Below are 72,089 nucleotides of genomic sequence, written 5' to 3' on the forward strand. Positions count from 1 at the left end.
ATTACCTCAATTACCTTGACTAACCTACATTGACTCTGTACTGATACCCCCTGTATGTAGCCTAGCTAATGTTACTTTATTGTTGCTCTTTAATTGTTGTTTTTCTATTTTCTTCTTTTTTTTCATTCTTATTTGTATTTATTTGTTTACTTCAGTTTGTTTAGTAAATACTTTCTCAACACTTATTTTTCTTAAAACTGCATTTGTTGGTTAAAGGTCTAAACTTTTCACATATTCTAATGAGTATCAAACTATCAAATTGTTTGTATTTTCCATTCCTGTTCAGATTAACGTTGATGGAACGTGGGAGGATACCACATCCCAAAAATAATTACACGACTGTGTTCACCTAACCTAAACAGATGTAACAATTAACCTCTCCCGGAATCTCTTAAGGAGGATTGTGCAGTAGTCGTGCCAAGTTGAGTCACCTAGGAATGTCCCTATACAGTGGATTCTGCCATAAGTGTTCTGCTAAGGGGAAACACTATAGCCTACCAATGCAAGTGAGGGCCATTTGGCCCTGGAAAAAAGCAGCAGGGTTTAAATTAGGCTTAATATATGAGAACCAGCTGTTATCCATGAGAAGTGCCGTAATGGAAGGCTGAGAGATTATCAACAACCTGATACCACCTCTGTTGAAGCCCACCTTACCCTCTAGAACATCCCTGGGATGGCAGAGATGTTCCACACCATCTGACATAAAGGTTCCCCTGCCTGCAACAGACCAATGAGACCACTCCAGTGCTTCAAGACTTACATAACTACTTTGAGTTGGCGTTTAAACACCTGTGGTCAGAACTGATGTCAAATACCACAATAAAAGCCCCTGGATAAATCTGCTAAACCTAAATATCCTATAAACATGTATTGTGAATTTGATAATCCCAGTGCTTTTGTAAATTATTAGATGTGCCTTTGGCTCTTCTTCTTTGGCAGATGGTGCCATGGACAGTGACTATCCTCAGTAAAAATCAAAGAGGCTTATCAGCTGGGTAAGTTTGAAAAGGAAACCGCTTTCAAAGATGGTCATCATCGGTGACATTGATATCAGTGAAAAACATTTCTAATTCCTCAAAATAGACATAAAAAGTAGATCTGTGTTCTCTTTGTAATGAACACAAGGGAAGACAGAGTGCTGGTTTCAAGCACAGTGCACAGCAAATGTTTTTTGCAAAGGACCACAGGATGCAGGTAGCTGGGTCCAGGAAGAGGTAGAATGTCATACACAGGGGGTCCAAAAGGGCAACAGTACAGGCAGGGAAAAGGCTAGTAAAGTAGTCCGGGAGATCAGGCAATGGGTAGAGAACAGGATATCCAGCTAAAGTACAGGCAGGGAATAGGCAAAAAAGCATCGTTAATCAGGCAGGCAAAAACTATAATACACGGGAGGTGTGCATCATGGGCAACCCAGATCGCTGAATGACATGTGTCACAAAACAAACAATACCTCACAGTGACGGGGTGCAAAGAACTGAACTAAATAGTGTGTGATACTATTTAGGTGTGTGAACAGGTGATTGAACAGGTGTGTGAACAGGTGATTAGAATTCAGGTGATTGGGATCTGGAGAGTGAGCTGCGTTCAGGGGATCTAGGTGTTTGAGGGTGTGATTTGGAAGCAGGTGTTACACTCCTGACCAAAAGGGAACTCTTCTTGTCGTACTTTGGATATGTACACATCTTTAGAAAGACATTATTTGAGGATATGGCATACTAAAACGTATCAACGCATGTGATAAAAAAGATTTCTGTGACATGAGTGTTGGTATCATTGCATATACATAAAACCATGGAATATCAACATGCAGCCTTGAATGCTTGAAGTTAACTTCACACTTGATTAAACACTGATATACAAATGCAGTGACTTCATTCAGCGCACAAAGACATGTTTAGAAAGCTGACAATCACTGTATCACATTGCAATGGCAGGACAAAAGTCTTAACTGATATCACCCCTGTGATAACGTAGTATAATCCTCTATGATCTCCTTTATTATGCGAACCCAATTCATCAACCTGAGGTAGCTGCTTTACCACGGTACATGCCTTCCCATCCCCACCATCAACATAACCATCCTCAAGTTTGAGATACTCCAGCCTGAGCCTTCATCATTAAAGTATTAGTTAAATCAAAATAGTTTGTGTTGACACCAAGATAAACACTGGGGGTATTATCCATCAATTAAAGGTGTCACGTTTCAACACTTTGTCGGACCGCATATCAAGGCAGGTGACTGTATGAACGTAGCCCACCTATATCTCCGCAATATTGGTTGGATTACCTCTTGTTTACCTCTTTACCTCAGAAATGGACATGGTGTTGATATTAGCAATGTCAAACGGCCCCCATAAACAGCATCTAAGTCGAGAACAGCTGAGACACACCTTACTGTAATGTAGAAAGTGCTGGATATCTCTTTCACAAATGTTTGCAAGGTACTTCAATAAAAACATGCAGTAATCATAAACATTTGGGCAATAAATCTGCTTGAAACAACAACTACGACAGAATTCAAGAAAGCAACACCACAAAAACGTCCAGGTCCAAACAGATGCATTAAGTCCAAAACCCCCAATATAAAGCTAACATAAACCAGCACCAACGGCTTTAAGACTAGGAAACAGAAAACGACTAAATGAATAGATCCAACCAATTCACCAGCAGAGCAGGCTGAAAGAATAGCAGTTCTTACCTAAGAGCTAAGTAGGAAGAGGAGAGCGACAGATTTTGGCAGAGTGATAGGTGAGACTGGCTAGTGGCTACAGCAGCAGATGGAATTATAAGATGGTATATATTGCATTCCCCAATGGCCAAGGAAATCCAATCTTTCTGTTTATGGAAGCAAATTCATCCACGGGCCAATAGGCTGGCAAGCAAGAACCCCCTCCTTCACACTTTCCTTTAGACAACAGCCTTATTTAGTACTTCCTTTTTGATTGGTTGTGGGTATCTTGGTTTACTACTGCCAGTTAGATAGGCACCTTCGCTTAGAAAGTGTGAAGAATTGAGAGATCGGTTTAGAGTTGCTAGTGTGTTTGATAGGGAGATTTAGAAGAACATGTCAACAAAGAAGTGGCGGTGTGATATGGAAGTGTACCACCACCACCAGTTTAAGCAGGGAGAAGAAAAGAGGGAAAGGAGGGAACACTCAGTGATGAAAGTTAAGGAGACGGCAGGTGTAAGTGTGACGTGATAAAAGGTCCCAGTGAATTTGTTTTGTCTGCAAAGTGAAGGAGACTGTTCAGGAAGATGTTAATCAAGTGACCATAGACTTATAATTATCAAGAACTGACAACAGTGTGGCCTACAGTGCAAGCTACTGTAGAGAAACAGTGAGCAGTTAATGGTGATGCAATATATACTGAAGAAAAATATGAACCCAACATGTAAAGGGTTGGTCCCATGTTTCATGAGCTGAAATAAAAGATCCCAGAAATGTTCCATACATGCAAAAAGCTTATTTTCTCTCAAATGTTATGCACAAATTTGTTTACATCCCTGTTAGTGAGCATTTCTCCTTCGCCAAGATAATCCAGCCACCTGACAGGTGTGACATAGCAAGAAGCTGATTAAAAGCATGATCACTGCACAGGTGCACCTTGTGCTGAAGACAATAAAAGGCAACTCTAAAATGTGCAGTTTTGTCACACAACACAATGCTACAGATGTCTCATATTTTGGGAGCGTGCAATTGGCATGTTGAATGCAGGAATGTCCACCAGAGCTATCGGCAGAAAATGTTATGTTAATTTCTCAACTATAAGCCGCCGCCGTCGTTTTATAGAATTTGTCAGTACGTCCGACCGGCCTCACAACTGCAGACCAACTGTAACCATGTCAGTCCAGGCTTCTTCACCTGTGGGATTGTCTGAGGGAGGTGGGGGGGAGGGGTGTTGAGGAGTATTTCTGTCTGTAATAAAGCCCTTTTGTGGAGGAAAAAAATCATTCTGATAAGCTGGGCCTGGCTCCCCAGTGGGTGGGCCTGTCCCCCAACTGGGTGGGCCTACAGTATGCCCTCCCAGGTCCACCCATGGCTGTGCCCCTTTCCAGTCATTAGGGCCTAATGAATTCATTTTAATTGACTGATTTTCTTCTATGAGCTGTAAACTCAGTAAAATCTTATGAAAGTGTTGCATGTTGCATTTATATTTTTGTTCAGTATATAACAGCATCGTACTTGGGCTTTTCTTCCAGAACTTACCGGGTTGACGTGGCGCTGAGCAGTGTTCATCCTAAACAGAGAACAGCACTGAGAAAAAGGGTACATCTGAACAGAAGAAAGTAGTGTTGTAGTGCGTCATACAGTATTGTATGATTTGATAAAGTGTATGATGTTAGCTAAGGAGCTGTTTCTTTTAGACAGCCAGACTACGTTGAATCCAACACTGTGTTGCAATGGGAATATAGCAGTCAATACAAACTGAGTACAATGTGCATACAAAATAATAATGGGTAAAAAAGATATATTAAAAAATAAGAATAAATGTAAATCAATCATGTCCTGCAGTCTTAAAGTGATTCATTAATCAATGAGTAGGAATATGGGATTGGTGACCTCATGTACTGTTCAGTTCTAGACTTCGGAATACAAATCCCGATTGTATGTAAAAAAGGGCTTTTTGCAGACGTCACGTCGCTAATGGGTTGGACAGACGAGTTAGTGAAGACAGCAGCCTCAGCATGCAATGGGGTATGGGGGAGATAGAAGGGAAGGAGGAGAAGAAAGGAAAACCGTAAGGGAAATGTAGCACCACTGAGCGCCAGAAAGGGAGGACCCCGGGGTGGTGGAATGATGAAAGGGAGAGCTGAAGTCATGCCGGTTATAGAAGTCATGGAGGCTGGTGACAGACAGGCCACAGCAGAGGTTGTGTTATCCCTGAGTGTGTGGGATAAGGCTAATAATACTGTGATAGGGTCAAAGTTAGGAAGCCCCCCCCCCTCTACAGAAATGTGTGATGTCATCAAGATGCAATTTCAAATCAAATCAAATGTATTTGTCACACGCGCTGAAGGTTTAGACCTTACCGTGAAATGCTTCCTTACAATCCCTTAACCAAAAAGGAAGTTTTAATAAAATATAGTTAAGAAAAAATATTTACTATATGAACTAAAGAAGAAGAAAAAAAAGTAACATCATAAAATAACAGCGAGTCCAATTTGTAAGTCGCTCTGGATAAGAGCGTCTGCTAAATGACTTAAATGTAAATGTAAATGAGTAACTGCAGTGTAAAAACAAAGGGGTGGGAATGTCAATGCAAATAGTCCGGGTGGCCATTTGATTAATTGTTCAGCAGTCAAATGGCTTGGGGCTAGAAGCTGTTAAGGTGTCTTTTGGACCTAAACTTGGCACTCTGGTACCTCTTGCAGTGCGGTAGCAGAGAAAAAAGTCTATGACTTGGGTGACTGGAGTCTTTGGCCATTTTTTGGGCCTTCCTCTGACACTGACTAGTATATAGGTCCTGGATAGCAGGAAGCTTGGTTCCAGTGATGTACTGGGCTGTACGCACTACCCTCTGTAGTGGCTTAGTCGGATGCCGAGCATTTGCAATACCAGTAGATAATGCAACTGGTCAGATTGCTCTAGATGGTGCAGCTACAGAACTTTTGGAGGATCTGGGGACCCCTGCCAAATATTTTAAGTCTCCTGAGGGTTAAAGGGCATTGTCGTGCCCTTTTCATTACTTTCTTGGTGTGTTTGGACTATGATAGTTTGTTGGTGATGTGGACATCAAGGAACTTGAAACTTTCGACCCGCTCCACTACAGCCCCGTCGATGTGAATGGGGTGCGTGTTCAGTCCTTCTTTTCCTGTAGTCCATGATCATCTCCTTTGTCTTACCTACGTTAAGGGAGAGGTTTTTCTCCTGCCACAACAATGCCAGATCTCTGACCTCCTCCCTATAGGCTGTCTCTTCATTGTCGGTAATCAGGCCTACCAGTGTTGTGTCATCTGCAAGCTTAATGATGGTGTTGGAGTCGTGCTTGGCGACTCCAACAGGGGACTAAGCACACATCCCTGAGTGGCCCCCGTGTTGAGGATCAGCGTGCCAGATGTGTTGTTACCTACCCTTACCATCTGGCGGCGGCCCATCAGGAATTCTAGGATCCAGTTGCAGAGGGAGGTGTTTAATCCCACTGTCCTTAGCTTAGTGATGAGCTTTCAGGGCACTATGGTGTTGAACGATGAGCTTTATTCATAACCTCTTAAGACTACCCCTGATTACTGCCCCTTCTGGAGGAATTGGGTACCCATATAAAACATGATACATTTTTGTCAAAAGTTGCTAATATATGCATATAAAAAATATCATCGAATAGAAAACACTCTAAAGCTTCTAAAACCGTTAAAATTTTGTCTCTATGTAAAGCAGAAGTCCCAGGACATGCATTCTCCCAAAGTCTCTCTTGTAATGGAAAAAGTTGGCACCACTTTGACGTCATCGTATACGCACTTCCCAAGCAGTTACAGCTCTGGGAACAGTTTCTACGTCTTCAGCGCGAAGCCTGCTTTCAATGAGGCGTGTCATTGTGAGAATCGCGCGCTCACGAGACTTTGAGCGTGCCGAAAGGTCTCGGTCACGCCAAAAAAATTGTGCGCCTATGCGCGCTCTGCTGTTTTTCTCTCTTTTCCTCAGGATCGATTAAAAGACGTGTGTGTGTCTGTTCGCCCTCACGATTCCGGTGTACCTTTATAACATGTTAAAGCTTAATAATGAACATAGTTTGACAAGTTTACTCGACATATAATGTATACTTTCGACGTTTTTTGGTGCGCATCCACTTGAAATTTGCCTACATTTCGACCGAAAGGTGGCTAGTTTGAGAACCGAAAGACACAGACTTGAAAACTGAACGCTAATTTGGTGAGTATAATCCCTTCCAGGTCTTCTGATGGAAGAACAGCAAAGGTAAGGGAATATTTATGTGTTAATTTTGGGTTTCTGTCGACTCCAAGATAGAGGAGTCATTATGCTAATGTGGGAGCGCCGACTCCCTATTATAGCCTAGTGAACGCAAAATGTAACGTTAAAAATAAATGTAACACAGCGATTGCATTTAGAAGAAGTGTATCTTGCTATACATATGTAAAACATGCATATTTAGTCAAAGTTTATGATGTGTATTCCTTGTTAGCTGACATCTGCCGGAGCTATTTCATTTCTCCTGACATTGCAGTAGCATTTTTTGAACGATGCGTAATTGTAAACAGAGATTTATGGATATATATAGCATATTATTGAAAAAAAATGAATGTACTGTGTAACATGTTATATTACTGTCATCTGATGAAGATTTCAAAAGGTTAGTGAAATTATTTTTCTTTTAATCCTGCGTTTGTTGATTGCATATTTTTCCTACTTGGCTATGCTAATGAGGTATGTCTGCAGTGGTGGTTGGACATAAATATGTGCTATGTTTTCGCCGTAAAACATTTTAGAAATCTGACTTGCTGGGTAGATAAACAACTTGTTTATCTTTCATTTGAGCTATTTTTCTTGTTAATGTGTGGAGGTTAAATATTTTTAGGAATATTTTTCCGCATTGTGCGTTATGCTAATGAGCTTGAGCCCTAGTCACAAACCCGCATACGGTATTGGTGGACTATGAGGATAAACAGCATTCTCATGTAGGTGTACCTTTTGTTTAGATGGGAACGGGTAGTGTGGAGTGTGATTGAGATTGCGTCACCTAAGGATCTGTTGGGGCGGTATGTAAATTGGAGTGGGACTAGGGTTTCGTGGATGACATTTTTGATTTGAGCCATGACCAGCCTTTCAAAGCACTATATGACGTGTGTGTGCTACGGGGCGGTAGTCATTTAGGCAGGTTACCTTTGCTTACCTTTGCACATGAACTATGGTGGTCTGCTTGAAACATGTTTGTATTACAGACTCGGTCAAGGAGAGGTTGAAAATGTCAGTGAAGACACTGGTCCTAGCATGCTCTGAATACGCGTCCTGGTAATCCGTCTGGCCCTGCGGCCTTGTGAATGTTGACCTGTTTAAAGGTCTTACTCACATTGTCTACGGACAGCGTGATCACACAGTCGTCCGGAACAGCTGGTGCTCTCATGCATGCTTCAGTGTTGCTCGCCTCGAAGTGAGCAAAAAAGCATTTAGCCCACCTGCTAGGCTCGCATGACTAGGCAGCTCGTGGACGGGTTTCCCTTTGTATTCCTTATCCGTTTTCAAGCCCTGCCACATCCAACGAGCATCAGAGCTGGTGTAGTAGGATTCAATCTTAGTCCTTTATTGACGCTTTGCCTGTTTGATGGTTCGTCTGAGGGCATAGCTGGATTTCTTATAAACATCCGGATTAGTGCTCAGCCTTCAGCTCAGTGCTGATGTTGCCGGTAATCCATGGCTCTGGTTGGGATATGTATGTATGGTCACTGTGGGGACGACGTCGTCGATGCACTTATTAATGAAGCCGGAGACTGAGGTGGTATACTCCTCAATGCCATTGGATGAATCCCGGAACATATTCCAGTCTGTGCCAGCAAAATAGTCCTGTAGCGTGGAGTCTGCGTCATCTGACCACCTCCGTATTGAGCGAGTCACTTGTACTTCCTGCTTTAGTTTTTGCTTGTAAGTAGGAATCAAGAGGATAGAATTATGGTCACATTTACCAAATGGAGGAAGAGGGAAAGCCTTGTAAGCGTCTTTGTGTGTGGAGTAAAGGTGGTCTAGAGTTGTTTTTCCTCTGGTTGCACGCGACATGCTTGTAGAAATGAGGTAAAATAGATTTAAGTTTGCCTGCACTAAAGTCCTCGGCCACTAGGAGCGCCGCTTCTGGATGAGCATTTTTTTGTTCACTTATGGCCTTATACGGCTCGTTGAGTGCAGTCTTAGTGCCAGGGTCGGTTTGTAGTGGTAAATAGACAAAAAATATAGATTGTCTTGATAGATAGTGCGGTCTACAATGTATCATGAGGTACTTTACCTCAGGCGAGCAATAACTCGAGACTACCTTAATATTAGACATCGCGCACGAGCTGTTATTGACAATAGACACAACCCCACCCCTCTTCTTACCAGACGTAGCTGTCCTGCCGAAAACCCAGTCAACTGTATGTTGTCTGTGTCGTTGTTTAGTCACAACTCGGTGAAACATAAGATATTACAGTTTTTAATGTCCCTTTGATAGAATAGTCTTGAACGGAGCTCAGTTTATTCTCCAGTGAATGCAAGTTGGCCAATAGAACGGATGGTAAAGGCGGGTTACCCACTCGCCGACTAATTCTCACAAGGCACCCTGATATGCGCCCCTGTATTTCTTATTTTCTTCATGCGAATGACAGGGATTTGGGCCTTGTCTGGGAGCAGCATTATGTCCTTTGCGTCAGACTCATTAAAGAAAAAAATCTTTGTCCAGTAATTGCTGTTCTGATATACAGAAGCTCTTTTTGGTCATAAGAGACAATAGCATCACATTATGTACAAAATAAGTTACAAACAAATGCAAAAAAACACACAAAATAGCACAATTGGTTTGGAACCTGTAAAACAGCATTCTTCCCCTCTGGCGCCATTCTTTAAATTTCTAAATGAATGTGGAATTTATAGTTGATTATCGCCCCATGATAACTGCTGCCTGGCTCCTTTTGAAGCATTGGGTGTTGTGTGTGATTTTCTCCTCTTCAGAGAGCAGAATAAGAGTTTCCTTATACTGAACCCCAGAACTTGAAGCCCCTATTCTCCTCGTTTCCTAGGATTCCTTTTCCCTGAGTGTGCATTTGCTTGCATCACGACTGATATTGATGGGGGAATCCTAGATGAAATGAGCCTTATGTAAATACTGGGATGTATTCACTAGACACCAAACAGAAGAAAATGGACCGAAATGGGTAGGGACTACCTTAACCGATAAGAAACTCTCCTTTTTGTAGCATAAACGTTTTGCTATGGAATGCACGAATGAAAACATTCCTGGGAACACTATCAAGCAAAAACTCATTCAGGTTTTTGTTTAAGCCTATACAGAATAATCCAGTCAAACAATACACATAATGGCAACAATGTATCAGGTATTTATTTTATATTTAGACCTACCAATACATTTGACTCTTAAAAACATGACACAGGAAATACATTTCTTCACATATTCTGGTATTATATTCAGTTCAGTCAGAACATTCTGGGCCATGATTATACAGTTCACCTAAGAACAAGTTGTAAAACCAATAATGTTTCCCTGAACAAAGAGGGGGTCAAAATCAAAAGTAACAGTTAGTCTCTGGGGTGGCAGTGCATCTCCTCCTCATGGACTGCACCAGATTTGCCAGTTCTTGCTGTGAGATGTTACCCCATTCTTCCACCAAAGCACCTGCAAGTACCCAGCCAATTCTGGGGGGAATGCCCCTAGCCCTCACCCTCCGATCCAACAGGTCCTAGACGTGCTCAACGGGATAGAGATCCGGGCTCTTCGCTGGCCATGGCAGAACACTGATATTTCTGCCTTGAAGGAAATCATGCACAGAACGAGCAGTATGGCTAGTGGCATTGTCATGCTGGAGGGTCATGTCAGGATGAGCCTGCAGGAAGGGTACCACATGAGGGAGGAGGATGTCTTCCCTGTAACGCACAGTGTTGAGATTGCTTGCAATGACAACAAGCTCAGTCCAATGATGCTGTGACACACCACCCCAGACCATGACGGACCCTCCACCTCCAAATCGATCCTGCTCCAGAGTACAGGCCTCGCTCATTCCTTTGGCGATAAACGCGAATCCAACCATCACCCCTGGTGAGACAAAACAGCGACTCGTCAGTGAATAGCACTTTTTGCCAGTCCTGTCTGGTCCAGCGACGGTGGGTTTGTGCCCATAGGCGACGCTGTTGCCGGTGATGTCTGGTAAGAACCTGCCTTACAACCGGCCTACAAGCCCTCAGTCCAGCCTCTCGCAGCCTATTGCGGACAGTCTGAGCACTAATGGAGGGATTGTGTGTTCCTGGTGTAACTCGGGTTGTTGTTGTTGCCATCCTATACCTGTCCCGCAGGTGTGATGTTCAGATGTACCGTTCCTGTGCCGGTGTTGCTACACGTGGTCTGCCACTGCGAGGACAATCAGCTGTCCGTCCTGTCTCCCTGTAGCGCTGTCTTATGCGTCTCACAGTACGGACATTGCAATTTATTGCCCTGGCCACATCTGCAATCCTCATGCCTCCTTGCAGCATGCCTAAGGCACGTTCACGCAGATGAGCAGGGACCCTGGGCATCTTTCTTTTGGTGTTTTCCAGAGTCAGTAAAAAGGCCTCTTTAGTGACCTAAATTTTCAGAACTGTGACCTTAATTGCCTACCGTCTGTAAGCTGTTAGTGTCTTAACGACTGTTCCACAGGTGCATGTTCATGAATTGTTTATGGTTCATTGAACAAGCTTGGGAAAGAGTGTTTAAACCCTTTACAATGAAGATCTGTGAAGTTATTTGGATTTTTACAAATCATCTTTGAAAGACAGGGTCCTGAAAAAGAGATGTTTCTTTTACATCAACTTGCATGTTCCGCAAGTAGGTGCAACATCAATATATCCAGTTGACAATGACAGAAAGAAATGCTGCCTTTAAAAAAATGTCCATAACAAATGATCCGTTGAATGCCACGATTAGATTTGAAAAATAAAGATGGCCGAACTGCAGGGAGAGGAGGGAGTGAAGAGGAGGGGGAGGGAGTCCAGTCAAGTCCAAGCCACTTTCCTTGAGATGGCCTGCTTGAAGCACTCTGGGTCCACGTCTCCTCCAGGCCGCAGAGCTCTCTCCAGGGTCACCAGCACATTCTGGTGACACTCCCTGATGTTGACAGGATACTTGGCCCTCAGCAGCTCATAGGCAGCGATCAGATGCATATTCTGTTTCCTCATGAGGTACTGGATGATACAGGTCGGTGCCAGGGAGTGCCCGTCACGACAGTGGACCAGCACACGTTTCCTTTTTTCCTTGGACGCCTCGATGCATTCGTTGATGTCCTCGAAATAGTGCTGCTTTAGGGTGGGGCTGCCCTCGTCCAGCTCGTCCGGCACATCGCAGATGTCCACCTTGAGGCGGGACCAGCTGTGGCGGGCGCCCTGGGAGCAGGTGCAGGGGATAAGGCAGAGGCTGGGGCCAGGGTCCCCCGGCAGACTGCTCATGTCGATGATACTGTCGATGTTGTTGCGGCACAGCACGCGCCCATTGTACGCAGTGTTCAGGTTGCCCACGAAGATGTAGTCCGTCACTTTCGATATGACGGGCACAGAGTACTGGAATTGTTCCTGGCCATTCTGTTTGTGCATGTCTGGGGTGTCTGGAGGACCCACCCTGCCCACTGACCCCACGCCTACCCCGGCCGGACCTGTGGCCGCCCTAATGCTGTAGTTACGCAGCTTCTTGGAGCCAGAGGAGGAGGGGGGGTTGGAGTCGGACTCTGAGCTGCTGTTCCAGGGAGGAAAGAATAGGGAGAAGCGACTGGTGATCTTGGTGAGGTTCTCCACGGGGCTGGACAGGCCAGAGCTGGAGGCCGTGGTGGAACCAGAGGCACAAAAAAACGAGTCCCTCTCCAGAGAGCCTGTGCTGCCGGCTGCTCCTGCACTGTGGGCCTGCTCCATTTGTAGGAAGACGCAAACAATATCAAACACACACACAACACACTGATATAGAGTCCTGCATGGGTTTTTTGGAGCTGTACCCACCCGCGCTGTCCATATCAATTCCGAGCCCCACCTGAGTCCCATCACTTCTGAGTCCCATCAGGACATATTTTTCCCTGCAACCCGACCCACCCACATAGAATTGTTCCGAGAGCCGAGCTATTACCCACCAAATAATTCACAACACAATGCAACACAACAAGCTCTTGGGTTTCTAAAATCAATTATTATCTTGATTTAAAACGTTGTTCGACCCACAATATAATTGTTCTTAACTGCGAGCCGACTCACTGGTTGAGAGAATGTTTTTTCCACCCAGGTCACTGGAGGGAAACCGTGGGAATCCGACCCAATGCAGGACTCTACATTTAAGTGCGATACGATACCATATGACATGACAATCTCATGGATATTAAGGATATTAATTTTGGGAGGTCAGCAATACATTAAAATACTAGATTAACAAAAACAATAGAATGCAGTTAGCATACGTACAGTTACAGCCCTGCTACTCTATAGCCAATCGGGCGTCCGGCATCGCCATCAGGCACTGAGGAAATGCTTCCTTTGAAATCAGTGAAAGCTGCTATACTGCCCGTGTTGTGCTCGGTTGTGTCACGTCCAATGGTGGCGTCCAAGCTCAAAAATTGCAGAGGTTACATTCTGCACTCAACATTCCGGTCGCATTTCGCTTCGCTCCACAGGTAGTATCACATTTTTCATTTCATTACAGTACAACGGCTTGATTTGTTTGATCGTAGCTAGCTACATAGCTAGCTACATAGCCGTCTTTGTATCAAAGATAATTGTGTAGTCTAGAGCGATTTCCTAGGTTAGCTAGCCAGCTATTGTCGTTCTCTTAACGCAACGTAACGTAATCAACACTGCTAGCTAGCCAGCTAGCCCCGAATAGCAGCACAGTAGAAACTATTACACTCAACGGAACGACTTGATTAGTGTAGTGTCAACAACGCAGCCAATGCCAGCTAGCCTACATAGTCAACAACGCAGCCTCTGCCAGCTAGCCTACTTCAGCAGTACTGTATCATTTTAATCATTTTAGTCAATAAGATTCTTGCTACGTAAGCTTAACTTTCTGAACACTCGTGACGTGTAGTCCACTTGTCATTCCAATTTCCTTTGCATTAGCGTAGCCTCTTGTGTAGCCTGTCAACTATGTGTCTGTCTATCCCTGTTCTCTCCTCTCTGCACAGACCATACAAACGCTCCACACCGCGTGGCCGCTGCCACCCTAATCTGGTGGTCCCAGCGCACGACTCCACGTGGAGTTCCAGGTCTCCGGTAGCCTCTGGAACTGCCGATCTGCGGCCAACAAGGCAGAGTTCATCTCCGCCTATGTCTCCCTCCAGTCCCTCGACTTCTTGGCACTGACGGAAACATGGATCACCACAGACAACACTGCTACTCCTACTGCTCTCTCTTCGTCTGCCCACGTGTTCTCGCACACCCCGAGAGCTTCTGGTCAGCGGGGTGGTGGCACCGGATCCTCATCTCTCCCAAGTGGTCATTTCTCTTTCTCCCTTACCCATCTGTCTATCGCTCCTTTGAATTCCATGCTGTCACAGTTACCAGCCCTTTCAAGTTTAACATCCTTATCATTTATCGCCTCCAGGTTCCCTCGGAGAGTTCATCAATGAGCTTGATGCCTTGATAAGCTCCTTTCCTGAGGACGGCTCACCTCTCACAGTTCTGGGCGACTTTAACCTCCCCACGCCCTACCTTTGACTCATTCCTCTCTGCCTCCTTCTTTCCACTCCTCTCCTCTTTGACCTCACCCTCTCACCTTCCCCCTACTCACAAGGCAGGAAATACGCTGACCTCATCTTTACTAGATGCTGTTCTTCCACTAACCTCGTTGCAACTCCTCCAAGTCTCCGACCACTACCTTGTATCCTTTTCCCTCTCGCTCTCATCCAACACTTCCCACACTGCCCCTACTCGGATGGTATCGCGCCGTCCCAACCTTCGCTCTCTCTCCCCCGCTACTCTCTCCTCTTCCATCCTATCATCTCTTCCTCTGCTCAAACCTTCTCCAACCTATCTCCTGATTCTGCCTCCTCAACCCTCCTCTCCTCCCTTTCTGCATCCTTTGACTCTCTATGTCCCCTATCCTCCAGGCCGGCTCGGTCCTCCCCCTCCCGCTCCGTGGCTCGACGACTCATTGCGAGCTCACAGAACAGGCTCCGGGCAGCCGAGCGGAAATGGAGGAAAACTCGCCTCCCTGCGGACCTGACATCCTTTCACTCCCTCCTCTCTACATTTTCCTCTTCTCTCTCTGCTGCTAAAGCCACTTTCTACCACTCTAAATTCCAAGCATCTGCCTCTAACCCTAGGAAGCTCTTTTGCAACCTTCTCCTCCCTCTTGAATCCTCCTCCTCCCCCTCCTCCTCTCTGCAGATGATCAACCATTTTGAAAAGAAGGTCGACGACATCCGATCCTCGTTTGCTAAGTCAAACGACACCGCTGGTTCTGCTCACACTGCCCTACCCTGTGCTCTGACCTCTTTCTCCCCTCTCTCCAGATGAAATCTCGGTCTTGTGACGGCCGGCCGCCCAACAACCTGCCCGCTTGACCCTATCCCCTCCTCTCTTCTCCAGACCATTTCCGGAGACCTTCTCCTTACCTCACCTCGCTCATCAACTCATCCCTGACCACTGGCTACGTCCCTTCCGTCTTCAAGAGAGCGAGAGTTGCACCCTTCTGAAAAAACCTACACTCGATCCTCCGATGTCAACAACTACAGACCAGTATCCCTTCTTTCTTTTCTCTCCAAAACTCTTGAACGTGCCGTCCTTGGCCAGCTCTCCCGCTATCTCTCTCAGAATGACCTTCTTGATCCTAATCAGTCAGGTTTCAAGACTAGTCATTCATCTGAGACTGCTCTTCTCTGTATCACGGAGGCGCTCCGCACTGCTAAAGCTAACTCTCTCTCCTCTGCTCTCATCCTTCTAGACCTATCGGCTGCCTTCGATACTGTGAACCATCAGATCCTCCTCTCCACCCTCTCCGAGTTGGGCATCTCCGGCGCGGCCCACGCTTGGATTGCGTCCTACCTGACAGGTCGCTCCTACCAGGTGGCGTGGCGAGAATCCGTCTCCACACCACGTGCTCACCACTGGTGTCCCCCAGGGCTCTGTTCTAGGCCCTCTCCTATTCTCGCTATACACCAAGTCACTTGGCTCTGTCATAACCTCACATGGTCTCTCCTATCATTGCTATGCAGACGACACACAATTAATCTTCTCCTTTCCCCTTCTGATGACCAGGTGGCGAATCGCATCTCTGCATGTCTGGCAGACATATCCGTGTGGATGACGGATCACCACCTCAAGCTGAACCTCGGCAAGACGGAGCTGCTCTTCCTCCCGGGGAAGGACTGCCCGTTCCATGATCTCGCCATCACGGTTGACAACTCCATTGTGTCCTCCTCCCAGAGCGCTAAGAACCTTGGCGTGATCCTGACCAACACCCTGTCGTTCTCAACTAACATCAAGGCGGTGGCCCGTTCCTGTAGGTTCATGCTCTACAACATCCGCAGAGTACGACCCTGCCTCACACAGGAAGCGGCGCAGGTCCTAATCCAGGCACTTGTCATCTCCCGTCTGGATTACTGCAACTCGCTGTTGGCTGGGCTCCCTGCCTGTGCCATTAAACCCCTACAACTCATCCAGAACGCCGCAGCCCGTCTGGTGTTCAACCTTCCCAAGTTCTCTCACGTCACCCCGCTCCTCCGCTCCCTCCACTGGCTTCCAGTTGAAGATTCGCATCCGCTACAAGACCATGGTGCTTGCTCACGGAGCTGTGAGGGGAACGGCACCTCAGTACCTCCAGGCTCTGATCAGGCCCTACACCCAAACAAGGCACTGCTCATCCATCACGACGCCAGGACAGCGGAGTCAATCACCACCTTCCGGAGACACCTGAAACCCCACCTCTTTAAGGAATACCTAGGATAGGATAAAGTAATCCCTCTCACCCCCTCCCCTGAAAAGATTTAGATGCACTACTGTTCCACTGGAGGTCATAAGGTGAATGCACCAATTTGTAAGTCGCTCTGGATAAGAGCGTCTGCTAAATGACTTAAATGTAATGTAATGTAAATTTTGGATGACTGACACACACACTCATTATATCTTGTGAATTTAAATAATGAGAAATAAAGTTGATTTTTGGTTGTATATGGACTCGCCTATACCACTGGTTATTGTACTAAGATACAGTATATGAAGTCAATAAGCTAGTAGCTAGAATAAACTCTTGCTAGCTAAATTGACTATGTTCACACTGTAAACAAAAGCAACTTCTGTAATTAGAGGATCATTTAGTACAACCGCTAGCAACAATTACATGCTAAAGTACATACTAAACTGTACCAAAGCAATAATCAATGAATACGGTACATTACAGTAGGGAAAAATAGAATAAAGACGCTCTTCGCCTCTGCTCCTCTCAGCTCTCAAAACAGTGCGCTCTGTGTAGAACGTAGAACGTCACATTGACACAACTCTGATGGCAAAGCAACACCACACGCATAGTGGACCTAAAGTGTTACAATGTAAGTACTACAGCCACCCACATAGCTAACGGCAGTCACTGAGGAGAAAATCCACCAGTATGTTGTAGGCCTAACAGACAGACCTGGGCTTTGAGGTTGTTCTTCCACTCCTGGGTCTCCAGAGCTTTGAAGCGGCCATTGCTGTCTGAGGAGATGGAAAGGCAGAGGGGGCGGTGGGCCCTTGGGGACAACTTGGGGGCAAGGGCCATGGGGACAGGCCAAGGCTCACGGTGCTCAGTCCTACTCATCATCAAATTTGGACAGGAGCCTGCATTACACACACAGGGAAGACATCCAGGTTTTCTGTAACTTTGCACAGTTTCTTAAAAACTATGAGAAAGGCCTCAACAGCATAGTGGATCTCACATGCAAAAAGACTACTCTGATGATTTCATCTATAACTTAACCACTGCGTGAACATTGACATTTCTGTTAACACAGACATCCCTGATTTACAAAGGACAAGGGATGTGTCAAATGTTATTAGTTATGAACCCCATGAACCCTAGGGATGTGCTGTTGCCTAATAAATCAGACTGATACTGTACTAATTATTTTTATACAGTCTGAAACAACCCTTCCAAAAAAGAGACCCACGGTTTGAAGTCAGTTTAATAAAACTTTTGGTGGATATTTTGTCTCAAATTTCGATGAGCTGAAGGACCCAACCCACTGACAATCGGCAGAGTCCTTTCTATGTAAATGTGCATGGCTATGCTGTACACAATGGAAAGCGTCACCACATTAGGGACTATATATGCTGTAGCTAATACATAGTTCTAAAACAGATTGTTATCAAACTAAAGGCTAAAACCCAACATTTATGATGCAGTGCTCAAGCAGGATTCAATATTGAAATATTACCAGGATAAGAAACGGTAAAAAAGTCTAATGTTTTCTTACCAGTGGCATATTCTGAGCAAGTGATGGACTGTGTATGCAAACTATGTTGAAGTCTGAATGTGCTGTGAAGATGCTTAGCAACCATTCCTGTGAATGAAGGAACATTGATCTTTGCAGTTCCATCTGTGTTATTTACAATTCATTCATACACATTGACTAGCTAAACAACATTATGTGTGTACATTACTACAAGTGCAACCCTTGATCATGATGACACTCAGTTCCATTACATTGCACATAAGAGTCATTGGACAAAGACGTCTTCTGTACGGGGGAGTATTGTTAAAAGAGCCCCGACGCTAGGTCTGAACATTGACACGCATTGCTTGCGGTACAGTTTTGGAAGCATAAGGACCTTTTCTTTCATATCAGCGAGAAATCATTTTCAAAAAGCAAAAGGTTACATTGATACACACCTTTATAAGGTTAGTGTTCCCACACGGCCACATCTCCATGCTACAGCGCTTGTTTACGGAAGTCAAGACGGACGAAAGAGATAGGCCGCTACCTGTGCTAATCAGCTTTCTAGCATGTTCTGAACAAGTAACTGGGAAGGAAGTGCTGTTCATCAAATGGGTCTGTGCAAAACTGCTACAGTAACGGTATCTTTTTCATTTTAAAGATGTTTCTCGCTGACACGAAAGATAAGGGGCATATCAGCATATGCGATGATTATTGACGTTTCTAAGTGTTAAAACCGCATAGGAATTGTAGTTGACACGTAGCCAATTGTGGGCGAATGTAATGGCTGAAAATCCTACAAATGGAGGAGGGTTTTTGAGACCTAGTGCAATCCATGAAGAATACCTACCTGTCTTTCCATTCTGTTTGGGAAATACTTTTCCATCAAACAACTTAGGTGACATTTCCATTTTCTGCCTCCTGGTGAGAGAGACAGACAGATTAACTAAAGAGGATGCTGAGGATCAACATTGGTCTCAACATTTTCCAAAGCTATCCAATAGCAGTGTTGATAATGGCAGCTGAAACCCTGTGTCTATCAATCAACATTGTCTAGGTAGCTGGCTAAATATATTCATTGTCATTGTAGAGAATTTACCTCCCCACATAAAGATAAAATGAAAGACGAGCAGCAGCAGCATCAGTTGCCTGGATACCCGATGTTGAATTCTACATCTGGCAGAAATTAGCATTTGAATCAGGAACGTTTCCTCTCACGACCTCTACAAGCCAAAGTGTTGAATAAAATTATATTTTAATGTTCTTTACTGGTTGTCCATGCAGTTGGTCCTTTTTGCCGGTAGAAATGTGAGACATTATATCCACAGGAATTAGTGCGTTCAGATTTCAATTACCTGAAGCTTGCATAAAACATGTAAACATGTTCACGAGTTCGGCAAGTATGCATGAGTTTTTATTTTTATCTTGTGAATGCTGAAAATCTGAACACGTAGCACTACCAGTGCTTTGAAAAGTTGATGTAATTCTACATTCCTGTGGATATAATGTCTCACATTCCTACCGCCAAAAGGACCAACCACATGGACAACCAGTCAAGTACATTAAAATATAATTTTATTCAACATTCTGGTTTGAAGAGCTCGTGAGAGGAAACTTAATTTTTTTTTTTAAAAGCTCAATATTGGCTGAATTAGACGTATCCAAATGTAATAAATGATTATTTGATAAAATAATCAAACATAAAACTTTAAACAGCCTAAAGTAATCCAGCTTAACCAATTGGTTTGGTATAAATCTGCTGGGCTGGGGAAATTAGGCAAACTCAATTTCATAGACGGGGCTATGGATGCAAGGGACTGGCAGCCCATGAGAATGACATGATATTTGTTTTAAACATATTTTGAAGCTATGTGTGTGTTTTTAAAGACCTCAGATAACAAAAACATGGTATAAAACAACCTTATATTTTGTATTAGGATAGAGTAGGCTAATAGCATGTTTATATTATTCAAGAATCAGATGAGCATATCATTACATTAAATGGCCATTGAACAGCATATTATCACAGATCTGTTCCTTAAATCAGTTGCATGCCTAATTCGCATTCAAAAAGTTTAAACACTCACCGTGTCTAGTGGTAGCCTATGAATTAGTTGGATTCGCTCTCGTCGTCTCTGAAATGACAACAGATCCTTCTTATCATGCACTGGTTGAAATCTGCAAGAAGCAAACCCTCACTAAGAGCAATCACTCACTTAGGAGGCAATGATTTCAAGGCACACTTTAATTGGACAGCTTAGCCGCACTCCAGGTATCCTGGAAACGCTAGTCCTACAATGTCACCCTGCTGTATACCGAGGAGCTGAGCACATAGCCCGTAGAGACATAATAGATATGATAGCCTATGGAGGACAGAGGGAACTCAAGCGATAGGGTGTGGGATAGGGAGAGAGTACAGGCCAGATGTTGTAATTACGTCCTTGAAACCAGTGGAGGCTGCTAAGGGGAGGACGGCTCATAATAATGGCTGGAACGGAGTCAATGGAATGGAAACCATGTGTTCGATGTATTTGATACCAATAGGTCAACTCAAAAGGTATTTATTGTATTGACGACAGAAGAGTCCATCAGCATTGTGTCATACTGCACATTTACTGACAAATATCATGACTGAGGTGCCGTTGTGAAATGTCCAGGGCATTTGCGGTGTCAGTGTGAACGAAGTGTTGGTGCAGTGTTGGACGCTTATGATTGCATGGAGACAGACACACAGCATCCACAGGATGGGTGGGCATATTTTACATTTCAAAGAGCCCCCTTAATCTCCTCGGCTCTTCATTTTCAGGTGCATGATGTGCGTCGATAAGAACATCGCCAGACGAACAGGGAAGGCCCCACCTGCCTGTTGTCAAGACACCTGCCACCCAAAAGGCCTTTCTCTCTCCACCCTGCCTATTATTCAACGCCAGTTACGAAAACATTAACGACAAACAGACTTCAAAGACTTTGAGCGTGCAGCGTGGCTTGGGCAGCTAACACCAACATTATGAATTAGATGGAGCCCCATTGACAGATAATCTGCTTGTTATCTGTCCATTGGCCTCATGTCAAATGGCTCTTGGTGTCATGTGATGTATCTGATACTTTACCAGGGAGTATGCCATCCATGGTTTATTGATTAGGCCCGTAGTCACGATCAGAAAACAGAAGTTTCATGGTTCTTTGATGTAACTGTGCCCAGCCTGGGAGGCTTACCACAGGCCAGGTCACCCAGAAGGAGGCCATGTGTCAATGGACCGTGAGCATGGATGGGCCAGAGCGGATCAGAAAAAGGATCAGAGCTGACTGAATAGACAGCAAAACCTTTGGTTTTGGCTCCGATGCTGGATCACTTAGATACTCAGGTTCTGGGAACTCATCTGCAGTTCTGCACTCACACACACTTGTCATCCATTCATCTCTTTCCAGAAAGTAGCAACAATTCACCAGAATCATTCAGAGGATTCAGAAAAAAAATCTATTTGATTTCCAACGAAACATTTGAAATGGAAACGGGAGAAACTCCATTTGATTTCCAATAAAAAAAACGTTTGGAAATTGAGGACATTTTCTTTAAATCCTTATTGAGTTATATTTCCTCTTAAAGTCATAGCTTCTTCTTCGACTTCGACTGTCCGACCGACTCTGTGAAACCTAGCATGACTACAATCAGGGTCAAATAAAGTACCGTCAAGTCAAAAACCTTTCTGAGTTACACCCAAGTTTTCATATTTGTTGCAATATTGCAAAATGTGTTGGAATATTATTTGTATTGAGGATATGTCTGACAACATGCCCTCAAATGATAAAATACATGTATTTACTTCTGTCATACCATTTAATGTGTTACACCAGACCACCGGTGAGAGCTGTAAGCAATATCCCAGTGATGACACTGAGACAAAGCCAGTAGAAACATTATAAACCATCTCTGGCTGAGACTCCAAGCCCTTGATCTGTTGTTTTCATCCCTGTTAATGAGGTATCATAAGGTCCTATAGGCTGACACTGCTGTGGCTCCCTGATTTCCCACTGCCCCAACCCTGTGTCATTTGGGAGAGAGGAGGCTGCTGAACTCAGGCTAATTGAGCCACGGTAAGGCACATGATATTATCACCTGAAATTCAATCAGACACAGTCAGTTAGACGGTTGTGGAAATGAGAAGCCATACATGGATTTATTGCATATTTCCATTAATTAAGAGTATAAATACAACATGTAAAGTATTTGTCCGTTGTTTCATGAGCTGAAATAAAAGATCCCAGAAATGTTTCATATGCACAAAAAGCTTATTTCTCTCAAATGTTGTGCACACGTGTTTGCATCTCTGTTGGTGATAATTTCTCCTTTGCCAAGATAATCCATCTACCTGACAAGTGTGGCATATCGAGAAGCTGATTAAACAGCTGCACCTTGTGCTGGGGAGAATAAAAGGCCATTCTAGAATGTGGAGTTTTGTCACACAACACAATGCTACAAAATTTGAGGGAGCGTGCAATTGGCATGTTGACTGCAGGAATGTCCACCAGAGTTGTTGCCAGAGAATTTAATGTACATTTCTCTACCATAAGTCGCCTCCAACATGGGTTTTCAAATAAATTGGTGGTACATTCAACTGGCCTCACAACCGCAGACCACGTGTAACGCACCAGCCCAGGACCTCCATACATTCGGCTTCTTTACCTGCGGGATCATCGGAGACCAGCCACCAGGACAGCTGATGAATAATAAAGCCCTTTTGTTGGGAAAAACGCAATCTGATTGGCTGGGCCTGACTTCCCAGTGTGTGTGCCTCGCTCCCAAGTGGGTGAGCCTACAGTATGCTCTCCCAGGCCATGGAGTCTTTTTGTATGCTAGTCATTCTGTCTGTGTAACATTTAGGTTTGACTGTAATGCTATATTCAACTTGAGTATAAAACCAATAAACAATGGGCTACATAGAAAATAGATTATTTTCCTATTCTTAACTGGACCTATCACGTATGTATTCCATAACATGTCTATAAAAATTGCAACTATTTAAATCCGGATGTCCAGCATGCATATTGGAATATTTTATCAGCATTTAAAAGTGCTCGAGCCTCCAAGCTGCTATTAGCTAAGTGAAGTAGAGGGAGGAAGTTGGTTATTTCTAGCCTCTTCCCACAGTCGCTGGAGTGCCATGAGTCTGGCAAGCAAGTCTAAGTTTTCTCAAAAGTTCTTATTAATGAAGGGGATCCTGACTGAGTGTTTGAGTTCGAGAATGGAGTCCACCTGTTCACTGGAAAACAGGTTGTGCCACTGGGCCACAGGCTTACGGGGGTTGGACAGCATGTCTGCCCAGTGCCTCTGCTGGTTCCCTGTCGCATCACAACCCAGGAAGATCTTCCCAATAGCATCGTTCCTGGTAAACTTGTCATGGTCCCACACGGAAATCACCAGCTGAAGCCTCTGGAGGGAGCAATAGCAGACAACAGTCACTGTAAACTGTACTACAGAGGAGGTCCCATCACCTTTTTGTTTAAAGGGGCAATCTGCAGTACAAACAATATTGGTTTTGGTTAACAGCTGAGGAATGGGGTTGAATATATATATAACCACTCTCAAATTTATAGACAGAGCTATGGATGCAAGGACTGACCATCCATTATACCAAAATTATAGTTTAACCATGCTTTGATGCTATACAGTGTTTGTTTACAATTAAATCGTTTACAATTTGTGGAGTAAAACAAGCTTATACACTGTGTACAAAACATTAGCAACACCTGGTCTTTCCGTGACATATACTGACCAGGTGAATCCAGGTTTAAGCGTGTAAAGAAGTGCAATGCTGCTAGGTTTTTTAAAACAGTTTCACGTTTGTATCAAGAATGGTCCACTACCCAAAGGACATCCAGCCAACTTGACACAAGTGTGGGAAGCATTGGAGTAAACATGGGCCAGCATCCCTATGGAACGCTTTCGACACCTTATAGAGTCCATGCCCCGATGAATTGAGGCTGTTCTGAGGGAAAAAGGGGGTGAAACTCAATACTCATATTTTGTTTACTCAGTGTATTTTGGGTTCTGATTGGGGTACAACAGTTGAACTCAGCTCGAGGCATTTTTAAGTTATATTCTTTAAAAGTGTATTTGTTTATATCGCACTGTAAACGGGTTGCTGCTAATTTGACAGTAATTTACAGGCAGCTCAGTGGCAAGTAACATTCTATATTTCATATTACAGTACACCTACTCTACTATAAATAAATAATCAAACCAAGTACTGTGATAGACATACGTTACAATACTGTAAAGTTGACTGTACTTTACTGTAGAAAAAAGTACATGTTACCGTAATCTGAAGGAATGAATGGATGAAGGAAATTCATTGAAGGGAGGGGTTTGTATTTCACAGTATTTTACTGTAATTGTAAGGGATTGGTACAAGCAGGTTGGCTGCTAGGTAAAGTGTTAAACATTACAGCATATTAATGCATTTTTGTGTTTTATATCACTTGTACTTCTAGAGGCCTTAAAGGTCCAGTGCAGTCAAACACTTTTTCTGTGTTTTGTATATATTTCCTAACTAGGTTGGAATAATACTGTGAAATCGTGAAAATTATGATGATGCCCTTTTAGTGTAAAAGCTGTTTGAAAAGACCACCTGAAAATCTCCGCTTGTTTTGGTGGGAGGGAGTTTTGTCTTGCATAGTGACATCACCAGGTGGTAAATTAGTTAATAGACCAATAAGAAACAAAGTTCCAAACCCCTCCCCACTCATACCCCAATAACAGCTGGTTTTCAGTTTTCCCCTCCCCACTCAGACCACTTCCAGACAGTTCTCGCAAAATTCTTGCTTGAGAAATTGCTATTTGCTAAGAAGCTATTGTTGTGTCTTTTTTTTACCATTTTAATTGTTAACAATCACAGTAAGGTACACAATTGTTACCCAGAAATGATTTAATATTGACATAAAAACAGATGGATTGGACCTTTATAGGCTTCCAAAATGGCAGTTACTGCAAAACGGACCAAAATGAAATGGCAAAATGCTCAAACACTTAAAGAGCAACTGAAGGCAATAACGGCCTATGTGGCATCGATATTAGTCCGAAACATTTATTCTACTGTCACAATAGACCACAAAGTGTAAATAGGATCATTTTGGTCATAAAGTCAGCATCGTCTAAAATACAGATTTTTGAGATAATTAGAAAAAAAGTGTATGTCACGGAATGAGGGGTACCTGTCAAACCACGATGTGTTACGACAGGAAAAACTAAATGTCACCTTACGTTATTCAGTGGTGTTTTCCTTGGGTTTCATTTATTTCAATCGTGCCCACATGCCCACAGCTGGCAGCACCTAAGTAATCGTCAATTCGGAGCGCAGCTGCACCAGTCCCGATCATGAATGCCCATGGTCAATTTGGTTTGACATTCATTATCCCTATGGGTAAGTTAGGGACCACAGGAGGCTGTTGATGGGAGGACTGCTCATAATAATGGCTTGAATGTAGTGAAGGGAATGGTGTCAAACACATGGAAACCATGTGTTTGATGAATTCGATACCATTCCATTGACTCCATTCCAGCCATTACTATGAGCCCATCCTCCCCATTTAAGGTACCACCAACCTCCTGTGTTAGGGACGATCAGTCAACTATCCCCACAGATAGGCAATCCAAAGTCAAACCAATTTTTCCACAGGTCGCACACCAGCCGGCTAAAGACGTTGGCTAGTTTGCTAGCTAGTCTAGGCTACTTCCAAACACAAGACCTGGTTAAACTGTTTCAAGTTATCTGGAAATGTCAGTGACTGTAACTGTGCACTGTTTTGTAGAGTGAAAGAACAGACGCTTCTCACGAGATACCCACATCAGAGATACACAAATCTCATTCTCAGTCGAATTACATAATGAGGAGAATTGAAACCGAGGCTCAAACAGGAAGTTCAGCCCCCTTTTAAGGTTTAAGACTTGCTGCAGCTCCAATCTGACCCCTAGACATTTTAAATTGATGGGGCACCATAACCACATATGAGTTGAATTGGTACAGCATTCTCACTCATGGGTGCAAGAGGTTAGCCTCTTAAAAGGCACAACTCAAAATAGAATAATGAGCCAGAAACAGCAATACCATGCACCCACTAGTGGTCAAAAGGTTTTTGACCCTCCAAAGGTCCAGTACAGTACTGTATTCTATGGGGTGGAATGGAATTCCATTCTAAATACAGCAATTATGTCCCAGCCTATAACATTTTCCCACAATGCACCATCATTTACAGTATGCTTCGGTAAACGTTTCTGAGTATATAACTGTTGATAATACCATAAATTACCATATAAATGAGAGCCAAAAATGCATCATCTTAGCCATATCCTGAGATACGATCATACTTACTTGAATTTGTTCAAATGACACCACAAATGTAAAAGATTCGTTGAAGTAGGGATTTTGTGTGCACTTTTTAACAGATGTCTTCTTTCTCTTCCACTTCTTCTTGTCCAGGGCTAGCTGTACTTTTACATAGGGATCTACAGTGTACATGAATGACAGTAGAATGTAGTTTGAGCATCCAGTATTATTTGTAATAATCGAAACTGGCCACAATAATCCTGTAGTATTATTTGTAATATTCATAATTTAGCCTGGAATCCAGACCTGTTTTGTAACAGTCCACTCCTTGTTACTCCATGTTATATGTTTGGCATGTGACGATTAGTACAAGGAGTGGAATTTCAGCACAAAACCGGTCTGGATTCCAGGCTAATCATAACTCTTCACAAAAACAACCATTCAGTCTTCCTCTCAGAGAGCCAGGGCTTGGACCTACCTGATGAGCCCCCTAAATCCATACTCTTTAGGTTCTTGGCTTCCAGGATGACAACAGTCAGTTTGCTGGTGGTCGGGACGTAACGCAATGAGAAGCAGATCTCCCCCAGAATGATATCCTGTAATCACAGAAGGTAACCAGAAACGACATGAACAACCAGGTGGAAATACAGTATGTAAGCCAATATTATCTCAAGGAAAATTAGGTAGAGGTAGACTAAAGAGGTAGACTACAATTACACATCTTGCTTCCTGTTCTTGTATCAGCATTATGACCGGTCCAAAAATCAAGTCACATCCTGACCTCAGACTTGGGTCACATTCTAACCTCAGACTTGGAGGGTTCACTAAGGTTTTTCCACTCCTCGATCACATGATTCCAGTCGATGGTTCCGAGCTGCAGCCTCAGCTCCCCGATGATGTCATGTTTGGAGAACCTATCGAAGTCGAACACCTTCATGACTAGGGTGGACTCATTGAGCTCAGCTTTGTCAATCTGGACACAAGACAGTCAGATGAGATTGAAGAATGGGGCAGAGACACAGACTCACTAACATTGTGTATGAAACAATAGCCTGGCTAAAAAGCTCTTAAACATATAAAACATACAATAGGAATATCAATCTAATACCTCAAATGTGAAGTGTTCATTGAAAATGGGGTTAAGGGTTTTCCTGTAGACCTTAGTCTCGAATGTATTTGACTTGTTGGGGGTGATGTAGACTTTAACATAGGGGTCAGAGGTGCCTCCCAGGTCCATAGCTGGCAGTGCTGTAGCCTGTTTAATCCCCACTGTCAGCTGCAGGGGATGAGTGATGGCAGGAGAGTCAAAGACAGTAGGGGAAGACACACATGGGCCACACACACATGCAAGATCACTGTAATTCCAATTACTGTATGGTATAAACATAAAGACACACTGAAGTATACTTAAGTGACATTTTGAAAAATCAGACATTTCTCTCTTGTAATGTGTAATAATTCATACAAAATACTGTATATAAAAAAGTATGTGGAAACCCCTTCAAATTAGTGGACTCGGCTATTTCAGCCACACTCGTTGCTGACAGGTGTATAAAATCTAACACACAGCCATGCAATCTCCATAGACAAACATTGGCAGTAAAATGGCCTTATTGTAGAGCTCAGTGACTTTCAATGTGGCACTGTCATAGGATGCTACCTTTCCAACAAGCCAGTTCATCAAAAGTCTGCCCTGTTAAGGCTGCCCCGGTCCATTGTAAATACTGTTATTGTAAAGTGGAAACCTCTAGGAGCAACAACGGGGTCAGCCGTTGAAGTGGTAGGCCACACAAGCTCATAGAACGGGAATGCTGAGTGCTGAAGCGCGTAAAAATCGTCTGTCCTCGTTTGCAACACTCACTACCGACTTCCAAACTGCTTCTGGAAGCAATGTCAGCACATTAACTGTTAATCGGGAGCTTCATGAATTGGGTTTCCATGGCAAAGAATCCGCACACAAGCCTAAGATCACGATGAGCAATGCCAAGCGTTGATTCTCTGCGAGAACGCGTTCTCTGCAAGCCAGACCTAATCTCCCAACATCAGTGACTGACCTCACTAATGCGCTTGTGGCTGAATGGAAGCAGTGGAAAGCAGTGGAAAGCCTTCCCAGAAGAGCAAAGGCTGTTATAGCAGAAAAGTGGGGACTAAGTCCAAATTATTGCCCATGATTTTGAAATGAGATGTTGGCTTGTGGTGGCTAGGGTGTTTTGATAAAGTTACAAGTTCAAAAGACTAACTAACCTCTTGTGCCTTGTATTCCAGAGAGTAGAGTAGTCTTCCACGGTTTTTAGCTGAGCCGTAGTTTGCATCATCCGAGGCAGGTTGAACCTGCCCATCAAGAACACTGTCATAGCTCGAACCAGCCATTCACATTCATCGGCTACACAATCCCTCAAGCAGTGGCCCATCCTAACATACAGTGCCAGTCAAAAGTTTGGATACACCTACGCATTCAAGGGTTTTTCTTTATTTGTCCTGTTTCCTACATTGTAGAATAAAAGTGAAGACATCAAAACTATGAAATAACACATAGGGAATAAGGTAGTAAGCAAAATCATGTAGTAAGACTTGAACAAATCAAAATATATTTTATATTTGAACTTCAAAGTAGCCACCCTTTGCCTTGATGACAGCTTAGCACACTATTGGCATTCTCTCAACCAGCTTCATGAGGAAGTTACCTGGAATGCATTTCAATTAACAGGTGCACCTTTTTAATGGGAATTTGTGGAATTTCTTTCCTTCTTAATGCATTTGAGCCAATCAGTTGTGTTGTGACAAGGTAGGGGTGGTGTACAGAAGATTGCCCTATTTGGTAAAAGACCAAGTCCATATTATGGCAAGAGCAGCTCAACTAAGCAAAGAGAAACGACAGTCTATCATTACTTTAAGACATGAAAGTCAGTCGCAAAGATCGTCAAGCACTATGATGAAACTAGCTCTCATGAGGACCGCCACAGGAAAGAAAGACTCAGAGTTACCTCTGCTGCAGAGGATAAGTTCATTAGAGTTAACTCCACCTCAGATTGCAGCCCTTACTTCACAGAGTTCAAGTAACATTCACATATCAACATCAACTGTTCAAAGGAGACTGAGTGAATCAGGCCTTCATGATCGAATTGCTGCAAAGGAACCACTACTAAAGGACACCAATAAGAAGAAGAGACTTGCTTAGGCCAATAAGCATGAACAATGGACATTAGACCGGTGGAAATCTGTCCTTTGGTCTGATAAATCTAAATTTGAGATTTTTGGATAATATCCGCAAGTGTGGTTCCCACCGTGAAGCATGGAGGAGGAGGTGTGATGGTGTAGGGGGTGCTTTGTTGGTGACACTGTCTGTGATTTATTTAGAATTCAATGCACACTTAACCAGCATGGCTACCACAGCATTCTGCAGCGATACACCATCCTATCTGGTTTGCGCTTCGTGGGACTATTGTTTGTTTTCAACAGGACAATGACCTAAAACACACATCCAGGCTGTGTAAGGGCTATTTGACCAAGAAGGAGAGTGATGGTGTAGCATCAGATGCCCTGGTCTCCACAATCACCCAACCTCAACCCAATTGCTTTAGGATGAGTTGGACCGCAGAATGAAGGAAAAGCAGCCAAGAAGTACGCAGCATATGTGGGAACTCCTTCAAGACGGTTGAAAAAGCATTCCTCATGAAGCTGTCTGAGAGAATGCCAAGAGTGTGCAAAGCTGTCATCAAGGCAAAGGGTGGATACTTTGAAGAATCTAAAATACAGTATTTTGATTTGTTTAATACTTTTTTGGATACTACTTGATTCCATATGTGTTATTTCATAGTTTTGATGCATTCACTATTATTCTACAATGTAGAAAATAGTGAAAAGAATAAAGAGAAACTCTTGAATGAGTAGAACTTTTGACTGGTACTGTACATAAGGAGCTAATGCTACACCTCTACTTCACTCCACAACGGCGACCAATCCAAGCAAGAAGAAATGGATAGAATGGAGCAGACGCTCTGAGTTATCCCACGAACACCAAGCTAGTACTACTACTACTACCTTTACTTACTAGCGATGTAGTCGTGGAACCAGTCACCCCTTGTAGATTGATCTGATGGTCTGGGTTGTTCTTTCTCTTTTTCTTGCTCTTGCAGCAGTATTTCACAAAGAGCCAAATAATACACACCAAAAACAGCAAGACGATGACGGCAAAGATGGTGTAAATGGCCCATCTTGGCACTGCGTGAGAGAAAAGACAGCAGTTTGTCTCATTATGACACACTTCTGAAGCATGAGGCAAGAGCACAGCCAGAAAGATTAAGGAGAGATCAACTTGTAACAAGTTGAAATGGAGAGCTTTTTGAAAACATTTGCCTGCATTTATTTGACAGCAGCAGCCCCTAGCTGCCAAGTCCTGGGAGTCAGTGTAGTCAAGTAGTCTCACACATCTGAATCATGCAGCAAAGAGTACAGCCAGCAGGAGATATGAACGTATATAACAAGTGAAAATTGAGAGCTAAAAAATGTGCGCTTGAAGTGGAATTTGGAATTAGATATGTCACATAGAAACAGGTGCCCAGGCAGGCAGGCTGCTCTACTCGGCTATGTCTGTTGAAAGTGGGACAGATGGGGGGCAGCGTAGGGGTGCCCACTCATGACTGAGTGTGTGTGGAGGGGGAGTGTCAGAAGAAGAGAGGGGGTGGAAAGATAGATGGAGGGAGAGATGTGGTGGGGGTGGGGAGTGGTGGAAGAGGTGTGGGCAGTTAGGTGGTTACTTACAGTGAATCTTGTGCAGCAGCGGCGTTAGTGGGGCTGGCAGTAGCTTTGTTATTAAGTCGCGGTAGGGGTTATTTTGCCGTTTGCTAATGGGGTTTAAGGAAACATGGTATATGTATAGGGTGAATAGCTGAGACCTAGAATCAAGAGGAAACAGCAAAAACAGGCTATGAGGAAAAGCAATTTGGGTAATTCATGGCTCAGGTTGTTACTGTGTCTGCTGACAGCAACTGCTACTTTAACACAGCTACTGTACTGTTGCTCCACAGCAACCTCTTCTGGTGACATAAAGCACTAATAATTTTCATAGCTTTGATGTTGAAACTATTTTCAAACTCATGTTAAGCCCCCACCCATTCTTTCTTAACATCCATTCTTTAAAAACATTATGCCTCTGCTTGCAAAAACTTGGTTGCCGTGACAGGGAGCGGATACTTAGCCATAACCATTGTTAAACAACTGCAGAGTTGAGTGCTGACAGCTCCACACAGGCAGTAGCCCATCAAAAGAGGGTGTGCTGCACACCCTGATAACATTATGTGAGACAAAATGGCCATAGCACAGGGAATTACTTTTCTTTACATGTACATGGCAAATTGGCCAGTATTACCTAGTGTTGATTTTTCAGTGTAACATTTCTAGATTTGATGCAGGAGTTAAATTAACTATGTAAGTTTTAAATTAACACTCATTGGTGTTAACCCCCGTGTTGGTGTTAACAACCAGTGTTGAACCAAAACCACACCCATCAGTATCATATATCCCAGAATGCTCTTTTGTGGGTTGATTTTTCGAATTGTTTGTTTCAATATCTATGTTTTTGCAGGGACATTGATAAACCAATGTGCTACTTAATTTATTGCACCATTACTAAAATGGTTGTTCCAGTTTAGATGCTTTAGGTAGTCTCATATCTTAGTCTTCCTGACCCTGGCAATCATTCTGAATGCAGGTTGCGGGTGAATAAAAATTCTAAATGTTGGATACCCCACAATGGCCAGCATAATGTGACTTGCAGACCCGATGTGGCCTGTAAACCATGAGTTTGAGGTTAAAACTAGGTTAAAATTAGGACCTCAAAATAAGGCCTTATGAAATACATATTATATTGTTTTAAGGAATGACATTTTAATGATAACATATTTACTTAGGATCTCACTTGGTGAAGTCCACACAACTGAAACTGAATGAATGCAGCAAACATGTCTCCTTCAGTAAGCAATACAGTCACGGGTGGTAACTCTACAATTCATTGAAAAGCACTTTGGGAAATATGCAAATAAGGCTTTAAACTAAGCAGTGTGTTAATTTAACACTGAAAAGTGTGGACCCGTATAGACACTGGAACAGTGTTAAATGTAATACTCTCAGTGTTTATTTAACCCTGGAGAATTTGCCGTGCAGTAAATACAGTTCACATTAATTGAGCGTTAGAACAAAAGTGGAAAGACAAAGTACCACAAGAGCTTGTCTCACAAGAGCTTGAGTCTTTGTTCCCATGAACACAACCAACAACCATACAATATCCCCAAAAAACACATTATCAATAGATACCTATATTCTGACAGCATCAAGTTTTACAATATAGGAAAAGGAATATGTAAGCACAGAGTTAACACTCACTTTCAGGACCAGTGCAGTTTGTACCTTTATTACCGTAGCCTACTTGAAGACTGTATTCCTCTATCCTTCATCCATGCAGTTCTCCAGCAAAAGGGAGTTACAGGATAACAACAAATGAGGGGAAGGAAGTCACTTTGCCCTGAAAGTCTGAAAGTGGCTGGACCAGCCCATAAACGTTCTGTATGAAGTGTTGATCAGTGAGAAGAAGACGTGATCACATGGGGAAGATAAATATTATACCATTATGCATTTTGCATAGTTCATTGCTAAGTAGATAAAGGCCAACTTAGTTAGGCTGTAGCCTTCAATATTGTTCCAACTACAGTATCACAGTTTCATTTAGAATAAAAATGTTGAGTAACCTATGTTTCAGGTGTGTATATTACTAGTATTAAACAACACAATAAGCTGTGTATTCTGGTTTAAACACATCTTTCTGTAGTGTTTCAGTACTCAATCTTCAGCCATACAGTGTTTGCACATTACAAACACACATTTAGGTCATCTATTGACAGAGTTGATGCATGTGTCAGTATACCTAATGAGTAACACAACAAAGACGTTTCCAGAATGAACCACCCGTGGTTTTGACTATATTACTCAAAAAATCATGTCTGTTAGACAGTCACGTGATAAGCACATTTTGGAGAGGCTTGAGTGGGTTTCTTTTAAATGTGTAAATATTACAATGGTATATTGCTTGACTTAACTTTTTGTGCAATAATAACAGATACATTTGTTTCCAGAACTTGTTATTCCAGTGATGTGTGCTGATCCCAATCATCCCTTTCCTCTATTTTGTTACAACTTGTAGACAGGTACGGTAGGAAACCAGTGGAGGCTGATGGGATGAGCTATGGGAGGATGGGCTCATTGCAATGACTGGAATGGAATCGACGGAACGGTATCAAACACGTCAAACGTATCAAAATCTGTGTTCGATTCCGTTCGATTGATTCTATTCCAGCCATTACAATGAGCCGGGTCCTCCTGTAGCTCCTCCCACCAGCCTCCACTGTAGGACACTTTGATGTATACCCTAACACATGTGACAGAGGCAGTGACTACAACAACTCATGTACACACAGTGACACCACACAGTGTGCTTGTGTGTGTGTGCGTACGGGCACGCAGTGTTTGTGTGTCACACAACATTGGAATGCTTGGCTCCATCTCAGGATTAGAAGAGGAGAGACATTCGATTGACTAAGATATAGTACAATAGTCTGGAAATTATTTATACACATGGGGTAATAGCATAGTATCAAATAACATCTTGGAGGAAAAGCAAGAGTAAACAGAAGCATTTTCATTTACATATGAATTAGCATAAACAACGGTTCTGTTACACCACTGTGCAAAGTGACAACCGTCCGTCCCTCCATGAGTGAATAGTCACCGCTCCTATCATCTCATTAACTATTTATATTTATCCCATTACGTTCCTGTATTCAAATTACACACATCTGACTACTTTGTATTTATGCTGCAAGTTTTTGAGTCCTCTTGGTTTTATAAATATGCAATTTATAAATATGGTTGCCATGACAAATAAACAACATAATCTCAATTTGTGGAGTTCTGCTAGTCCTACTACTCCTGTACAGGGGGTGGCAGTATTGGATAAATATCTGAGATGTTTTTTTTAACGGAAAAACACTGTAGAAAGGGAGGGCAATTTTACGGTACTCGTTTAGGCACTCGCAGGCTACTGGTTTCAAATGGTTCTTTATGCTGCATAATCTGTTCAACATATGTGGAAGTTTGTCATTATAGCCTATTCAAATAGACCATTTTGCAAGACCAAATGCATTCTAAAGTATTCCTGAAAGTCAATTGGCTTTGTACTTTCGTTTTCATGGTGAAGAAACTTTAGAGTTTGGAGATTGTTTGCGTTATTACTTTTCAAACTATTATCTTTCAAACTGCTTTATCAAGCAAGATGGATTCAATGGTGCGCAACCCGGATGTCAAGCAGGTGAGACATGTCAGATATCCTGCGGCAAAACTGTATTTTCATAATCGTCAACAGAAAAACGACTTGTTTGAGCACTGCTGTTGAATGTTTATGTCTGTCTCTAGAGAGACGCAGCTCAGGCTGTGGTTGTTGCAGTGTCATCAGACGCAATTTTTGACCCAGAAGTTGAGCAAGTCCATGGAGCAACAGAACCTTTGAGAAAGGGAGATGCTTTTCCTTTCATGAAGGTGAATATTCATTGTTTTAAGCAACCATAATGTATGCACAGGTAGCAGTATTACGAAATGTCATTTAAAAGTGTTATGCACATAGAACTGGAATTACAGTCTTACAGAAATATAGTTGGCCTTACTATATTTTTATGGTTTTGCATGCTTTCATCCTCAGTATTATGAAGTGTCATTTAAAAGTGTTATGCACATAGAAATGGAATGACAGTCTTTACAGAAATATAGTTGCCCTTACTATATTTTTATGGTTTTGTATGCTTTCATCGTCATCAGGCCATCCAGGTAGTGAATGAAAGACTGCTGACCTTGAACTCTGATGAGACATTGCTGTTCGATGTGATTCTGCTGTCCAATGACAGCGAAGAAAAACACTCACGGATCATTGCCAGTGCAAAACATTATGGTACGGCATACACTCCGAATTAGGCCTACAATAGGGGTATGTACTGCATGTAAGATTAATCACTATTTTGTATTTCTTGTACTCCCCAAAAGGTCTTGATATTGGCAGATTTTGCTTCTGCAACAAGGAGGATTCCATTGAGAGCCTGCAATCAAAAAATGTGAAACTGTTCCTGTCAACGGATACTAATGATGTGTGCAAGGCCTTACAAAAAGGTATGGTGTTTCGAAGTCTTACATTCACTCAGAAACTAACCTTAATTGGGTGAGCATTTGTTATCGTAAAGGTTTTAATTAAATACCGCCCTCACTCACTCACTCACTCTCACACACACACACATTCTTTCCCTCAAACCAACTGTTAAATTCCCCTGTTTCTTTGGACATTGCGTCAGGTGTTCCAGCAGCCCTACTGTACCGTCAGACAGACCCACATCATCAGACAGAGGATCAGCTCAAAGTGGTGTTCTCGGGAGACGTGATTGGATCCTCAGAGGAGATGCTGCATGGCTTAAGAGAACAGGGCTTCACCGAGACCCAGCTGCAGGGCTTCAAAACTGCAAAGGTACAGTAGTCGTCCTATAACAACATACCTGTCCTATCCTTCTAGAAGACATGACTATGTAGAACCAAAACGGGTTCAACGGCTTACTTCATATGGCCTTCAAAAAGGTTCTATTTAGAACTGCAAAGCACTTTTATTTTTAGCAGTGTATATAATACTGTATGGGTTTCCATTGATAATGCACTTACTATATGTGAGTTGGATTAATTACTCGCTTTCACTAAATTAAAGTATTGCTGTTTGTACTCAAGGGTTCCGTGAAAGAGTTTGCCGTATTGATGGGAGAGATGAGGAGGAGGTTTGGGTTGGAGGGAAGCCCCCTCTGCACCGGACTGATGACAGTATGGAGCTCCAGGGATGTGTGTGCCAGCGCCCTGAAGACTCTACGAGGCTGGGGACTGCTTGTGGATGAGGCCTTTTGCCTGGCCGGAGCCCCTCGTAGCCCCATCCTTAACTTGGTACGGCCGCACATCCTCTGCCTCGATGGCCTGTATCACATGGAGGGGTTCACTGCAATGTCATGATGGATGGCAGACCGAAGGGAAGAAGATGTATGTTTGGGTATTTTTCTGTTACATTTTTGGATGGAAGCTTTCTTGTATGCTTTTTGTCTCGAGTTTTATTTTACCTCACCAGCATTTTTATCATTCATACAACAGCTGCCACCTTCAGTATGTCAATGAACCAACTGCTTGAACAGATTGTTGTGTAAAAAAATATTTAAATATTCCTTTAATCTTGATTATTTCATTTTTACAAACTACAAAAAGTGAATAAACTCCAAGAGCAGCACATAATGCATTCTGATTGACACAATTTTCCTCAGGTGGTGCGGTGCATATAGCCTTCGTAAATAAGAATGACCATAACTCCAATATTTGAACCTGTGAATTAGCCTCAGGTAAGTCATGTGATGTGTGACAGGAATGACCGGTAAATAGCAACCAATGTAACCAATGATGTGCAATGAACACCTCTCAGGAGAGACTGTGTCCGGTGTATGGATCCTTTACAGTCGAACACCACAGAAGTGGTAGAAAAGCCATCAGAATTTGCATAAACAACAAATTAATTAATTAAAAATAAAGATTTGAAATCTCTGTGTATTAGCAGCTTGATGTCTGAGTCACTCGTTTACAGTAAGATACAAAGTAGATATGTTACAGTCCGTGGTTCGAATCCAGGCTGTATCATATCCTGCCGTGATTGGGAGCCCCATAGGGCGGCACACAATTGGCCCTTGTTTGGCCGGTGTAGGCTGTCATTGTAAATAAGAATTTGTTCTTAACTGACTTGTGTAGTTAAATAAAGGTTAAAAAATAAAATACTAGTTAATTCATAAAACATCAATGGAGTGTACCATTAACTGCATTAGTCATGTCTGGTTAGCAACTGGACAGTGCCTATATTATGCAGGAATTATATATGAATTATGTAGTGACAAAGATAAGATTTCTGCAAATCATGGTAAAATGATACTGCTTGAACCATTATTAGTAGTCTAAGGACCTTTTTTGTTCGTAAGGCTCGACAGGTCCTAGGGGCACTGTGGAGATCCTTATAGCATCCTGTGTACCATTTCTGTTTGTTTTGCTATCCAGTTTTCCCTTCACAAAGTTCAAGACCTTGAGGCAATCTATGTTTGACTGTTTGAAAGGGATTTCTGTCATCTATTCCTTGATTCCTACAGCAACACCTTTGACGACGATGAAGGTGAGCCCAGCAAAGGAACTATCCTGAACCAAAGTATAAATGCAACAGTTTCATAGATTTTTCTGAGTTACAGTTCATATCAGTCAATTTAACTGACTGGCCAGGGGCACAGCCATGGATGGGCTTGGGAGGGCATATGCCAACCCACTTGAGAGCCAGGCATAGCCAATCAGAATGAGTTTTTCCCCACAAGAGCTTTATTACAGGCGGAAATATTCCTCAGTTTCATCAGCTGTCCGGGTGGCTTGGCTTAGACGATCCCGCAGGTGAAGAAGCCGGATGTGGAGGTCCTGGGCTGGCGTGGTTACATGTGGTCTGCGGTTGTGAGGCCGGTTGGACTTACTGCACAATTTTATAAAACGATATTGGAGGCGGCTTATAGTATAGAAATTAACATTACGTTCTCTGGCAACGACTCTGTTGGACATTCCAGCAGTCAGCATGTCAATTACACCCTTCCTCAAAACTTGAGACATCTCTGGCATTGTGTTGTGTGACAAAACTGCACATTTTAGAGGGGCATTTTATTGTCCCCAGCACAAGGTGCAGCTGTGTAATGATAAGTAAAAGATGGCGCCGGAAGGTAGGGCTGCCGTCTTATCGGCTCTTAACCAACCATACAATTATGTTTGTTTTTTCACATTGTTCGTTACTTGTTTTGTTACATAATGTTGCTGCTACCATCTCTTATGACCAAAACGAGCTTCTGGTCATCAGAACTGGGATTACTGACTTCAAATTGGACAAGGAGTCGGACGCGAGGGATACTATGGAAACCTGACCAGGCCCGGATCCACGTGATTCGCTGGAAAAGGAAACATAGGTTTTGCGGAAAAAGATCAGGATGCCTTGTGAGGATCAGGTGACGAGTGGCTAATCTGCCCTTGCCTTCCGTTCTGCTAGCTACCGTTCAATCGCTGGAAAATTTATGTGATGAACTGAAAGCAGGTATATCCTACCAACGGGACATCAAAAATTGAAATATCTTATCTTTCAGCTGGTGGGTTATACACTCTATCGGCAGCACAGAGCAGCAGCCTCTGGTAAGACACGAGGCGGGGGCCTATGCATATGTGTAAACAATAGCTGGTGCAAGATATCTAAGGAAGTCTCAGGAATTAGCTTGCCTGAGGTAGAGTATCTCATGATAAGCTGTAGACCACACTATCTACCTAGAGAGTTTATCTATAGAGAGTTTTCATTAATCTGTTTTCATCCATCTGTATTTTTCATAGCTGTCTAGATACCACCACAGACCGAGGCTGGCACTAAAAACGCACTCAGTGAGCTGTATTCCCACAAAAGCAAACAGGAAAACGCTCATCCAGAGGCGGCGCTCCTAGTGGTCAGGAACTTTAATGCAGGGAAACTTAAATCAGTTTTATCTCATTTCTATCAGCATGTTAAATGTGCAACCAGAAGGAAAACAATTCTAGACCACCTTGAATCCACACACAGAGACTCGTACAAAGCTCTCCCTCGCCCTCCATTTGGCAAATCTGACCATAACTCTATCCTCCTGATTCCAGCACCAGTGACTCGGTCTATAAAAAAGTGGTCGTACATACGCCAACCAGAAGCCATGGACTACAGGCAACATGCGCACTGAGCTAAAGGGTAGAGCTGCCGCTTTCAAGGAGCGGGGACTCTAACCCGGAAGCTTATAAGAAATCCGACGAACCATCAAACAGGCAAAGCGTCAATACAAGACGAAGATCGAATCGTACTACACCAGCTCCGATGCTCGTCGGATGTAGCACGGCTTGCAAACTATTACAGACTACAAAGGGAAGCACAGCCAAGGGCTGCCCAGTGACACAAGCCTACCAGACGAGCTGATTAACTTCTATGCTCGCTTCGAGTGAAGTAACACTGAAACACGCATGAGAGCATCAGCTGTTCCGCACGACTGTGTGATCACGCTCTCCGCACCCAATGTGAGTAAGACCTTTAAACAGGTCAACATACACAAGGCCACTGGGCCAGACGTATTACCAGGACGTGTACTCAGAGCATGCGCTGACCAACTAGCAAGCATCTTCACTGGCATTTTCAACCTCTCTTTGTCTGAGTCTGTAATACCAACATGTTTCAAGCAGACCACCATAGTCCCTGTACCCAAGAATACTAAGGTAACCTGCCTAAATGACTACTGACCCGTAGCACTCACGTCTGTTACCATGAAATGTTTTGAAAAGCTGGTCATGGCTCACATCAACACCATAATCCCAGAAACCCTAGACCCACTCCAATTTGCATACCACCCCAACAGATCCACAGATGATGCAATCTCTAATGCACTCCAAACTGCCCTTTCCCACCTGGACAAAAGGAACACCTATGTGAGAATGCTATTCATTGACTACAGTTCAGCGTTCAACACCATAGTGACCTCAAAGCTCATCACTACTCTCAGGACCCTGGGACTAAACACCTCCCTCTGCCACTGGATCCTGGACTTCCTGACGGGCCACCCTCAGGTGGTAAGGGGTGCGTGCTCAGTCCCCTGCTGCACTCCCTGTTCCCTCATGACTGCACGGCCAGGCACGACTCCAACACCATCATTAAGTTTGCAGATGATACAACAGTAGTAGGCCTGATCACAGACAACGATGAGATAGCCTATAGGGAAGAGTTCAGAGACCTGACCATGTGGTGACAGGACAATAACCTCCCCTCAACGTGATCAAGACAAAGGAGATGATTGTGGACTACAGGAAAAGGAGGACCGAGAACTCCCCCATTCTCATCGACGGGGCTGTAGTGGAGCAGGTTGAGAGCTTCACGTTCCTTGGCATCCACATCACCAACAAACTAACATGGTCCAAGCACACGACAAAACCTATTCCCCCTCAGGAGACTGATCCTCACACGGTTTTACAGCTGCACCATCGAGAGCATCCTGACGGATTGCATGACTGCCTGGTATGGCAACCTCTCGAACTCCGACTGCAATGATTACAGAGGGTAGTGCGTACGGCCCAGTACATCACCGTGGCCTAGCTTCCAGCTATCCAGGACCTCTATACCAGGCAGTGTCAGAGGATGGCCCTAAAAATTGTCAAAGACTCCAGCCACCCTAGTCATAGATTGTTCTCTCTGCTACCGTAGGGGAAGCGGTACCGGAGCGCCAAGTCTAGGTCCAAGAGGCTTCTAAACAACTTCTAGCCCCAAGCCATAAGACTCCTGAACAGCTAATCAAATGGCTACTCAGACTATTTGCACCCCCCCACCCTCGATGCTGCTGCTACTCTCTGTTGTTGTCTGTGCATAGCCACTTTAATAACTCTACCTGCATGCACATAATTACCTCGACACCGGTGCCATCCGCACATTGACACATTGACTCTGTATCGGTACCCCCTGTATATAGCCCTACTATTGTTATTTACTGCTACTCTTTAATTATTTGTTATTCTTATCTCTTAAATCCACATTGTTAGTTAAGGGCTTGTAAGTAAGCATTTCACTGTAGGTCTAGACCTGCGCATTTGACAAATTACATTATTATGTTTTTTTGATCATGCTGTTGACAACGGAGAAATGGTCACTAACAGGTATTTAAACAAATGTGTTCACAACATTTGAGAGAAGTATGATTTTTGAGCTTATGGACAGTTAAGGTCACAGTAACTGCCTTATGCACAGTAACTCAAGTAATACTTTACCCATTATGCATTGGTTTTGATATCTCTTGTTCATCCTGAATATGATTGTTTTTCCAGGCTCAGTTTTATGGAGAGTCTGGAAAACCCACCTCAAATGTTCAGGGTGACCTTTGATACTGGATCAAACCCTCCATCGTTAATGTCATGTGCTGTCTCTCATCATATACTGTACACGTGTAGCATTTTCTCAGACTATAGAAATCTTACATAGCCATGATATTTGGAGTAAATTGATATACGGTTCAGAGAAAGAGAGAGCTAAAAGAGTTGAAACTCAAGGCCGATTTCTTGTCTGAGTGACATGATTCATGCCAATACTTCACTATTAGAAAAAAAAATGATTCCAAAAGGGTTCTTTGCAGAGGGATAGGGTTCTACCAAGAACAGTTTTTATCTGAAGAACCCTTTTTGGGGAGATGAGGGATCTTTGTAAGGCAAAGGGTTCTACCTAGAACTTGTATCATCCTAAGAACTGTTTTTTGAAGAAAGGATTATTTGATGATTCTTTGGAATGCAAGAAAGATCATTTGGAAGGTAAGAAGGGTTCTACATAGAACCCTTCTGAATCTGAATAAGATTTTTTATCGTATTTTTGTCCTTTATTTGAAATAGTGACCGAGCATTAGTGTTTACCTCAGTGTTTGAACTTTAACATCAGGAGTGAGTAATCTGACAGTGTAAAAAATAGAGGTTTGAGAATGTTTTAAACTCTACCTGTATGGGAACATGTGTGCATGTATCTGGTATTCCCTTGATCATTTTACATAAACAGTAGACATAGTGGATATGGATATTTTTGACAGGATTTATGTCTTTCAAATGATTCTTTTCTGTGATTTTATTCAGCTGAGAGTAGGAGAATAAAATGGAATAAGTGAACCAGCTGTGTATTGTATGTTACACAGCGAATTGGCCAGTTTTACCAAGTGTTGATTTTTCACTGTAACATGTATAGTGTTGATTCAGGAGTTAAATTAACTTGACACTCACAGGTGTAAAAGAACCACAGTGTTAGTGTTCATAACCAGAGTTGAGTGTGCTTTTGTCATATTTACTCTGTGTAAAGTAAAACACAGAACCACACCCATCATTATTATATTTCCCAGCATACTCTAGTGCTGGTTGATTTTCAGAATAGTTCGTTTCAATATCTTTCTTATTGCATGTACATTCATTTGTTGATTAATATTAATCTACACACAAAGATAAATAACACACATTTTTCTAAAATAATCCAATCTGTTAGTAGTTGGATTTATTGCACCCGTTACTCCTTTCACTGGTAGTCATTCTGAATGCAGGTTGAGGGTGATTAATTCCAATTGTTGGATATCCTCACTCTGGCTGGATTCCAATAGAAATTACACATCACTTTGCAAGCCAGCATAATGTGACATGCAGGTCTGATGTAGCCTGGAAACCTGGAGTTTCCTAACATCACTGTGTTAGGGTATAACTAGGACCTCAAATATATGTATTATGATATTTGTAATGCATTGTCATAAAAAGTCTAATTATAAAGGCTAATAAGGCTGGTGGAACCGTTCATAGAGGGTTCTACGAAGAACCCTTCAAATATAAAAATGTTCTCAGGGGAACCATTTATAGGGGGTTCTAGGCAGAACCATTCATAGAGGGTTCTATATAGAATAATTTACAGGGGGTTCTATGAAGAAACCAAAATAGAGGATTCTCGGTAAAACCCTCTGCAAAGGGTTCTACATACCACCAAAATGGGTTCCCCTATGACACCCCTGCCCTATGGGGACAAACCAAAGAACCCTATATAGTTCAAGGATGGAAGAGACTATTCAATGTATTATGGACTGGAAGTGTAACTAGGTATCTCAGCCAGGATACATACACAGTAAGTTTGAAATGGAGGAGAAATTAATTTTTGCCAGTGACAGATGACATAGTTTTAAAACATCATCCTTGCTGATCCCTTTTGCTCTACCCTATATCACAATATGATCTCTCTTCTGTTCCATTGACGTCAGAATACCTCTTTCCCAATGGAGACCTCAGTATCTGTGGCCCACAAAGTGCAATTTGTCTCTCTAGTTTCCTTTATATAAAGACTAAAAGGCTTCTGTTTTTACCCCTATCCCACACCCACTTGAGAGATCAACTTTATGTGCATGATCAAACTTCTTAAAAACAACTGCTCTACTATATTCTGTTTCCCTAACTAAATAGTTGAGCGTCATTGGCAGAATTAGTGTTGGGGACGTACACTGTGTAAAGGTGGCTGTGAGGTCGTGGTGGGCACTGGCACCTCCCTGATCCTCAGCCGCTATGTTGAGATCAACGCTCTGCAGAAGGCTGTTGGATCTGTGCCCTGGTACCATGGAAAAAGTAGGACAGAACAGATGACATATTACATTTCTAGAATCACCCAATAATCCTTTTTTTTTTTACATTCTGATGTCCACATCCTTGTATCTCCCAAATTCAAGAAGGTAAAACTGATTTTGCGTTTAGGTAGGTCCTTAGAGAGGTCCTTGAATACCCATTTCACAACCCTCTAGAGATTCTAATGCCATTCAAGCATGTAAACTGTGTGAGGGAGTTAGCTGGTTACTGTTGTTAAACGCTAGCTGTCATTTCCCTGTTGTTTCACAGTACACGGTTGACTGTGAGAAACTGCCTCCCCACTGTCTCTTTCAAGATCAGTTGAAGGGTCTAACCTCCGACTGGAGAACAACAGTAGATTACAAGTCCCTTCATGAACAGGCAGTTTGTAGAATAAACTCAATGTACTACTCACTTTGACCAGTTGAGGGCAGCCTTCCATCACTATACAACCTTGTTAGTAGATCGAGAGAGGAAGGGGAAGAGAGAGTCCCAACTCAGAAGAAAATCTGTCTCCCTCCAGCAGGTGGCGTTTTTTCATTGTTTTGCACACCAATCAATGAGTTTTTGTATGGAGGTCAATGAGAGAGTGTCGAATTTGTTCAACGAAAAAATGTATGGTTTATTTGCTAAATGAGGTTTATTTGATTGAATATAAGTTTTCTAATGCTTAATTTGTTACAAGTGTACGGATATAAGTAGGGCATGTGACATCCCAGCAGCTTTGAGAACAAACACTTTCTATTGAAGTTGTCTCGAGAAGGCTATGCATATTCATAGTATGAGGCTAGTAGCGTAGCAGCTCTCTCCATTGACTTACAGGCGGTTGACGTTAGTAACCTCATCGAATATTCAAAAAATAATGAGATGTATCCACCAATCCAAAGAAAGGATAGGCAGCCCGCAGTGCCGCTTTGTGGACAATGACTTTCATTTTTTGGTTTATCTGTAGATGTCACTGATGCTCTTTCTTACCTTCTTAACTGTGAGTGTGTGTGTGTGCCTGTACAAATCTTATTATACTGTAAATTATCTGCTGAGATTAATTGCACTGTGCTTTCATAGGTTTAGAAGTATTCTTATATAATAACAAACTATGTCAAATTATATTTTGCCTGAAAATGAGGCAAGGAGACAATGAACTTCTCTCACGCTGGTATAATTTATTATAAATGATTTTATCACAGTATTCAAAGTTTAGTTTTTTAAATTGTGTGTCAGTTGAATCTATGACTAGTTAAGTGCATTTTTTGTGTTGATTGCCCTGTTGAATCTCCCTATTTAAACATGACCTATTTTTTACGTTTTTGTATGTGAAGATATGAATTAATCAAATAAAGACGTAACACCCAGTTATTGGGCCTTTCCTGTGTACATTGTGTTCTTTCAGAGTAGTTGCAGCTGATTGGGTGTAGCTGCAATGTTGCACCAACAGCAATGTTTATCAGGATGTGTTATGGTTGGCTGTTGCCATGAGGAAATGAATGTGATTTCCTTTGACCCTTCCACTTCAGTCCCATCTACAGTATATGGACTGTCATTAGCCCAGATGCCCTCTACATGCTTTTCTTCCTGGGTACATGCATACTGTACATGTGCATTATTCAACGTTATGAGGATATTAGGCTACTTTATGTTCCGATTTCAACAAGGATTTTGACATTAGGTAACAGTGATATTACCAGTGTTATGTTCAAGACTACCTAAAGCAGACCGATTTAAGACCAGGACCGGAGCAAATTGAGACCGAGTCAAGACCGAGACCAGAAAAATGCGAGTTCAATTCAAGACCATGATTGCAATTTTGTCAAATCACCACCATAATAAGAGTTCAATATGTCCCGTATTTCTGTGTTCATATTTCAGAACAACATATAGATTCTTTAGACCAGGTCTGCCCAACCCTCTTCCTGGCGATCTACTGTCCTGTAGGTTTTCAGTCCAACCCTAATTTAGCGTATCTGATTCAGCTAGTGAAGGTCTTGTTGAGCAGCTAATTAGTAGAATCAGGTGTGTTAAACTAGGGTTGGACTGAACCCACAGAACAGAAGATGCATACTGAGAGAAAATAGAGCCACTCCAAATGATTAATTACCAAAACACAGTGGGGAACAATGAGCCTTCTACACCTTCAGAAAAGGCCTAAGGATTTATAAAAAATAATGATTACAGTAGTATAACAAGAACGATAATTATATTATTATTTACAATGACCTACTGATCTCTTCAGTTTTTGTTGGAAAGGAAAGGGTTTTAAAACTGAAGAGAAAAAAAGATCCAATCAGGATTTTTCTTTGCTGTTCTCCGGGGAGATACATCTAGCTAGCTACATCAGAAGCTAGATAAAGGCTAGCTAAAGGTATCTGCCGTTCAACTGTACTTGGCCAATTTTTTGGAGTGACAGTGGAATCAACCAATCACATTTTGACTTAATGGGTGGGACCATTTTTACAAAAACTTATGGAAACTTCTGCCTTCTTAAAGGCAACAGGTCACAATAGCAATAGAGAGCAATAGTTTTTCCACGGTCTAGCTAGCTAGCGTTTGTTGTTGGCTACTTTGCAGCGGCTTCAGCAGGTGTTATCAAAGAGGATGTTGTTGCTAATTTGTTAGCGTCTCCCTTTTCAAGAATAACTTTCAACAAGAAGGTGATCATCATCTGGTGAGTGGAACTGTGTTTTTTTATTGCAGCTTGCTTGCTGTTGTTAGCCATCTCTTTGAAATATCTTGTGTGTGAAACATTGCTGCATTTAAAGTGGAACTGAAAGCATTTTAGCAACATGAAATCTTATTAAAAATCTGTTTATATACAGCCCCAGGAAGAATTACACTTTTACATGTTTTTATTCTTAAATTCTTAGAATGTTTGGGAAATTAGGTATACTAAGGCATTTGTGACACCTCTATAGTAATATAGAGTGGGAAAGAGTTTGTGCGTTTGGACAATTTAATAGACACTGCAATAAATAAAATGGAATAAAAACATCTGTCTTGTCCAGGACCGGAGTCTACACAGACATGTGCACTATAGCCAATCAGAGCTACAGTAGGCCTTTATACAAACAAGCCATATGCCACAAGGGCCTGCCATTATTCACTTTGAACTGGACTGTGTGTTTACAGGCAGTTGCAACAGCGCACCTTTAGATCATTAGAATGTGTTCACCAAAAGCCACAAAATGCACCTGAATGAATTTCTGCAAATATGTAAACCCCATAGGTGTCCTCACACATTTGGGAACTTTACAGTCCTATTGAAAAGGTAGGCTCTCTCTCCTTCAGTTATGCACATCAACAACAAGATCAACAACTAATGCTAGCCAGAGCGAAATGAGCTAAAATCTAACGAAGGAACATTAGATAAACCCTCTCCAACTTTTTCAGTTGGCTTTCAAAATTGCACTGATAAACAATGGGGAATTATAGCCTCATTGTCCTTCTGTAGCTTGAGAGAACACCTCACTTTGACCATTTTACTCACCATAGCAAAGCTGGTTAGGCTGTTTACATGTTATCTAGAGTGTTCTTCACTAATTATTCATTTTTTTTGCCTAAGTTTACTGACACCAGTCATATTCATAAGGTGTTGAGCGTTAATAAATTCATCAGTTGTTCTGTTCTCTGGCACACTCAGACAAGAGTGCTTTGAAATCGGAGTAGATAGCCAGAGTGAATTTGCGACCGCAAGAGATATGCTAACTGCATAACAGTCATTCAAGTTCTTGCTAGCTAACCAAATAACACCTGCATCTCTAGCTGTGTAGCCACCCGAAAACGATATGAGGGGGGAAAGTCAGTCACTCACCCACTCCTCATATGACATGACATGACATTCATCTATCTAGCTAACATTAGGCTCCATTTTTTTTAGCATGCTACATAATTAGATATTCTAGCCTATTAGCCAAGTTTTGACTGACTTGTGATCATTGCCCTAGCTAGTTTGATTGTATTGACAATCCCAGCCTTAGTTACATGTCTGTTTGTGCCCAGAATATTGAGTCATTGAAACTGAAACAGTGCATCCCGAATGGAGGCAGCAAACAATGTGCCAGGCCAGCTGTGATTTACAACCTGATAGCAATATTTTTTTGGATTACCAAGATTTTTTGGGGTGAACTATATTAATCATGCATTGAACTGCATCCATCTAATTTGCCAACAATACCTTAGTGGACGTCATGGAACTTTGAGTTGAAACCTAGTTTGCATACCCATTGTTGTCTTGGTTAGCATTTACTGGTAGATATCTTACGTTGAAACCTCTTGCCTACCCTACCGGCTACCGATGTCATTTTTTCTGTGAGCTGCTCCATGCCAAAACCAGTTGACAGCTGCACACTCTTGCTACCTGCAGATGATATTCCGTTGTGTGTGGCACGCATGTGAATATATTTCACGTGCTTTGAAATCGTGTAAACTACTTTGTGCATGATGTCTCTATTGTACTGCATAATACCTCCACTACACAACATTGATACCCATCAGTAGGGATTAAGAAGTGAGTATACGCAATGCCCACTGAAAAAAAAAAGTGGGTATAGGGTTTATACCTGCATAGGCATACCCTCCACTACACCACTAGCCCTTTGGTCTTACAGAAAGTGCACTCTCCTACATGAGTGTGCTGGTATTACAGTTGCTGTCCTTTCAGTATCACAAACCTGTCACACACTCAAGTCATATAGGTTTGCCATTGCGCAAACATGTCTATAATAGATATAAAGCCTTTTAAGACCTTAGTGTTTAAAGAAAATACTTTATATATTTGTCCTGGCAAAGTGGTTATATTGCCCTGACTGAATGGAAGCTGAAAATTGAGTCCTCACTGTCCAAGACCGAGTACACAAATGTACAAAATATGTTTTATTGTCACATAAACCAAATGTGTGATGTTTTATAGGCCCCTGGGGCAAATTAGGGTTAAGTACCTTGCTAAGATTTTTCACCTTGTCAGCTCAGGTATTCGAACCAGCAACCTTAATCGCTAGGCTACCTGCAATTACAATTCGATGACAATTTGACACAAACACTGTAGTGATAAATAACAGCAACAAATGTAATTAAGTCTGTGCTATTGACTGGCTCGAGAAGTAGACTTTTTGACCCCATGGTATGTCATGGGCAGTGGTGGAATAAGCACTAAAATTGTCATACTTGAGTGAAAAGTAAATATACCTGACTAGAAAATGACTCAAGTAAAAGTCACCCAGTAAAATACTACTTGATTAAAAGTATTTGGTTTTAAATATACTTAAGCATTAAAAGTATAAATCATTTCTTATTCCTTATCTCAAGCCAACCAGACGGCATGATTTTCTTGTTTGTTTTTTCATTTATGGATTGCCAGGGGCACACTTATAAATAAAACATTTGTCTTTAGTGAGTCAGCCAGATCAGAGGCAGTGGGGATGACCAGGGATATTCTCTTGATAAGTGTGCTAATTAGACCATTTCTCTGTGCTGTTAAGCGTTCAAAATGTAATGAGTACTTTTGGGTGTCAGTACAGATACTCAAAAAAATTAAAAATATTTTTACTTAAGTACTTTACACCACTGGTCATGGGTACCTCTTGAGCTGACAAAAAAATCCTAGTCCTCAAAAACAGGTTCTAGGTTGTTTAAATAAATAAAATAAAATGTATTGAGTAAAACTGAAAAGTCGAACATGAACATGACATGGTTGGTTTTCAGCTCTCCGCTGTGCTCCCAATGGTGTGCATCATACTGCCATACAGTGGATGTAAGTGGTACTACATGACTTATTTTTGTAACAGTCCCTGCTAAATGTTCATTGGCTCAGAGAGACTCATGTGAAGCTGTAGATATGCTTGTGAAAAGAAGACAGCTGAATGAAGTCCTAGTGGAACCATGGGCCTCCAATCTTGGTGGAAGTGAATGCCAAGTTTGAAACGAGAAGCGTGTCGAGTGGAGTTGGAGAAGATGAACAGACAACAGTAGTGTCGAAGAATGGAATGAAATAGAATTGTCTATAATTGAAGGGGATGTCAAGTGTATTTCGAACAAGGATTTGTTTCTTGATGGGGTGCGATTATTATAATTGTTTTATTTATTGTAATTATTTTTTCGATGAGGATGTTTACCTGGGAGATCCGTTTGGGGTCTCAAAGATGGTGTATCGTATGTTGGGAAAGTCCAGCAGTGGGCTTATCCTGATAAATGGTGTGTCTGAGGAACAAAGGAAGATGGCAGTGGGCCTCACAAGGGTGTCGGTGGAAGTTAAGGAAGAAAACCTCCTGACAAATCCCAGGTGTGGTTTGTAAAGGAAATTGTAAAGTATTTGGCCATGTTTCAAGGGTGTGCTGACAGGTGGAGTATACACAAGACTGGAATGAAGAACGGCCATGTTGCAATTGTGGTGGGGATCATGACTCAGAGTTTGTCGAGTGCCCTGTAAGAGTGAAGGAGGTCGAGGTGGCAAAAGTTATGGTGGTCCATCGGATCTCCAATCGGGAAGCAATCAAAGAAATTGAGGGAGCAAGTGAAGTTGAAGAAATAGTAGTAGATGGGGCACAGCCCATAGTGATAGGCCTATTTGTCAACCAAGATAACCAGACATACTGTACGTGAAGAAAGTGGATTCTGTGGCGTTCATTGCAACTGTGATAAACTCCATGGCTCACGTAGCATGGAAATCAAAGAAATTGGACATCATTGTGGCTGCAGGTCACGTCAGGGGAGAGTAGGGTTGACAGAGGTTTGGTTTGCAGTGTTGTACGGAGAGAACTTGAATTCAAGGTGTTGGTGAAGGGTGGAGTCACGGCAGAGAGTCCGATCGAATTGACTAGTGATTTGAAGAGTACATTTTTCGTAATGGAAGTTTGGTGGCATTGTGTGCCGATGCCAATCAGCGTGACAAGGAGCTCAAAATCAAGCAGGTAAGTAAAGGTGTGGTTGATAGAGTGCCGGATAAAACCGCGTGGCAGTGGGTTATTACAGGAGTTCCAGAAAGTGTTAACAGGGAAAATAAGGAACAAGGAACACTTGAAGGGAGGCTCTCTAATTGAGGATAAGAGCCTCCAGATGACACGATATAGGAAGAAAGTGGATAACCTTTCAGTACTACTACACTTTGAGGATCTGGTACTGCCAGAAAAAGTTAGGATTGGGTATATGATTTACATGTGGCAGCAGTGTATAAAGGCAAAAGTGTAAAGGCAAAAGGAGATGTGTGTGTGTGTGAATTGTGGGGGAGAACAGGCATACGGGGAATGTGGAGAAGTGGTCTGCATACCTTTATAAAGCAGAGGATCCCATATAGGCTTGTGGGAAAGGGAGTTGTGCAGGAGTTTGTAGTGGTAGAAGTGTGGTTGGGAGGGGGGAATCTGGTAATAGTGATCTTCTACATCCCGTTTTAAGACTATAGTTGGTGGCCCTTGGGAATGTAGAAGGTCAAGATAGGAGACGGGCAAATTGGTGCGGGGATTTTAATGCCCACAATATGCTCTGGGGAGGGTCACAGACTGGTGTAAATGGACAAATGTTGGAGGAACTCCTGGATGAGAAAGGGCTTGTGAGTCTTAATGACGGCCCCGGGGAAACAGGGTTGACCCAGTAACTGGAAATTAATCTTTTTTTCTTCTTCTTTTTACCTTTATTTAACTAGGCAAGTCAGTTAAGAACAAATTCTTATTTTCAATGACGGCCTAGGAACAGTGGGTTAACTGCCTGTTCAGGGGCAGAACGACAGTATATATACACGATCCAATCGGCTCTGGATCTTAATCTGATCTCAAGTTCAACGGCAGGAACATGTAGTTGGCAAGTATGTGAGGAACCTACAGTGGATAGCGATCACTATCCAGTCATGTGTATGGTAGGAATAAGGGTGGAAGATACAGCGGGAGATGGATATCTGGGAAAGCGGAATGGGGTTAGTTTCAGGAGTTGAGTGAACAGGGGATGTTGCAGGTGGATCTCAGTGACAAGTAAATGACAAGTAATTGACCAATCCTGGCACTAGGATTTGAAAACAGAAGAGAGCTGGCTTTAACAGTTCGAAATTGCAAATGAGCGCGAGTTTGACAATTGCGCTGGCATAATGCCAGCAGAAAATAGAACCTAAAAACAGATCCCTAAGTGTTTCTGAAATTGGTATAAAGCGATATTTACATTTAAGTCATTTAGCAGACGCTCTTATCCAGAGCGACTTACAAATTGGTGCGTTCACCTTAAGACATCCAGTGGAACAGCCACTTTACAATAGTGCATCTAAATATTTTAAGGGGGTGAGAAGGATTACTTTATCCTATCCTAGGTATTCCTGAAAGAGGTGGGGTTTCAGGTGTCTCCGGAAGGTGGTGATTGACTATTGATATAAAGTAACACATTATAGAGAGAAAATACATGTGGGCTATAGCCTTTCTTTAATTGGTAATAAAAGGCTTGATGAAAAATGCTGTATTTTTCCATGAATATGGGGTTTCTATGGGTAAAATTACAGTTGTGTGTGTGTGTGTGTGTGTGTATATATATATATATATATATATATATCACACAACAAAAAAACACAACATATTAATATATCCATGAGTATCAAAAGTAATTGGACAACCAACCTGAAACATATTTCAAAAGCTGTAGACCCTGAAGCTGTGTCCCTGTCAATGACCAATAATAATCTGTTTCGTAATACTTACCCTGTTGAGCTTGAGTTGATCTGTGATGCAAAAATACAAGCAGAAAACTCAACACGGTCCTCCAAAGATACTTTTTTGTGTATGTGGACACCCGCTCAAATCAGTGGATTCTGCTATTTCAGCCACACGTGTTGCTGACGGGTGTATAAAATTGAGCACACAGCCATGAAATCTCCATAGACAAACATTGTCAGTAGAATGGCCTTACTGAAGAGCTCAGTGACTTTCAATGTGGCACCGTCCTAGGATGCCACCTTTACAACAAGTCAGTTTGTCAAATTTCTGTCCTGCTACAGCTGCCCGATCAACTGTAAGGGCTGTTATTGTGAAGTGAAAATGTCTAGTGGGCCCGCTGAAGCACGTAAAAATTGTCTGTCTTTGGTTGCAAAACTCGCTACAGAATTCAAAAACTGAATCTGGAAGCAACGTCAGCACAAGAGCTGCTCGTTGGGAGCTTCATTAAATGGGTTTCCATGGCCGAGCAGTTTCACACAAGCCTAAGATCACCATGCGCAATGTCAAGCGTCGGCTGGAGTGGTTAAAGATGCCACCATTGGACTCTGGAGCAGTGGCAACGTGTTCTCCTGAGTGATGAATCACGCTTCGCCATCTGGCGGTCTGATGGACGAATCTGGGTTTGGCGGATGCCAGGAGAACGCTACCTGCCCGATTGCATAGTGGCCACTGTAAAGTTTGGTGGATGAGGAATAATGGTCTGGGGCTGTTTTTCATGGTTCGGGCTAGGCCCCTTAGTTCCAGTGAAGGGAAATCTTAATGCTACAGCGTACAATGACAATCTAGACGATTCTGTGCATCCAACTTTGTGGCAACAGTTTGGGAAAGGCCCTTTCCTGTTACAGCATGACAATGCACCCATGCACAAAGCAAGGTCCATACAGAAATGGTTTGTCGAGATCGGTGTGGAAGAACTTGACTGGCCTGCACAGAGCCCTGATCTCCACCCCATCAAATACCTTTGGGATGAATTGGAACGCAGACTGGAGCCAGACCTAGTCGGCCAACATCAGTGCCCGACCTCACTAATGCTCTTGTGGCAGTAATGTCCCCACAGTAATGTTCCAACATCTAGTGGAAAGCCTTCTCAGAAGAGTGGAGGCTGTTACAGCAGCAAAGGGGGGACCAACTCCATATTAATGGCCATGGTTTTGAATGAGATGTTTGACGAGCAGGTGTCCACATACTGTACTTTTGGTCAAATATCCACAATTCTCTTTGAGGACCATGTTGAGCTTTCTGCTTGTGTTTTTGCTTCACAGATCAACTCAAGCTCAACAGAGTAAGTATTACTAAATTGAGTAATACTACATCCAAGATTAAAATATGCCCTGCTCTATTGCCCTGTTCAATTGTACTATCAATCCTAATGAAAATGGGTAGGACTAGTGTGGCCTTCGTACTTGTCTGCAGTGTCAGTCTGGCCTGAGGAGAGAGAACTGACTTCAGTCCCAACCTTTGTAACTATAGGGCTTATCTGTTATTTTATGATCAGAGGAGAGGAGCATGTCAATGGTGGACTTTCCACTCATAAAACGCACACATTTGTTCTGGAGACGTCAGACAATAATGCGAGCCGCATGACTCCCGTTTCATTTGCAAAAAAGTTAATGAAAGCAGATCTGTTTTTGAGATTGAGATGAGATCTATTTGTCTGATCATTATATGAGAAATGTGCACGTTTTGAGGGCAGTATGGGAGCATACTGTATCCAGTCCTATAGACTATAGCATACAGAGAATTGAACCAAAATGTGTTAAAGTAGAGTGAATAACCTGTATGAAATGATGTAAGACATAACCTTCCTAAAATACGAGGAATAAGGCCATATATGGTTCTATTATGGAACGACTAGGACACAAGTTCTGAAGGATAATGGAAAACAGGAATGTGTGGAGGCACGTTTAGTCAGTGGCTATAGACGTCATGCCTGTGTGCTGTAAATCTACAACAACCATCCCCATGAGCCAGACAACAAATAACAGAAGTTACAAGAAATCTTCCGTTTTTTTTGTTTTGTTGCTTTAACTTTGGGAAAATGGGACAGCAGGACGAATGATTGCACAATATGATTTTACTGTGGCACCGCACACAAACCAAGCACACAGAGAACAGGAAACCGTTGGCCAGTGGGAGTCTGCCTCGTATAAGGAGGGAACAGAAGCAGGAGACAGATAGGCCTATATTACTGACTATGTAAGCATCACTGTTAACTACACCGTAACACATTTCCTGTTGTTTTTATGGTAACTTACTGTACATGCAGTGAGTTGTCTATAAGTTACTGTATTATGTTTTACCGTTGCTTTTACATTATCTGGCTGCTTGTAATTTACCATAAAACAGTACAGTGCGTTACTGTAATCTTTTTACAATAATTGTAATTAATGAAATTAATTCAGGGGAAATGGGGTTTGTATTTTACTATAATTGCATGGGATTGGTGCAAGCAGGTTGGCTGCTAAGTAATGTGTTGAAATTACATTTATTTTTTTCAGATCAGTAGCACTTCTATAGGCCTTAATTAACAAAGGTGTCAACTGGCTGCTACTCCAATCTGCCTCCAATACACATTTTTGGAGTATTACAGTTGCTTGCGAAAGTATTCACCCCCCCTTGGCATTTTTCCTCTTTTGTTGCCTTACAACCTGGAATAAAAATATATTTTTGAGGGGTTTGTATCATTTGATATACACAACATGCCTACCACTTTGAAGATTATTTCATTTTTTTTATTGTGAAACAAACAAGAAATAAGACCAAACAAAATTAACTAGAGCATGCAAACCTATTCACCACCCCAAAGTCAATACTTTGTAGAGCCAAAATGAAATTTTTCTGGGCACTCTTAGGTAAAGCCCAGCTCTGTGGAGTGTACGGCTTAAAGTGGTCCTATGGACAGATCCTCCAATCTCCACTGTGGAGCTTCGCAGCTCCTTCATGGTTATCTGTGGTCTCTTTGTTGCCTGGTCTGTGAGTTTTGGTGGGCAGCCCTCTCTTGGCAGGTTTGTTGTGGTGCCACATTCTTTCATTTTTTTTGTAATGGATTTAATGGTGCTCCGTGGGATGTTCAGAGTTTCAGATATTTTTTCTAACCCAACCCTGATCTCTACTTCTCCACAACTTTGTCCCTGACCTGTTTGGAGAGCTCCTTGGTCTTCATGTTGCTGCTTGCTTGACGGTGCCGACTCTGGGGCCTTTCAGAACAGGTGTGTATCTATATACTGAGATCATGTGACAGATCATATGACACTTAGATTGCACAACTTTGGACTTTCTTTAACTAATTATGTGACTTGTGAAGGTAATTGGTTGCACCAGATCTTATTTAGGGGCTTCATAGCAAAGGGGGTGAATACATATGCACACACCACTTTTCCATTATTTATAAAAATAAAATAAAAATTCATTTCATCTTCACCAATTTGGACTATATTGTGTATGTCCATTACATGAAAACCAAATAAAAATCAATTTTAAATTACAGGTTGTAATGCAACAAAACAGGAAAAATGTCAAGGGGGATGAATACTTTTGCAAGACATTGTACTACCACATATCTGTTAAATTGGTACAGCACTCACATTAACGGATACCACAAATGTAGCCTCTTCAAATCAAATGTATTTATATAGCCCTTCGTACATCAGCTGATATCTCAAAGTGCTGTACAGAAACCCAGCCTAAAACCCCAAACAGCAAACAATGCCGGTGTAGAAGCACGGTGGCTAGGAAAAGCTCCCTAGAAAGGCCAAAACCTAGAGAGGAACCAGGCTATGAGGGGTGGCCAGTCCTCTTCTGGCTGTGCCGGCTGGAGATTATAACAGAACATGGCCAAGATGTTCATAAATGACCAGCATGGTAGAATAATAATAAGGCAGAACAGTTGAAACTGGAGCAGCACAGCACGGCCAGGTGGACTGGGGACAGCAAGGAGTCATCATGTCAGGTAGTCCTGGGGCATGGTCCTAGGGCTCAGGTCAGTTGAAACTGGAGTTGCCTCTTTCAAGGCATGCCTCAGAAACAACAATACCATTTACCCACTAGTGGTCAGAAGGTTTTGGGGGCTCCAAAAATACGGTATGGAACTGTATTCTGTGGAGTGGAATTACAGTACCATTTTAAACGCAGCAATTCTTTCCCCGCCCTCAACAATATCCCACAATGCACCATAATTTGCAGTATACTGCTGTATAATGCTTCACAGTATTTTACTGGTGATGAATGTAAACATTTATCATGTAAATCAGTGTTCCATTACAGTGTAATATTCGGTATGATAAAAAAAAAAGAACCGTTGTATGCACTTTGTTTGGTTGGTTCACTTCAGACCTTGATGTCTCTCAATCCAGTCAGAGTTGTTTGAAAAAGTTGCTAGTTACCAATTCAACAATACTGTGCGGTTATGGTAATGTGCTGTTAAACCAACAGTTCTTTGGAATTAACAATATTATTATTATTATACATTTTTTATTTTACCTTTATTTATACAGGTTTTCCTCATTGAGTTAACATCTCTTTTCCAAGAGAGACCTGGTCCAATATTTACCTTTTATGCCTAAAACCACCCAGAATGCATAGCCATTTACAACATTTTGCTATAAATAATGCATACAGTACTTTAGTGTTAGTTTTTACAGCATTATACAACTTTTAAAATATTTTTTTTATACAGTGTATAGCAGGCTCTACAAATTATTTGGGATAATTTACATCCATATAACATCCATAAATGGATTTAAATGCAAGTAAAACTAAGTGCATGCTCTTTAACTGATTGCTGCCTGCACCCTCCCGCACACCTAGCATCACTTCTCTGGACGGTTCTGACTTAGAATATGTGGACAACTACAAATACCTAGGTGTCTGGTTAGACTAGAATTGGCTTCCTATTTCGCAACAATGCCTCCTTCACTCATGCTACCAAACATACCCTTGTAAAACTGAATATCCTACCGATCGTTGACTTCGGCAATGTCATTTACAAAATAGCCTCCAACACTCTACTCAGCAAATTGGATGTAGTCTATCACAGTGCCATCCGTTTTGTCACCAAAGCCCCATATACTACCCACCACTGCGACCTGTATGCTCTCGTTGGCTTGCCCTCAATACATATTCGTCGCCAAACTCACTGGCTCCAGGTAATCTATAAGTCTATGCTAGGTAAAGCCCTGCCTTATCTCAGCTCACTGGTCACCATAGCAACACCCACCCATAGCACTCGCTCCAGCAGGTGTATTTTACTGGTCACCCCCAAAGCCAACACTTCCTTTGGCTGCCTTTCCTTCCAGTTCTCTGCTGCCAATGACTGGAAATAATTGCAAAAATCACTGAAGCTGGAGTCCTGTATCTCAATCAATCAAATGTATTTATAAAGCCCTTCTTACATCAGCTGATGTCACAAAGTGCTGTACAGAAACCAAGCCTAAAACCCCAAACAGCAAGCAATGCAGGTGTATCTCCCTCTCTAATTTTAAACATCAGCTGTCAGAGCACCTTACCGATCACTGTACCTGTACACAGCACCTGTACACAGCCAATCTGTAAATAGCATACCCAACTATCTCATCCCCATATTGTTACTTAACCTTTTGCTCTTTTGCACCCCAGTATCTCTACTTGCACATCATCATCTGCACATCTATCACTCCAGTGTTAATGCTAAATTGTTTGTTTTTTTGCCTCCATGGCCTATTTATTGCCTTTACCTCCCTACTCTTCTACATTTGCACACACTGTACATTGATTTTTATATTGTGTTATTGACTGTACATTTGTTTGTTTAACTTACAACTCTGTGTTGTTGTTTTTGTCGCACTGCTTTGCTTCATCTTGGCCAGGTCGCAGTTTTAAATGAGAACTTGTCTCAACTGGCCTACCTGGTTAAATAAAGGTGAAATAAAAATAAAATGGTGCAAATTAGTTGACAAGGGTCTCTTGGCTTGAGGAAAACTAGTTTGTGTTTTCAGTGTTGTCACCAAACACATGGACATAAACAACATGCAACTAGTCAAGTACTCTTTATTCACAACAATGACAATAAAGGAAGGAACATCATGTGACATTTCAGAATTGTTATCAGGTACATTTACAAAGAAAAGGGTAAGTCCATGACAGTCTTTATATACACTCTTAGAAAAAAAGGTGCCATCTAAAACTGAAAAGGTCCCCATAGGAGAACCCTTTGAAGAACCCTTTTTGTTTCCAGGTAGAACCATTTCCACAGAGGTTTTCTCCATGGAACCCAAAAGAGTTCTGCCTGTAACCAAAAAGGGTTCTCATATGTGGATAGCCAAAGAGCCTTTTGGAACCCTTTTTTCTAAGAGTGTAGTATCAGGTCCAGGTATCATTTTACCTACCTAGTCTATAGATTCTTGGGTAAAGTTTTTTTTAAATAACTTTAATAAATTAGCCATTACTTTTAAAAGTGTTATAAATACTCATAAATAATCATGCTTATAAATGTTTTCATATGTTTACAGATAATAAAGTACATATTTATGAATAGTTTGTTAATGCTTAATCATGAATGTCATTATTTGTAAAGTGGTACTGACACTGGTGGTACAGGTAGGAGATAGATAGATATGGCTTTCTGAGACGTTTACAAAGAGTGCACATGTAAGAGGGGTAAAGAAATAGTTTTGGATCTTACACATCCACTGAACAGCCAATATACGGTACTGCCATCAGGGCACAGACCCAGGTTCTTAGCCACTTTAAACCAAGAGAGCCACTACAGTTTTGTACCGATATCAGTACATCTTTTAAGTGAACATTTTATTTGTGACTTGTGTTTGTCTTGTAGAGCACAGCTCTTTAATTAAATAGAGTTGTGTAACTTACATTTACCTTGCATATACCTTGTAAGCGTTTATATCTGTCATGTGTGAATGTTGCTGTTTATATGTTCACTATATATCATTAGATTTATCTTATCCAACTTGCCACAACTGAAGTTCCTTCTGGAAGAATAAAGTCATTCAAATAACTACAGATTAGTCAAATTAATAAACCATATTTATTACCCTCTGAGACCTCCAAATGTCATAACCTTCCATGACTGATTAAACATAATCTAATAGAATAGTATCTTAAAATGTTCAAACAACCCACTGGTTACTACTGTAACATTAGGCAGTCAGACTTCCATAGTAGTCCAGGTTGGAGACTTCAGTCGTTTCCCACATTTCCAGCCCTGTTGTCCTCCAGTTATAACTCAGCCGCCCAGTGGTAGACATTGGGACACATGTACTGCTTCAACAGCAGGTTGACCTTCTCTGTATCTCCTCCTAACCCACTGTGGACAAGCATACAGAGTGATATATTATGATATATTAAATCAGGAATGGGGAACTTTTGATGGGGGTGGGGGCCACAAAAAAAAAAAATCAACCTATCACGAGGAGCCACAGTGGCTCACGGCCCGGTCTGCTTACCCACATCCGCACCCACACATGCAGCCAGAGCCAGACCTAGCCATTTGGGGGCCCTAAGTGAAATGTTGATATCTGAGTGAGAGTGACAAACTCATTGTGAACCCCCGGTCAGAAATTCGACTAGGATTTCTACAAGTTTAGATTGCTGACTAGACTTACCCTACCAATTCAAAAGATTGGTTAAGAACCATGACGCGTTGGTGTTTCCTGCTGTACGTATCAAAACTCATAACAGTTTAACACAGGGATGGGCAACTTGTAAGCCCATGTGGGGGGGGGGAATCAGCGGGCCTACAAAAAGGGCATGTTGCCCATCCCTGTGTTAAACTATTACGAGTTGTGATACATACAGCAGGAAACACCAACGCATCATGGTCATGAAGATGTCTGTTACTGAGTTCATGTTCTGTTACAGAGAGAGAGAGACACTATGATGACCCTGGCGACGTCATCAGAACTAGAACCTATACAACTGACATCCACACTCAAGTCAACTTTCTGTGATAGTAGTTCTATTTCTATGGGTGACACTGACGTTACCTTTTCTTAGCACTCTGCATGCGTCGGAGGAATGCGCAGATTGAGCTGTGCTTAGCTTTGGACCTCAAGTACTCAGCGTATCGGTTGGAAAACTCAATGTCCCCCAACTGTCTCGTCTGTGGGCCCGATCTGGATTGAGTGGAATAACAGGGGGATAATTGAAATGGTGAAAACGTGAGTACTCGTGCTTATATTGCCAATATGTTCTTATTAGGATACTTAACTAATGCAGTTATATGTCACACATGAAGCCCCCATAGTAAGAGAGACTGGTTGATATGAGGAGCATGGACTCTGTAACTTACCTCAGTCTGGCTTCAACCAGGGCATTCACATAGTTCCTGGCGAACAGGGACTGGGTGTTTAAACGACTGCTCTCACTCCCGATGATCCCCTCCAGATCCCCTTGGTTACTGTGGTGATGAGATGATATGATATTATGTTGTCGGATAACATACACCAGCTACGTACACCCACTACATATGGTCCTCTATAGGTTAGTTGCTAGAACATGGCACTTGCATCGCCAGGATAGTGGGTTTGATTCCTGGAACCACCAAGTTAAAAGTGTCTGCTAAATCAAATCAATTATTATATTACCTATGTATGATCCCAGCGGGCAAAACTGGTTGAAATTATGTAGTTGCAGAGGACCAAATGGAGTGAAGGTGATCTCTAAATTAGTGGAAAAGAGAATCTTACCTCTCCCACAGAGGAAGGGATCCTGTGTGGTGGAAGATAACTGTTGTGAGCAGTAGCATCTGTCCCAAGGTGATGAGAAAGGCCATGGTTTTACCTTGGAAAAATACAATCCTTCAATAGTTTGGGACTAACAAGAGAATCACCTGTGTCCTACAGTATATCTAGTCTTCAAGTCCCATAATCTGACCAAAGATGTTGTCTAATGAATCATACTGTAGGCCTACATGAGAACTTTTTCACCAGATTTGAGCACAAACACAGCAGTGAAACACTAACAATCCCAGATGCGATTCACCCGGTTCCTAGCGGCCAGAGTCGCCAGAATAGCACTAAGAGTCTTAACGCCTTAGAAGTACCTTGAGCTGCTCCATTCAGCTGAAGTGGAGGTGGCGGCTCTCCAGATCTAACAGAGAGGAATGAGGGCAGTAAGCTACTCACCCTGGGCTGGAGCGAAGTGGAGCAGAAAAGTGACCTTCACCTCAGAGAGAATGCAGGGTCCCTTTGAGCGGGCGCCTTATGTAGCCCTGGACAATATTGACCCCCTTCACGGAACCGATGAGCTATGATGTCAGCGGCAACCTTCACAATCAAACGGACCCTCTTTGCCTCTCTGTCATGTACTTTTATTGTCATTCCTATTTGCTAATGTCATTAAATCTCTGTGTAGTTGGTGTTCTAATCAGGGCACGATGTTCGTGTTTACTTTATTTAATAGAGATCAATCACATTACCGGTCTTCACTTCCTTAATTAGTTTGAACTGCTGCAGATTGCTACTGTTTGGCATGTCATATGGGTGTTTTCACATGATGAAATCTGAGAAAAAATAAATGTCAGAGAACTGATTGCTTGACATACATTAAAATGTAGGAGTTCATCCTAGATTATCAAGTACTTGCCCACTGGGAACAGATGTCAGTTCAATGTCTAGTTTTGATTTACATTTGTTTGAGTTGTCAATTAACGTGAATTCAACATGAAATCAACAAAAACAATTTCACTGGATTTAGGTTAAAAGACTAAATGCCCTGACGTTGATGACTTTTAGCAAATCCAATCAGTTTTCCATGTTGATCTAAAGTCAATACATAAGTTTTTTGGGTTGAAATTATGTGGAACAACGTTGATTCAACCCAGTGGGTAGTTTGCCTCATTGGCACTGAAAACAGACACATTAATGTGGCAGATGTATCAATTACAAGTACTGTCAGATTCTCTGATCAGTCAGGTCAGTTTTGACCATGTAAGGTTCAACAACAAATGTCTCTATGTGTGTGATATTGTGTGATTGGTTAAATGTTTCTGGAAATGTCCTTCAGTCCACAATCTGTTCATGCTGGATCTGCTACAGTATTTGACAATAATAAATATAGTTGGGGACAAAAACAACTGTAGATGGCAGCACGGAGCCAGCATGGCCAGAATCATCAATGCGGGCTGAACGTATGGCCGATCTAGATGTTATTGCCTCAATAACCATTCAGGACAGAGAGAGTAATTATAAGGCATATAGAGCTTCTTCTAGTAGCATCTTTCTTTCTCTCTCCCTGTGTGTGTGTATGTGTGTTCTAAACAGTTAGCAAATGTCAGCCTCCATCATTTTCAATGGGAATTCAAATGTTGTTCTAATTAGGCCACATTCAAAGTCTAATCCTCAAGGACATACAATTGCTAAGAAAAAGAATCTCCTCTGGAAAATAAAGCCTTAAATAAACTTCTGTGAACTTGAATAAACTTGAATGAACTTCACTGCAACGGAAACCTGTCATTGATATAGTAATTTGGGGTATTATCGACAGTAACATTTTGAATGGTACTGTCATTCCATCCTTCAGAATACAGTGCCATGCCATATTTTTGGGAGTGCCAAAAACTTTGGATCACTACCGTTGGCATGGTATTGTTTTTCCTGCGCCTTAGTTGGGAGGTTATATTTGGTGCCCCCGTTGGTGAGAGTGCTATACCAATTTAGCTGTTATGTGGTAGTAGTGCCCCATCCACTTTAAATGTATAGGGGACAGATTGGAGTGGAAGCAAGTCTTAATAACCCATTGATGGTTGATCATTTTGCTAAGTAGGACACTGTCAGTTTGGAAGCCTTCGTTAAAGGCCTCCAGAAGTGCAAGTGATATTAAACACCAAATATTCATTGAGATGCTGTAATGTGTAAGCACAATACCTCGCAGTCAACATGCTTTCACCAATCCCATGTAATTAAAGTAAAATACTGTGAAATACAAAACACCATTTCTCTCAATGAATCCCATTAATTAATTAATCCATTCATTACAAGTACAGTAGCATTTACAGTACTTTTTTGTATAGTATAATAAATTACATTTTATGATACTGTACTGTGTCATTACACAGTACTTGCTTTGATACTGTATTTAGATTACAGTAGCTGTACTGCATTATGAAATCTAATACCTCACTAGCTGCCTGTAAGTGACTGTCAAATTGATGGCAACCCCTTTACAGTGTTGAATAATTTGTACAAATATTTAAATAACTTCAATTAAGTTATTAAGTAGGACGGGACCATATTTTCTATCCTCAAGTACATCTATATTCCATTGCCCCCTTCATTGCATGCACACAACAAACCCAGGTGCAAGGCAACGAAAGACCCCAATGTAAATACTCAATTTATTTCAGCATTGAGACAACAGGAACAGACGAGATAACGTCAAGCATTTAGAATGAGACTCGTCTGCCACAGTTCAGTGGTTTTCTGCTTCTAAGAATACACATTGATCTCAAGTGGAGTTGCTTATTCTTCAGCTAATCTTAGATACATGGGTGCTGAACTTAAAGGTTTATGGATGAGACTTTGTGTTTGCAGTATATTGATAAATTCTCAAACACAGAAGCTTACTGTGAGCTGCTTGACGGCATGCCAAGTTCCCCCCAAAAATAATGGTTTCAGGCAACTCACACTCTCCCCTCAAGTCAGGTTCTTGGGAAGTGCAGTATACCATTGAATACTTTTCATAATATTCTGGTTGTGTAACTCACTCCATCTCACAAAGTCAAATTCCTTACTATGATTTGACCGGTGGAGATCTGAGACAATAACAGATGTATTTCAGGATTTTTCAATTTACAAATAACATTCATAGCTGAGATTTTACTCTATCCCTCTCTTTTCGCTCTCAATGGATCCTCTGAAATGTAGATCATCACTGCAGTTTTAATTTTCCCTCTCTGCCTTTTAAGCACTTAGCCTGGCTGGCGTGACCCACGTTTAATATCACCAGACTAATAAGCACCGGATTACAAATCGTTAATAAAGTATCATCATCTTCATGATACTGTGGCTGTGAATAAGGAGAATAGGAGCTTGTCGCTTTCTAATTTGATGGTTCAATCAGTTGCATCTTCATATGTGTTGGAGTTTATTAAAAGCATTTACATACTGCTGCACACAGTTATGAGCTAGGAGACAACGTGGCCTTGACTGCCTTGTATGGCAACTCCTCGGGCTCTGACCACAAGGCACTACAGAGGGTAGTGCATACAGTGCAGTACATCACTGGGGCCAAGCTTCCTGCCATCCCGAACCTTTATACCAGGCGGTGTCAGAGGAAGGCCCTAAAAATAGTCAGACTCCAGCCACCCTAGTGATAGGGTTCTCTCTGCTACCGCATGGCAAGTGGTACCGGAGCGCCAAGTCTAGGTCCAAAAGGCTTCTTAACAGCTTCTAGCTCCAAGCCATAAGACTCCTAAATAGCTAATCAAATGGCTACCCAGACTATTTGCAATGACCCCCCCCCCCTTTTACACTGCTGCTACTCTATTATCTATGCATAGTCACTTTAACTCTACCTACATGTACATATTACCTCAACTAACCAGTGACCCCGCACATTGATTGACTGTACCGGTATCCCCTGTATATAGCCTCACTACTGTTATTTTACTGCTGCTCTTTAATTATGTGTTACTTTTATTTGTAATTTTTTTTATTTAAATTTATTACAGTTGGTGAGCTCCATTTCAGACCGGCTGATCAGATTCAATAGCAGCCTCAGAGGCTGATAAATCAGGATGCTGCTTTGTAGGCTGTTCCATATGTAAGGTTCCTTGCAGAAAGCCTACAAGGCAGCATCCTGACTTGTTAGCCTCTGAGGTTGCTATTGAATCTGATCAGCTTGTCAGGAATGTAGCTCACGGCACTCTGTAGATTTGTCCCTTACAATTATACACATATCAGTTGTGCAAGCTAACAATCAACATAGATAACTAGCTAGCTATCTAGCTAACAAGACTACTTAGCTAACAAGACCAGCAAAGTTATCTGTGTTGCTGCTTGCGTGCGATTGGCTCTGGTCTTGGGGGTGGAACACAGCCTTGGAGACAAGGCTGCCTGTCAGGCTTGTTCAGAACTTAAATGCCCCATGAGGGCTTAGCTCCCCCATGAGCTCTTAGCCCAAGGTAAGAGAGATGTTGCTTTTGGGGTGACGCACAATTGGCCTAGCTTTGTCCGGGTTAGGGAGAGTTTGGCCAGGAGGGATATCCTTGTCTCATCCTTGTCTCATCGCTAACCAAGGTTTCCAGGTACACAGTGTTTCCTCTGACACATTGGTGCAGCTGGCTTCCGGGTTGGATACACGCTGTTTAAGAAGCAGTGCGGCTTGGTTGGGTTGTGTATCAGAGGACGCATGACTTTCAACCTTCGTCTCTCCCGAGCCTGTACGGGAGTTGTAGCGATGAGACAAGATAGTAGCTACTAACAATTGAATAGCATGAAATTGGGTAGAAAAAGGGGGTAAAAATTTTAATAAAAAAAACAACGTATGTGCTAATCCACTGTGGTCTCTGCTACTTCAGCCATATGGGCAGTTTTTGCTGGCTACGACCGAAAACGTTCCGTGTCATCATGATCTACTATTATGTATTAGATACAAATTTGAACTCTGTTATGGATTTTTAAATTTTACATTTATTTAACCAGGTAGGCAGGTTTAGAACAAGTTCTCATTTACAACTGTGACCTGGCCAAGATAAAGCAAAGCAGTTTGACACATGTAACAACACAGTTACACGTGGAGTAAAACAAACACAGTCAATAATACAGTAGAAAAATAAGTCTATATACAATGTGAGCAAATGAGGTGAGATAAGGGAGGTAAAGGCAATAAATAGGCCATGGTGGCGAAGTAAATACAATATAGCAATTAAAACACTGGAATGGTAGATTTGACAGTAGATGAGTGTGCCAAGTAGAATACTGGGGTGCAAAGGAACAAAATAACTAAATACAGTAGGGGAAGAGGTGGTTGTTTGGGATATTTATAGATGGGCTATGTATAGGTGCAGTGATCTGTGAGCTGCTCTGACAGCTGGTGCTTAAAGCTAGTGAGGAAGATAAGTGTTTCCAGTTTCAGAGATGTTTGTAGTTCGTTCCAGTCATTGGCAGCAGAGAACTGGAAGGAAAGGCGGCCAAAGGAGGAATTGGCTTTGGGGGGTGACAAGTGAGATATACCTGCTGGAACGCGTGCTACGGGTGGGTGCAGCTATGGTGACCGGGGAGCAGAGATAAGGCGGGACTTTTCCTAGCAGGGTCTTGTAGATGACCTGGAGCCAGTGGGTTTGGCGACAAGTATGAAGCGAGGGCCAACCAACGAGAGCGTACAGGTCGCAGTGGTGGTTAGTATATGGGGCTTTGGTGACAAAACGGATGGCACTGTGATAGACTGCATCCAAGTTGTTGAGTAGGGTGTTGGAGACTATTTTGTAAATGACATTGCCAAAGTCAAGGATCGGTAAGATACGAGGGTATGTTTGGCAGCATGAGTGAAGGATGCTTTGTTGAGAAATAGGAAGCCAATTCTAGATTTAACTTTGGATTGGAGATGTTTAACGTGAGTCTGGAAGGAGAGTTTACAGTCTAACCAGACACCTAGGTATTTGTAGTTGTCAACATATTCTAAGTCAGAACCTTCCAGAGTAGTGATGCTGGACGGGCGGGCAGGTGCAGGCAGCGATCGGTTGAAGAGCATGCATTTAGTTTTACTTGTATTTAAGAGCAGTTGGAGGCCACGGAAGGAGAGTTGTATGGCAATGAAGCTCGTCTGGAGGGTTGTTAACACAGTGTCCAAAGAAGTGCCAGAAGTATACAGAATGGTGTCGTCTGCGTAGAAGTGGATCAGAGACTCACCAGTAGCAAGAGCGACATCATTGATATATACGGAGAAGAGAGTAAGCCCAATAATTTAACCATGTGGCACCCCCATAGAGACTGCTAGAGGCCCGGACAACAGGCCGGGCCTCAATGAATACTGCTGCACAGTACTTTTTCTTAACGATGGCGGCTAAGATATCGTTTAGAACCTTGAGCTTGGCTGAGGTGCACCCATGACCAGCTCTGAAACCAGATTGCATAGCGGAGAAGGTACGGTGGGATTTGAAATGGTCTGGTCGGTGATCTGTTTTTTAGCTTGACTTTCCTAGACCTTAGAAAGGCAGGGTAGGATACATATAGGTCTGTAGCAGTTTGGGTCAGGAGTGTCCCCCCCTTTGAAGAGGGGGATGACCGCAGCTGCTTTCCAATCTTTGGGAATCTCAGACGACACGAGACGTTGAACAGGCTAGTAATAGGGTTTGCAACAATTTCAGCAGATAATTATAGAAAGAAAGGGTCCAGATTGTCTAGCCTGTCTGATTTGTGGGGGTCCAGATTTTGCAGCTCTTTCAGAACATCAGCTGACTGGATTTGGGAGAATTTTTTAAATTTTTTTATTTCACCTTTATTTAACCAGGTAGGCTAGTTGAGAACAAGTTCTCATTTGCAACTGCGACCTGGCCAAGATAAAGCATAGCAGTGTGAACAGACAACACAGAGTTACACATGGAGTAAACAATTAACAAGTCAATAACACAGTAGAAAAAAAGGGGAGTCTATATACATTGTGTGCAAAAGGCATGAGGAGGTAGGCGAATAATTACAATTTTGCAGATTAACACTGGAGTGATAAATGATCAGATGGTACAGGTAGAGATATTGGTGTGCAAAAGAGCAGAAAAGTAAATAAATAAAAACAGTATGGGGATGAGGTAGGTAAAAATGGGTGGGCTATTTACCGATGGACTATGTACAGCTGCAGCAATCGGTTAGCTGCTCAGATAGCAGATGTTTGAAGTTGGTGAGGGAGATAAAAGTCTCGAACTTCAGCGATTTTTGCAATTCGTTCCAGTCACAGGCAGCAGAGAACTGGAACGAGAGGCGGCCAAATGAGGTGTTGGCTTTAGGGATGATCAGTGAGATACACCTGCTGGAGCGCGTGCTACGGATGGGTGTTGCCATCGTGACCAGTGAACTGAGATAAGGCGGAGCTTTACCTAGCATGGACTTGTAGATGACCTGGAGCCAGTGGGTCTGGCGACGAATATGTAGCGAGGGCCAGCCGACTAGAGCATACAAGTCGCAGTGGTGGGTGGTATAAGGTGCTTTAGTGACAAAACGGATGGCACTGTGATAAACTGCATCCAGTTTGCTGAGTAGAGTATTGGAAGCAATTTTGTAGATGACATCGCCGAAGTAGAGGATCGGTAGGATAGTCAGTTTTACTAGGGTAAGTTTGGCGGTGTGAGTGAAGGAGGCTTTGTTGCGGAATAGAAAGCCGACTCTTGATTTGATTTTCGATTGAAGATGTTTGATATGAGTCTGGAAGGAGAGTTTACAGTCTAGCCAGACACCTAGGTACTTATAGATGTCCACATATTCAAGGTCGGAACCATCCAGGGTGGTGATGCTGGTCAGGCGTGCGGGTGCAGGCAGTGAACGGTTGAAAAGCATGCATTTGGTTTTACTAGCGTTTAAGAGCAGTTGGAGGCCACGGAAGGAGTGTTGTATGGCATTGAAGCTCGTTTGGAGGTTAGATAGCACAGTGTCCAAGGGCGGGCCGGAAGTATATAGAATGGTGTCGTCTGCGTAGAGGTGGATCAGGGAATCGCCCGCAGCAAGAGCAACACCTCGGCCCGAGGATTGAACCCTGTGGCACCCCCATAGAGACTGCCAGAGGACCGGACAGCATGTCCTCTGATTTGACACACTGAACTCTGTCTGCAAAGTAATTGGTGAACCAGGCAAGGCAGTCATCCGAAAAACCGAGGCTACTGAGTCTGCCGATAAGAATATGGTGATTGACAGAGTCGAAAGCCTTGGCATGGTCGATGAAGACTGCTGCACAGCACTGTCTTTTATCGATGGCGGTTATGATATCGTTTAGTACCTTGAGCGTGGCTGAGGTGCACCCGTGACCAGCTCGGAAACCGGATTGCACAGCGGAGAAGGTACGATGGGATTCGAGATGGTCAGTGACCTGTTTTGTTGACTTGGCTTTCGAAGACCTTAGATAGGCAGGGCAGGATGGATATAGGTCTGTAACAGTTTGGGTCCAGGGTGTCTCCCCCTTTGAAGAGGGGGATGACTGCGGCAGCTTTCCAATCCTTGGGGATCTCAGACGATATGAAAGAGAGGTTGAACAGGCTGGTAATAGGGGTTGCGACAATGGCGGCGGATAGTTTGAGAAATATAGCGTCCAGATTGTCAAGTCCAGCTGATTTGTACGGGTCCAGGTTTTGCATCTCTTACAGAACATCTGCTATCTGGATTTGGGTAAAGGAGAACCTGGAGAGGCTTGGGCGAGTAGCTGCGAGGGGGGCGGAGCTGTTGGCCGAGGTTGGAGTAGCCAGGCGGAAGGCATGGCCAGCCGTTGAGAAATGCTTGTTGAAGTTTTCGATAATCATGGGTTTATCGGTGGTGACCGTGTTACCTAGCCTCAGTGCAGTGGGCAGCTGGGAGGAGGTGCTCTTGTTCTCCATGGACTTCAGTGTCCCAGAACTTTTTAGAGTTGGAGCTACAGGATGCAAACTTCTGCCTGAAGAAGCTGGCCTTAGCTTTCCTGACTGACTGCATGTATTGGTTCCTGACTTCCCTGAACAGTTTCATATCGCGGGGACTATTCGATGCTATTGCAGTGGTGGTGAGGAAGTTACTTTTAAAGAATGACCAGGCATCCTCAACTGACGGGATGAGGTCAATGTCCTTCCAGGATAACTATGATAACTAACCTGAACAACAGTATACAAGGCATATTGACATTTGAGAGAGACATACAGCGAGGCATACAGTAATCACAGGTGTTGATTTGTGAGAGCTAGCTAAAACGGTAGCTAAAACAGTAGGTGAGACAACAACAGCTAATCAGCTAGCACAATAACAGCAGGTAAAATGGCGTTGACTAGGCAGGGAGGGTCGGATTAACTACACACAGAGCCTGAGTGCGGCAGGGGCCGACAGATAAAATATAAACAAGCAGAATGGAGTACCGTGATTAATGGACAGTCCAGCATGCATCAGCTATGTAGCCAAGTGATCAGTGTCCAGGGGGCAGCGGTGGATGGGGCAGGGAAGCTGGACTGGCGAGTATTATCCAGGTAAAAAAAAAAAACTGGCTGGCTGGCTGTGCAGAAGGTAAAGGTAAAACCGCTAGCAGTGGCTAACAATGACTAAATAGCTTGTAGCTAGTTAGCTGGTTAGCTTCTGGAGGTTCTTGAGTGTGTTCTAAAAAATAATAATAATAACGATTCCGTATCACATTGGGTGAGGCAGGTTACCGAAAGGTATAAACAAATTAAAAATCGAAAAGAGATTGAAAGTAAATATGGGTCCAGTGAGTGTTTGGGACGCGGTGATTCAGACGGTTAGCAGGCCTGTGCTAACAAGCTAACAGTTAGTAGACCTTGGCTAAACAAGGTAACAGTTAGCGGACCGGGGCTAAACAAGGTAGCAGTTAGCGGACCGGGGCTAAACAAGCTAGCAGATTAGCAGGCCGAATTAGCAAGCAAGGAGATAGCAAGGGCTAGAAAGTTAGCCTTTGGGGGGAGTCGCGATGGGGTGAGTCTGTTTATGCCTCTTCATGCGGTGACATCGATAGACCGGTCATGGGTCCGGATATTGTAGCCCAGGAGAATGCTTCGGTGGTAGCACAGGAGTGGGTGGAAACGCTAGCCAGGGGTAATCATCCGGGGTTGCAGTTAGCTAGTTGTGAAGATCCAGCTGAAAATGTTCCGTTTGCGGTGGGAATCCGGGGATAAAAAAATAAAAAATAATAATAGGTCCGTAATGCTCTGGTTAGAGTCGCGTTGTTCGAACTGGCGAGAGCTTTCCGAGCTAAAGGTTAGCTGATGACCGGTTAGCTGAAGACCGCTAGCAATGGTTTGCTGACTGATAGCTGGTAGTTAGCTGGCTAGCTTCAGTTGAGGGGTTCCGGATCCGAAGTAAATATAAATACTTTAGAAAAAATAGCTACATTGGGTGAGGCGGGTTGCAGGACAGTATTTAGAAGTTGAGGTTTAGCAAAATGTTTTAAAAGATATGCGAAGAAAAATATGTTTTAAAAAACGGTATATACAAGGGACACGACACGACAAGACGTCTGACTGCTACGCCATCTTGGCTTACAACAGGGCTTGGGGAAGGCTTGGGTGAGTTGCTGTGGGGGGTGCAGTGCTGTTGACCGGGGTAGGCGTGGCCAGGTGGAAAGCATGGCCAGCCGTAGAAAAACGCTTATTGAAATTCTCAATTATAGTGGATTTATCGGTGGTGACAGAGTTTCCTATCCTCAGTGTAGTGGGCAGCTGGGAGGAGGTGCTCTTATTCTCCATGGACTTTACAATGTCCCAGAACTTTTTTGAGTTTGTGTTGCAGGAAGAAAATTTCTGCTTGAAAAAACTAGCCTTGGCTTTTCTAACTGCCTGTGTATACTGGTTTCTAACTTCCCTAGAAAGTTGCATTTCATGGGGGCTGTTCGATGCTAATGCAGAACGCCACATGATGTTTTTGTGTTGGTTAAGGGCAGTCAGGTCTGGAGAGAACCAAGGGGTTTATCTGTTCCTGGTTCTACATTTCTTGAATGGGGCATGCTTATTTAAGATGGTGAGGAAGGCATTTTCTTTGAAATAACCAGGCATCCTCTACTGACGGGATGAGGTCGATATCCTTCCAGGATTCCCGGGCCAGGCCGATTAGAAAGGCCT

General features: G+C 42.6%; 3 protein-coding genes across 3 annotated transcripts in view; 1 reads left to right on the plus strand and 2 right to left on the minus strand.

Annotated features, from left to right (window-relative positions):
- The window catches only part of LOC115134461 (troponin I, fast skeletal muscle-like), a 12,004-nt gene extending 9,224 nt beyond the window's left edge, over positions 1-2,780 (minus strand). Inside the window, exon 1 of the mRNA XM_029668457.2 lies at positions 2,699-2,780. The gene's annotated coding sequence lies outside the window, so the exon portion shown is untranslated. The remainder of the gene's footprint in view (positions 1-2,698) is intronic.
- A 19,437-nt stretch (positions 2,781-22,217) lies between these two features.
- Positions 22,218-32,863, minus strand: LOC115134789 (synaptotagmin-1-like). Its single transcript, XM_029668985.2, has 8 exons — positions 32,775-32,863; positions 30,445-30,614; positions 28,638-28,724; positions 27,502-27,669; positions 27,199-27,366; positions 26,872-26,989; positions 26,439-26,572; positions 22,218-23,500 (listed from the first exon to the last, which is right to left on the minus strand). Coding segments are annotated over exons 1-8 (1,086 nt in total). The 5' UTR covers positions 32,776-32,863; the 3' UTR covers positions 22,218-23,260.
- A 1,651-nt stretch (positions 32,864-34,514) lies between these two features.
- Positions 34,515-37,055, plus strand: LOC115134790 (cytosolic 5'-nucleotidase 1A). Its single transcript, XM_029668987.2, has 7 exons — positions 34,515-34,752; positions 34,857-34,979; positions 35,256-35,385; positions 35,478-35,600; positions 35,780-35,949; positions 36,201-36,500; positions 36,776-37,055. Exons 1-6 carry the CDS (start codon positions 34,717-34,719, stop codon positions 36,471-36,473), a joined length of 855 nt encoding a protein of 284 aa, XP_029524847.1. The 5' UTR covers positions 34,515-34,716; the 3' UTR covers positions 36,474-36,500; positions 36,776-37,055.
- The last annotated feature ends 35,034 nt before the right edge of the window (positions 37,056-72,089 follow it).

This window comes from Oncorhynchus nerka, linkage group LG9a (assembly GCF_034236695.1).
Source record: "Oncorhynchus nerka isolate Pitt River linkage group LG9a, Oner_Uvic_2.0, whole genome shotgun sequence".
NCBI classification, from domain to species: domain Eukaryota; kingdom Metazoa; phylum Chordata; class Actinopteri; order Salmoniformes; family Salmonidae; genus Oncorhynchus; species Oncorhynchus nerka.

What these genes read in the sequence shown, in the direction of transcription:
- LOC115134789 (XM_029668985.2), bottom strand. An exon ending in GTTCCACGACTACATCGCTA is followed by an intron (nt 28,725 to 30,444) that starts GTAAGTAAAGGT and finishes CTTGATGGGCAG; the next exon opens with GTTCAACCTGCCTCGGATGA. An exon ending in GTGAACCCTCCAAGTCTGAG is followed by an intron (nt 26,990 to 27,198) that starts GTTAGAATGTGA and finishes CTGTGATTACAG; the next exon opens with GATATCATTCTGGGGGAGAT.
- LOC115134790 (XM_029668987.2), top strand. Translation starts at nt 34,717, where the DNA reads ATGGATTCAATGGTGCGCAACCCGGATGTCAAGCAG. An exon ending in GTGCAAGGCCTTACAAAAAG is followed by an intron (nt 35,601 to 35,779) that starts GTATGGTGTTTC and finishes ACATTGCGTCAG; the next exon opens with GTGTTCCAGCAGCCCTACTG. An exon ending in AGGGCTTCAAAACTGCAAAG is followed by an intron (nt 35,950 to 36,200) that starts GTACAGTAGTCG and finishes TTTGTACTCAAG; the next exon opens with GGTTCCGTGAAAGAGTTTGC.